The 69,847-nt window shown below is 35.7% G+C and overlaps 3 protein-coding genes and 4 long non-coding RNA genes across 11 annotated transcripts in view; 6 read left to right on the forward strand and 1 right to left on the reverse strand.

Annotated features, from left to right (window-relative positions):
• The window catches only part of TED4 (Plant heme oxygenase (decyclizing) family protein), a 9,741-nt gene extending 6,999 nt beyond the window's left edge, over nucleotides 1-2,742 (reverse strand). For all 5 annotated transcript variants that reach the window (XR_014349536.1, XR_003633218.2, XM_082903329.1 and 2 more), the window contains exon 1: nucleotides 1,962-2,742. Coding sequence is in view for 3 of the 5 variants with exons in the window: in XM_082903329.1 (XP_082759455.1) it covers nucleotides 1,962-2,385 (424 nt within the window). In the remaining 2 variants the exon portion in view is untranslated. The remainder of the gene's footprint in view (nucleotides 1-1,961) is intronic.
• Nucleotides 2,743-7,543: 4,801 nt separating this feature from the next.
• Nucleotides 7,544-9,635, forward strand: LOC114275435 (uncharacterized). The gene is made up of 3 exons (XR_014348396.1): nucleotides 7,544-7,852; nucleotides 8,102-8,143; nucleotides 8,730-9,635. It is a non-coding gene; the product is annotated as an uncharacterized LOC114275435 (long non-coding RNA).
• Nucleotides 9,636-11,482: 1,847 nt separating this feature from the next.
• Nucleotides 11,483-11,998, forward strand: LOC145805996 (exocyst complex component SEC8-like). The gene is made up of 2 exons (XM_082901606.1): nucleotides 11,483-11,669; nucleotides 11,752-11,998. The coding sequence occupies exons 1-2, from the start codon at nucleotides 11,591-11,593 to the stop codon at nucleotides 11,958-11,960; spliced, it is 288 nt and encodes a 95-aa protein (XP_082757732.1). The 5' UTR covers nucleotides 11,483-11,590; the 3' UTR covers nucleotides 11,961-11,998.
• A 21,361-nt stretch (nucleotides 11,999-33,359) lies between these two features.
• On the forward strand, nucleotides 33,360-36,118 carry LOC145805997 (uncharacterized). The gene is made up of 3 exons (XR_014348398.1): nucleotides 33,360-34,335; nucleotides 34,585-34,626; nucleotides 35,213-36,118. It is a non-coding gene; the product is annotated as an uncharacterized LOC145805997 (long non-coding RNA).
• A 183-nt stretch (nucleotides 36,119-36,301) lies between these two features.
• On the forward strand, nucleotides 36,302-37,885 carry LOC114292288 (uncharacterized). Its single transcript, XR_014348399.1, has 4 exons — nucleotides 36,302-36,442; nucleotides 36,602-36,884; nucleotides 36,986-37,052; nucleotides 37,736-37,885. It is a non-coding gene; the product is annotated as an uncharacterized LOC114292288 (long non-coding RNA).
• Nucleotides 37,886-37,964: 79 nt separating this feature from the next.
• On the forward strand, nucleotides 37,965-38,481 carry LOC145805998 (exocyst complex component SEC8-like). Its single transcript, XM_082901607.1, has 2 exons — nucleotides 37,965-38,152; nucleotides 38,235-38,481. The coding sequence occupies exons 1-2, from the start codon at nucleotides 38,074-38,076 to the stop codon at nucleotides 38,441-38,443; spliced, it is 288 nt and encodes a 95-aa protein (XP_082757733.1). The 5' UTR covers nucleotides 37,965-38,073; the 3' UTR covers nucleotides 38,444-38,481.
• Nucleotides 38,482-56,941: 18,460 nt separating this feature from the next.
• Nucleotides 56,942-57,743, forward strand: LOC145805999 (uncharacterized). Its single transcript, XR_014348400.1, has 3 exons — nucleotides 56,942-57,212; nucleotides 57,299-57,370; nucleotides 57,457-57,743. It is a non-coding gene; the product is annotated as an uncharacterized LOC145805999 (long non-coding RNA).
• The last annotated feature ends 12,104 nt before the right edge of the window (nucleotides 57,744-69,847 follow it).

Genomic DNA, 69,847 nt, shown 5'->3' on the forward strand with positions numbered 1-69,847 from the left:
TCAAACTATTCATTTTCCCAGAAAACAAGCTCTTTTGAGTAAAAACAATACTAAAGACTTGAGACTCAAGGACATTGATTTAACCAAACCTAATCAGTGACATGCAACTATTCATCAGCGACAAGCATTCACTTAAGAGAGATACATTAAAATAAAATCTTAAGAATTACGATATCAAAATCTTAAAAACACTATAAGGTTCAATTTGAATGAGTGGATTTGAAATGAAAGGACTTGAGGTTAATATTCATAAAATTATTGAAAAGTTAATTATTGGAGTTAGCCTAGTAACTTTGGTAATAGTAATTTTAAAGTAGAGGAATGAATAGAAACATAAAAGATGCATACAAGTAGAATTAATAAATTATTCATGGAAGTATTTCAAATGACTGTGTTCACCAAGTTATTTCAAATCCATCAATATACAAGCCCCCAATTCCATTCTTGAAATACATATCGAAAATATTACAATGAATTAAAGGTTATCCATCTTCAACGATTGATATCGAATGGCCCAAATCCATTTATTTCAAATCAAAATGCAATCTGAGCTTTTTATAGTATGTAGTGGACAGATGATTGGTTTCTCTTTGCCCAATAAGGGTAAACATCTATTTATGCACACCAATCATAAAAGAGTAGCAGGAAAGCATGGAATATTATTTTCTTCCAATGCATAACAAATCACTACTACAACTTTTAGTCCAGATCTAATATATGACAACAAACTCATGATCGAAGGGAGCAATGCTGTGCACTAAAAGTTTTACTAAAAACATACGTATCCAAACATAATTGGATATCCACATATCATTGTTTTTTTGAAAATCAATCAAATTTTGCCTCTAGCACTTTTAGTAAGACTTTTAGTACAAGTGTTAGTATCCATAGAATTATTCTAATTGAAGAAGCATAAAATCCAACATCATATAAATCAAACACAAGACAGTTCCCTCACAACACACTGCCCAGCCCTTTCTTCTGCATTTCCAAATTAAATGTTTTGCGACGGGCAATGAAAATATTATACATGGGGGTGATCAAAATACCAAATCAACTGTGTAACTGACCAGTGAAACCAAAGAGAAAGGTTTTGGTCAGTTTTCTCAGTTGGTTCAATCTCGTTAACATTAGATTTTCAGTTTTTTTGGCTCGGCAGAAGTTAAGTTAATTATGAAACCAAATGAATCAACCAACCGGCTTATATGTATGGTATATAAAATACAGATAGATCACTCTCTCTCTCTCTCTCTCTCTCTACAAACCTTTGCTTTTCTGCTCTATGTAAACCTGTGATTCGCTGATTTCTCCTCTCCGTCATCCCCTCCAAACTCCCTCCTTTGAAACCCTACTCCCTCTCCCATTTCCCTCCCCACAAAAACCCTCATTTCCCTCATCCCCTCCCCTGTAGATGATAAAGAGAAGAGGAGATGGCAATGGGGCGCTGGTGAGCTGGTGAGTTTCCTCTCTCTTGCATCCAATTTTTCTCCCTTGTTACAGTGTTTTAATCGTCGCCTCTTTTTCAACTACAAAAGAGGCAAACATTTCTCCAAAACGAACCCAAAGACACTAATTATACATAACCAAAAACATTTGTAAACTGAAATCTTATCTATAATCCCAAAGACAATGGAAGCTGGAGATATTTCTCCAATCCAATCATGTATGAGCAATGAAGCTAACTAGTTAGGTTCACAAAGTGAATAACATTCACCTATTACTTGTAATTTAAAAGAAAGAAAGAAAGAAAATGGTCCACAAAACTTTACACAATCATATTATGTGGGTTTTCACAGCAACATAAACTAGCCATTAATAGAACCTTAAACAAACAGCAAAGAAAGAATCCAGCAGCAATAAGTAGCAAAAATGATTTTTTTTTTTTTTTTTTTAAAAAAAAAAAAAAAAAACCCAATTCACACAAAGATAACAAAAACGCACAAAGAACGATGAAAACTTACATTCAGGAAATGAAGCATTTTGGACAATCTTCTCAAGTGTATCATACACCAACTTACTGTCCACAAGAAATCTCAAGTAGCCATCAACCGAGGGCTCCCATTTGGCAACAGGAGGGCCCTCAGAGTCCTTCTCCCCCTCCTTGGCCTGGTCCCTGGTGTGCAATTTCATGGCAACAAACCTCATTTCCTCCACAAACCCCTTCGCCTCCCCAGGATACCTCTTCTTCGGCTTCTCCGCCGCCGTCGTCGCCGACACCATCACCACCATCTTCTTATTCTTATTCGCAGAAGAAGAAGAAGAAGATTGGCCAGTGAAAGCTCTGAAATTGGGGTTTGTGAAAAACATGTTGTTGAACTTCCTATGCCTGAATTGGGTGTTGTTAAAAAGGGGTTGGGATTGAGAAATGGGTGTGATTGACGCCATCTCAAGGAAGAGTAAATTGACTTGATCTATAGATACAGAAATGAAGCTTTTTGTTGTTGAGTATAACAAGAGAGAACAAAGAGTGATGAGGAAAGAGAAATTGGTTTGGCTTGAGACGGTTGATCACGTACTCTTGAAGCCAAAGCGAGAGATATAAATATATATATATATATATAATAATTCTGTATAGGTATGGGTCTGATGTCTAGGTATGGGTCTGATGTCTGTGTATTGGTAAGGTGCTTCTTCCATGGATAAGCTTTCTTGCTTTTTGTTTATTTTTAAAGCTTCTGGAAAAAGCAAAAACGTTTCGTCACGGCAATGTCATTCCCCGGACGGATTGTACGGCGGCGTTTTGGATTGGGACAGAGGAATACGGGGTCGTTTTTTGTTTGTTTTTCTTGGTTTGGGTGACTTGTGGACTTTGAACACGCTGGCTCAGCTGGCATTCTCGGTACCATAAATTTGGGAAGAATGACCTTGCTTGTTTTTATTTTTTAAAAAAATTTTATTCTCTTAATTTTCGTATTTTTTTATTTTTATTATAAATATACTTACAAAATAAAAAAAATTATAGAAAAAACTTTTTAAAAATTCATTAAATACCAAAAATATAAAAAATATATAATAATTCAACATATTTTTTATATTTTTATATATTTATTAATTTTTTCATAAATTTTTTACTTTTTAGATACATCTAAATAAGGTGCATATAAAAAAGTAAAAAAATATTTAAAATTTTAAAAACATTCACTAAAAACAAAAAAATACGAAAATCAAAAAACTTAATTCAAAAAACTCAAACCAAAATAGTTTTGGTTTGGTTCAGCATTAAGACCAAGTTTGGAGTGTACTGAGGGCTGGTTTGGCAAGATAAAAAAAAGTCAAAAAAATTAAAAAATTAAAAAATTATTATTATTTATCAAAAAATATATATATAAAAAAATAATCTATATAATAAGGGAAGATTGTTTTTGAAAATGTATAAAATGTATGTGAGATACATTTGATTTCAAAGGCTGAGATGAATTCTAATAAATATCAATGGTTCAAAAGAAGGTTTGGTTCAAAAGAAGCTTTGATTCCCGCCCAAACGCTAATCTCTCTCTCTCCCACTTCTGCCAAACACATCTACCCCTCTCTGCACGTTCTCTCTCTCTCTCACTTCTGCCAAACACGTCTACAGACCTGAAAAGGAAGATCGACACCCACCATTGAAGAGGAAGATCGAGCTCAGCTCCTCGACACCTACCATCCTTGGCTTCCTTTGAACTCGCACTCGCACCCCTCCCTCTTCGCTTGGCTCCCTTCAAACCTATCCTTCAGGTAATTTTAGTGTTTTTTAATGTTGTGTTGCGTCTCCCCTTCTCTCTCTGTGTTTGTTTTTGGCTGTTGGATCGCCGCCATTGAAGATCACCCACCCTTCGCACACGCACCCCTCCCACTTCGCTTGGCTCCCTTCAAACCCATTGTTCTTCAATTCAACAGAGGTAAGTTCTTCAGTTCTCATAATTTTGAGTGTCATTCTCATAATTTTGGATACAATTTTGTATTTACACACACATATATGTATTTACTTCATTGTTCAAAGGATTTAAGCACCGTTATGAAGACAGAGTCTCCTCAGGTCGGTCTCTCTTCCTCTTTTTTGGTATTTTCAGTTCTTTGTGGGTCATTTAATTTGGGGTTTATTTTCATTTCTTCGTTTTTTAGAATGCTTTATTAATTTGGGCTGCAATTCTTTCTCTCAATCTAGGTTTATTTCATGCTCTTGAACTGGTTTGTCTATATGGTTGTGGTGAAGATCATCATTAAGTGTATGAACACCACTGCTTTGTCATGTGAACCAACTGTTTGACAAAATGATTATGAGAGAAAAAAAAAAAACTGATACCCACATTTCTGCAGTTTTTTAAATTAGTTGTTGCTTTTGAAAATCATCAAGGTAGGTCTGTTGCTTGAGGTCCGTGTACTTTTTGAGCGAACCCGAGAAAAGATCGTTCATCTTGGCCTAATATTGACAAAAATAATCTCCTTTTGCAAATGGGTTTCCAATTCTAATAATGAAATGCTTTAGAAGAAATGGAAAAGATGATCAAGACAACGATTCTACACATGAACTAATCTAAGTTGCTGATATTTGCTAATTTTCTGATTATCAAGATTTTAGGTTTTAGAGTTTCATCCTCCTCTTCATCTATTTGGTTGATGAGGAGGAAGAGAGATGGTGACAAATGCAAAAACAGTCACCCTGTATTTGGTGGGTATGGCCTTGATGGAGGGCCGTGGAGAGAAAAAGGCCACCCAAACCAACCTAAAATTGAACCCAAGAGGTTTTCTAAAATAGGTGTTATATCAAAGGATATGCTTATAAGTTCCTACTTTGGCATCTAACCTTAAAATAGATATGACAATTGTTATGTTGAATTGGTCATCCTTTTCTGTAACGCCCTCAAAATAAGACAAGCATTTACATATAAACTAACCACATTCCTTTATTTCATTGAGTTTCATTACATAAGTATTACATGTTAACATCAAAACAAAATGCCCTACGGGCTTACAGCTTTCCAAGTTAACACTTGGTTTCAACAAAAGAGTACTAACTCGTTTACACATTAAGCCCTTGGCTTGAAGTTACATGTAATACATCAAAAGTAAAACAACTACACTATGTCCGCCTCTAGCCTTCCAAGCTATGTCCTTGGAGGTGGCATGCTTCCTGTACCTGAAAATGATATTCCCATATAGGGTGAGCCACAGCCCAGTAGAAATACACTAAACCAACCATGGACAATGACTAAAACATTAGCAATTGATAGTTGGTCAACACCGATACAATCACATAAATTACATATTTATGTCAACGACTTACAAGTCCCAATTACTTTTCATTTTCCCTTTTTCAACAGATAAGCATGCTAGCTCTATCATCATTTCCACAGATATGTATAAAAACTATATCTCACATTCAGATAAGCATAAAAGCTATACCCACATTCTCAACAGATATGTATATCAACAATATCCACAGATAAGCATACAAGCTATATCCACACTTCACAAAGATAAGCATATGAGCTCTATCTTCACTTCTCTAGACAAGCATATGAGCTCTGTCTACGGAGTTCATCCCCTATCTCCTCCCAATACCTATCCGGTTTAGAGGTACATCCCCTATCTTCCCCTAAACCGCGGAGTACATCCCCTATCTCCTCCTCTACACATAACGTATATAAACACATTGGTTCTATATACAATCACACAATACACACAATTAATGTATTCTATCAACCGTCAAGTTCCATGACACATTCCATTGATTAGTTTCCGTTTACCTAATCATCATGCATTGTCTACAACAATCTCGACTATCCTCCACCGATAGCCCAAAGCAGTTATTTCTAAAACAGAAAATAAATGCACAAATGGATATTCAATCAACATTTCATTTCTTCATTCTTCTTAATTAATTATCCCAATTAATTAAACAATGTAATTAGGTCAATTCCCATAATTAACATTTCAACCCTTAGGTCCCATTTTCATCAATGATCCAACAATCATTCCATTCTTTTCATGCCAAACATGCATCTAGGTTTATTATGAATAAAACCCCAACTTTTGTAAAATTACACAAAAGCCCCAAACTTTCACAAAATTACCAAACCAAGCCCAACATCTCAAAATACCAAAATTTAAAGACAAAACCCATAGAGAGGAGTAGGTTATCCCTACCTCAATTTCGGAGTCCCAAAGGAGAAGACGACAAAACCCAACGTGCTCCAAAACCCGAGATTTTCAGGTTAAAATGAAGCCCTCGACGATCAACAACCTTTTTGTAAAGGCCAAAGGTGAGTAAATCACTCCTACTAGATCAAAACCTAGAGAGAAGGTAGAGTCTAGAGTGAGAGGCTCAACAATGGTGATTTTGGAAAAGTAAGAGAGAGAAGAGAAAGTGAAAAAGTGATTTGAAAAGTCACAATTTCGGGATTTAAACCCAGTCTTCCGCTCGAGCGTAAAACACCCCGCTCGAGCGGCCACTCACAGACTTCCGCTCGAGCGGCCAACCTCCCGCTCGAGCGCAGAATGCACTCGCCCAGCACTTTTGCAGAACCAGGCCTCCGCTCGAGCTCCCAACCCTACGCTCGAGCTCACAACACTGCACAACAAGATACTGGATGGATGTAATCTACGCTCGAGCGCCAACACCTCCGCTCGAGCGTACAGGCCAAAAATCTGGGCAACTAGTTTTGGTTTCTAAACTCAACCAACCTGTAACAAACCCGCTCAACACATCCTATAACTCAAATACAAAGTAAGAAAGGATGTAAACAAGATAATAAACAACTACCAACATCCACGGACACATGTCCGGATCACTATACAACAAGGGTAAACCTGGGATCGCTATATTTTCTTTACCTCCAATTCTATTAATACAATGTTACTTTTTTTATTATTTAGTTATTTATTTATTGAGGAATGTGACAGTTATTCTTGGTCTTTTTATGTAGTTTTTGTGAAGCTTAATTCCAAGAAATTGGTTAGTTCTATCAATGCAATGGCACATCCATTGAAGCCATTCTATTAGATATCTGAAAGGATTTAAGCACCGTTTGGTTCAATAAAATGAAAATGAAATAGAATGGAATGGTTAACCTCTATGAAATGAGTATTAATTTATAATAGCAAATGATGATTTATTTATCTTACAATTTTCTCTTTTTTTCTTTTCTTTTTTATATCATGTTTATAATGAATTAAACACCACCCAAACGGAAAAGAGCTAAAATAGTCAAAAAAATTATTACAATTTGTCAAATTATTCCCACTATTTTCATAAAAAATCAAAACATCACTTAAAAAAATCAATTATCAAACACTCAAAAGCTCTGGTGAAGTCAAAATAGGAGAGCACTAATTAATTTTTCTTTTTGTTTTTGTTTTTGTGTTTTTGTGTTTATATATATATATATATATAAAGAACTGAATGGAATTTGGCAACTCACCATTTGAACTGACCCTCATGGGTTGGCATACTAATATTTTCAGCAAAAATGAAAGGATTTCAACTTATGCTATATAAATCATTGCAAGTAAAACAACTATAAAAATTACCTGCAAGCAACTTATGCTATATAAATTCTTGCTTTATATTTGAAATTGAAATTCTTCAGTGTGCAGAATGATTATCACTGTCTGTCCCAACTATCTGAAATTTATCATATATCAACTGCTATTTTGGTTGAATGGTCTGTTATCGCTGTTGAACATTATTTTCTCTGTTATATTTTTATACTGCACATTAGAGGTTGACTTTACACTCCACAGGTTTTACGAGCTTTGAGAAGGCTGAAAGGAACTTCAAATAACAAAAAAGAAAAGATGCCCGCAAAAACAAAACAACTCTTTGACCAGCTGACTGAAGATGCCATGAAGCTGATGGAGAACGGTGATTACAGTTAAGTGACTTAGTTGTTTGTCATGTGCTAAAATAGCACATGCTATTTTAGCACATTATCTTATTTGGGTCAAATTGCATGACGTGATTTGATTTGAATATAGGCATTCATGAAATGAGGTGTTGGCTGCCAAGTTCCTTATTTAGTGTGACGAGGAAGTTTTGCTTTCTTTCAGCTTTGTTCAAATATTTCCATTCTAAGCCTTTGGATATATGAATTTGATCCTTGGTTCAACTTTTGTTTTGCAGATGTATATGATGAAAAGCAGGAGGTGTTTCAGCGTGAGGCAGGTTAGTATATTGGGCTCTTCTCCAACTTTTTTTTTGCTTTTCTCTTATCCCCCCACCCCAATTCACTTCTTTCCTCCCTCAGGTAAATTCCCCTCTGTATGTGTGTATATATCTATGCATGCATTTTCTTTTGTATCCGTGTTGTTAGAATGAAGATAAACGTTGCCCGTTCTGAAAAATCTTGGTGGTTATTTATGGGACTCAACATTTTTGAATTCTCCATTGCATGTGAGACATGTGTGCATTTAGAATTGAATCCAACTAAAGTCAGTCAATTGAATCCAACTAAAGCTTTTTTTGAGACTGTAAGTCAGTAGTAGAATATGTGATTCAAGAATGCACGTGAGTTCTAGCTAGCTCGCACAATTTTATTAGATCACACGGGCACAGTGGAACTACTTCAGTGTGTTTTTGGTTGCCTTCCCTTTTGATGGAATTTATTACTATGGGCATGCTAATATGCTAAACATGTGTGCATTGGCCTGGGAAATATCCAGTGCCCCTAGATTCCCTAGATCTTATCTCTTTTACATTTCACCCCGGAGGTGATGCTGTGAGCTGATACTACTGAATCTCTTCCCAACAGAGTGCAAAAACAAATCTCAATGTGGAGCAGGTCTTCTTTTCTATTGCTCGAGACATAAAACAAATACCTGCAGAGAGTGACTCCAAAGCAGAGGTACATGTATACGTTAGTGAATTTTCTTGAGGGTTTATAGACAGTGGTGGATCTAACATGTGTCCCTTCAATGACTCGAAAATTATGTTAATCGTACGATTTTTGAAATGTCTTTCAATATGCCCCTCCTAAATATGATGTACATGCCCCTATTTTTTTTTTGGTAGCCCATCTGTTTTTTTTCTTTTTTTCAATAAAATCCCGTACCTTACTTTCAATGTTTATTTTGCTATAAAATCTATAATCACCTTACCTTACTTTCAATGTTTATTTTGCTATAAAATCTATAATCACCTTAGATTGACTGAAATGATGAGTTTTGTTTTTAGTTTTTTGAGTCAATGCTGTGAAAAGTATTTTTTTTTGAATATATCTTGACTAAATTAAACCGAATCAGTCAGAATCGACCCCTTGCCTTAGTTTTACCTCACCCCCCTCTGCAAAAAATTCTACTCCACTGTTTATAGATGTATATGATTTTTTAATTTTCTTTCAATGATCCTTACCTCACCCCCCTCATGTTTTTTGCTTTAATTTTCTATAAATCACCCTCCTCAAATGGACCCAATGAAAAAGCTTCCTTGATCACCCATTGATAAGAAAAGAATGGATTTATACCAATGGATTTATATTGGATTTATCTATCTAATAATCATTTCTTTTCTACCAATGGATTTATATTTGAATATATGTGTGAGTCTATAAAGTTTGATCAAATTGAGTTTTCTCAATTGTGTAGTTGTATAAATTATAATTATAATTTGATCCTAACATTATTTATACCGTGCCTTCAGGCACGGGCATACGCTAGTCTATATAATAAGGCACAAAGGTTTTTGAAAAATGTATCAAAATGTATGTGAGATACATTTTGATCCAATGGCCAAGATCAGTTCTAAGAATATATTAATGGTACAGATCATAATAAAGGACAATGTGATTCCCGCTTAAACATCTCTCCCTCAGCCTTCCACCTACCCACGTCTCTCTCTCTCTCTCTCCCACTCTATTCTCAGCCACATCTTCTCCCCATTTCCTCTTTACCTCTCTCGCCCTCTCTGATCTTCTTCTTCCCTCTTCATACTGACGCTGCTCACTCCTCCCCTTACAACCCTCCCTCATCGCTCGGCTTGCAAGGTAAGATTTCCTCGATTTCTATCTCTCCACTCTCCCTCTGTTTCGATTTCTTTTTCCCTGTTCGATGCTTTGGCGCTGCTCTCGAACTCTCTCTCTATCGGGTGAAGGAGATTCCACATTTGTGATCGATTTAGTGAGATGTATGATTGTTGTTGATAGATTTATCGGAGAGTGACTCCGAACCACCAGAAAAGATAGAGAAATCAAAAGAATGGTGATGATGGCTGCTACCGCCGTGAAGGGTGCGGCCTCAACGGCTCTGCGAGCGGTGCTCCACTGAGTCCGCCAGGCTTCTGAGAGATCAGGCCGCATAGCCGATGATGTGAGGGTGGTTGCAGTGAGCAAAACCAAGCCCATCTCTCTCATCCGCCAAGTCTACGACTCTGGTCATCGCTGTTTCGGCGAGAACTATGTCCAAGAGATCATCGAAAAAGCACCTCAGGTTCTCTCTCTCTCTCTCTCTCTCTCTAGAAGTTTGTTTTGGAATTGAGATTGTGTGGAGTAAGAAGATGCTTGATATTGAAATTGTTGAACATTTTACAGCTTCTTGAGGACATTGAGTGGCATTTTGTTGGGCATTTGCAGAGCAATAAAGTGAAATCACTTTTGGGTGTGGATCTCTTTTGATTGTTCAGTTAACATTCTTTTCATTATGTTTGGAGTTTCTATTATAAATTATCATTGTTGCAAGATTATTGAATTATTATTCCCTCAAATCAAATGTGTGGAACTTTTCTTGATTCTTCATCAAAGTAAGGAATCTTGATTTTATGATTTCTGAATTATTGCTCCCCTGAATAATGCGCAAGTTAGTTGCTACTAATTGTTTGAATACATAACTAAAACCTCAAACTCTCTCTCTATCGTGAATGAATTTCTTGAATCCGTAAGTGTAACTCCCACAGCTTCTGTGGTAGATTGGGGTAAATAGGTATTTAATCAGTGGAACATATTTTTAACTCCTATTTTTGTCATTCAATTTCAGCTTCTGTGATAGATTGGGGCAAATAGGTATTTAATCGTTTGGTTTATATTGAAGCAATTTTTACTTCTTCATCCCCACCCCCTGGCAGACATGCAGTGAGTTGCATATTTCACTAATCATAGAAAACATGATTTGGCTACCATTGTGAATATAGTTTGCATGTGTAATTTTCTTTGTATTATATTCTTGATTTGTTGAGTTATATATGAGTGTCTCACATGTATTTTTATAGTGTTCTTAATATAAGTTTGTATCTGATTTGTATTTCAGGATGATCTTTTTACGTCCTTGATTTTCCTTTGTAACAGCCAAAGATTGCGTCCCACAATTCACGACATTATCACTGGCAAGATCAAAGGTTATGCAGAGCACTTTAGTTGCTGAAGGGCTGGCATTGGTCAGGCCGCATTATTTGAAAGGGCATTTGGAGAGCTACCAGTTGCCAATTGGCTGGAATATCATTGGATGCTGGAACGCTATTGGAGAGCGACAGAATATGAGTGTCTCACAGAGCTACAATTTGGAGAGCAACATAATTTGATTTGTTGAGTTATATGAGTGTCTCACAGAGCTACTATTTGGAGAGCGACAGAATGGAATATCATTGGCTGGAACGCTATTAGCTGTCAGCCCTGTCTCACCTGTGATGGCTCCCATTGGAACAGCACAGGCTGTAGCAAAGGAACTTCTTAATTCGATTTTGGATGCTGTTGTTCGGATATTCGGTGAGATATAATTATGTAATACTTAGTTTTGGGTATTCTTTTCCCTTTTGTTGAATTTAAGTTTGACCATATAAATGTTCAGAGAAACATGTTATTGTTGGAGAGCTTCTAGAATCAAAATCCTCACAACAAAGTGACATGAACACACCAAAGTCAATGGCAGAGATAAATTGGAACCCTGATTCTGATGCATCTCATGATACTGGAGGCTACAGTATCGGCTTTTCATTGACAGTTTTGCAGGTAGTGTCTGCCATTGTATTTGTCATTAGCTTTCTGGTGCTAATCTAGCGACCAATTGAAAAAATTTCATTTTCTGAATTTCAACATTGTCCATTTAATTAAAAATATTGGTTCATAGATTTAGTTCTCATTGAGTCTATATTTTTCTAATTTTGTATAACAGAGTGAATGCCAACAGCTTATATGTGAGATTCTGCAGGCAACTCTTGAAGCTGCATATAGCGACCTCGGTCTTTTCTCTTTAAATTATTGTATCCGGACTTAGGTTCCGTGGATCCTGTCATTACTTATTGGTTGTTGTTGTCCTTTAATCTCTTAGTATTTGAATTATAGGTTGTGTTGGGCGGGTCTGTTACAGGTTGGTTGATTTTAGATGCCAATAGGTGATGCCCAGTTTTTGGTCTTCACGCTCGAGCGTAAGTTTTAACGCTCGAGCGGTCCCTTCGTTGTTGCTTCTCCGCTCGAGCAGGAATTTTGACGCTCGAGCGTGATTTTTCATCTCCCAGTATTTTTGCTCTGCAGTTCTTCAGCTCGAACGGTAGTTTTTACGATCGAGCGTGATCCCTTGTTTTTGCTCCTCCGCTCGAGCGGGGAGTTTGACGCTCGAGCGGGTGCCAGCGCCTGCAAAACTTCTGGAAGGATGCAATCGACGCTCGAGCGACTTTCTTCACGCTCGAGCATGATTCTGTGTCTTACGCTCGAGCGGGGATTTCTACGCTCGAGCGTAGAGTCGATTATATCAGTCCGTGATTTCACTTTTTGGATCACTTTTTGACCTACCTTTTCTTTCTTAACCTTTAAAAACCGCCATTTGAGAGTTTCTCTCTCTACTCTCACCTTCTCTCTAAGATTTGATCTATTCCTTGTGGTCTTCTACCCTAGTTCCTTTGGAAGAAAGGTAGAGCTTCACGAGATCTTTCTTTTAATCTGAAAAAGAGAGGATTTGGAGCACTTTGGATTTTGGGTCATCATCTCCATCTTCTCTATTTTAGTTGTGATCTTCAAGGTAGGGATTTCCTACTCTATTCTATAAGCTTTGTTCTAAGTTTTGGTATTTTAAGATGTTGAGGTCACTTAGATAATTTTGGGAAAAACCCTAGTTGTATTAATTAATTAATTTGTAAAATTAATTTAAGGGAATTGGGGAATTTGGTTAAATTCATGAAATTGATGAATTCATAGATTAAATGGTGTAGTTGGATGATTTAAATCACTCACCTATTAAATTGTTGATATATTTATTTCCAGTCTAGAAATAACTGTTTTGGGCTATCGGTGGAGGATAGTCGTGATTGTTGTAGACATTGCATGTGGATTAGGAATAACTGGAACTAATCACATTGGTTAAGTCATTAATTTGACTATTGAATTAATACTGAAAATACGTGTATTGGTTGAGCATTGCATTTGCATATTGTGTGGGAGGAGATAGGGGATGTACTCCACGGTTTAGGGGAAGATAGGGGATGGACCTCTAAACCGGATTTTTTTGTTTGGGAGGAGATAGGGGATGGACTCCATTAGCACCATTTTTATGTGTGCTTATTATATTGAAGTGTTTTTACATGATTATTGATACAACACTAAAATGTGTATCAAATGGGAAGTATGAAGTGTTTTGATATGAGCATGAGTCTCATTTGTTTTGTTGATATTGGAAGTAATGTGATTATGATATATAATTCACGGTTGTAAGTTTGGCCAGGTTCTGAGCCATGTTGATAATAATGGAAAGTGAAATGTGTCTTAGACATTAGTGTCATGAGACTGTTTAATAATAAAATTGATTATCTTGATTAACCATCTATTGAATGCTATAGCTTTATTCAATGCTTATATTTGGTTTAGTATTTTTCTACTGGGCTGTGGCTCACCCTTTATGGGAACATCATTTTCAGGTTCAGGTGATAAGCTACCTCCACGGACTTAGCCTGGAAGGATTTGATGTTTGGGATTTTGAAGACTTGTCTTTAGTTATATGTTTTATTTTGTTATTTTTGGGATTTCATGTAAACATTCAAGCCTAGGGCTTAACTTGTAAATGGGTTAGTACTCATCCTTTTTGTGTCCAAGTGTTAGCTTGGAAAGATGTAAGCCCTTCGGGCATTTATTTTGATGTTGCAGGATGTTACAAGTAATGTCTGTCAATAAGAATACTCTGATGACTAACTCAAATGATTCGTTTTCTTTTATAAATGCATGTTAATGTTATGGCTATTAAGGGTTTATTTTGAGGGTGTTACAACTTGGTATCAGAGCGTACCGGGTTTGAATACTTTGGGTACGTGGGAAGTGATTAGTATCACAATGGGTTCGTCTCGTTTGATAGAGACTTAGTGTAACGTTATATGCTTATGTGATAACATGTTTATGTGATTATGTGGGTATGGAATGTAGTTTCTAGGATGTTGATTGGACCCTTGAGTTCTAGTAGTCTTGTTGGAAAGGCACTTGATCACTGCTGCTTCCAACCGGAACTATAGTAACGCATTGGGACTATCATTATCCGGGAATGAAATTCGTAGGTGCTTATGTGATTATGTGCTTACGTGGAATGAATTATTGTTGTCCATTGTATTAGGACGCGAGTGTTTAGCTTTGGCACATTTATTAATGTGCTAATGTCTTTGTTTCCTTTATTAGGATGTTAGGACGAGGACGAGGACGCGGTAGGCGTGGTAGGCCGGGTAGGCAGGAGGTGCCTGTGCCAGAGGAGATTCCGATAGTTCAGGAGGGAATTGGCCAGGCCAATGTGGCCGAGCCAGTAGGCCAGCAGGCTTTGGGCGCTTTAGCTCGAGAGATAGCGGGGGCATTCAGGGAGTCAGTAGGCATTCTCAGAGTTGAGAATCAAGCTCAAGCTGTTATTGCGGATGCAGGACCTTCCTTTCTGAAGAGGGAGTTCTTCCGGTCTAATCCGGATGAATTTGTGGGTGATCCTAAAGAGCCGCTTAAGGCAGATGAATGGCTCGAACAGACAACGAAGACGTTTGAGATGCTGGGCATCGAAGACGAGGGGTTGAAAGTGACCTTGGCATCTTTCCAGTTGAAGGGGGATGCGGGTCAGTGGTGGAAGTTTACTAAGGGGCGTATAGGAGGTACGTGGGAGGCTTTTGTGAATGCTTTCCAGGAGAAGTTTTTATCTCCGGCAGTTAGGGAGAAGCTGCGAGACCAGTTTTGTCAGCTTAAGCAGTCAAGTTCTTCTGCGGCCGAGTTTGAGGCTGCATTTACTAGCTTGTCCAGGTTTGCACCTGAGTTAGTGGCGTCTGAGGAACGCCGCTGTATTGAGTTTGAGAAGAAGTTGAGGCGTGGCCTCAAGCTGAGAGTTGGGGGAACTATGATTCGGGATTATGGGCGTATGGTTGATGCTGCAGCCCATATGGAGATCATGATGCAAGAGGAGGAGGAAGGGCAGAAGGGCTCCAAGAGGAGTCAGGATAGTCAGAGTGATGGTAGGAGACAGAAGGGTTTTAATCCCCAGCAGTCTCATGGTAGTTTTTCGAGATCGACTTTTCCTATACCGAGTGCTAGTTCAGGGAAAGGCAGTCAGGGAGACATTACCTGTTTCAAGTGTGGCCAGTTGGGCCACAAGTCTCCAGTTTGTCCTCAGAGGGGAGGAGTTCAGAGAGCAGCATCTTCTTCGGCTCGATCTCAGAGCCAGAGTCAGGGTAGAGGTCAGCCACTCTCGTGTTATCAGTGTGGTCAGCCAGGGCATATGAAGAGGTATTGCCCCCAGTTGGGTGGCACACCTGGTGCATCTGGTTTGAGGCAGATTCAGGGTCAGCAGCCAGCTCAGTCGGGCCAGGCCTCGAGGGCTAATCAGGGGGCTTCATCGTCTCAGTCAGTGCAGCAATCTTATGCTCCTAGGGGTGAGCAGGTTGATCAGAGGTCATCTGGGCGCGTGTATGCTGTTACCGCGCAGGATCTTGTACCGGCTCCATCTGTTGTGAGAGGTACTTTCTTGTTTTGTAACTCGGTTGCTAATGTTTTGATTGATACGGGTGCATCTCATTCCTTTGTGTCTGCTGCATTTGCATCTGTTTTGGAGTTGGAGTTAGCACAGTTGGCATCTCCTATTTGTGTAGTGTCGCCTCTTGGGGGTGAATTGATTTTGAAACACGGTGTTAGGGGTTGTGATATAGAGGTTGATTACCATAGAATCCCATTTTCTTTTGTAGTTATGCCTATGAGAGGTTTCGATGTTATTTTGGGTATGGACTGGTTATCGTCATACCGGGCAGTTATTGATTGCTACCGCCAGAGGGTCACTTGTTGTACCGTGAGCGGAGAGTATTTTCATTTTCTGGGGGACCGGGTTGGTGATGTGTTGCCACCGGGGTATGTTCGACGAGGAAGGAGTGAGCTTAGTGGGCTACTTGCTAACCTTTTGATTAGTGAGGATAATGAGACTCAGATTGTGTTGCCAATGGTAGTTTGTGAGTACTCGGATGTCTTTCCCGAAGATCTTGTAGGTTTGCCACCGCATCGGGAGATTGAGTTCTCTATTGACCTAGTGCCCGACACGGCACCAATTTCCATGGCACCTTATCGTTTTGCCCCAGCCGAGTTAGTTGAGTTGAAGATCCAACTCCAGGAGTTACTAGACAGGGGTTTTATACGCCCTAGTGTTTCGCCGTGGGGAGCACCGGCCCTCTTTGTTAAAAAGAAAGGTGGTGCTTTGAGACTTTGCATAGATTATCGGAAATTGAATCGGGCTACGGTTAAGAATAAGTACCCTATGCCTCGTATCGATGACCTGTTTGACCAGTTGAAGGGTTCCCGTTGTTTCTCAAAGATAGACTTGAGATCGGGTTACCACCAGTTGAGGGTCAGGGAAGAGGATATTCCGAAGACGGCATTCCGTACGCGGTATGGCCATTATGAGTTTTTGGTAATGCCATTCGGGCTCACCAATGCACCGGCAGTCTTTATGGACTTGATGAACCGGATCTTCCGGGAATTCTTGGATCAGTTTGTAGTCGTTTTTGTGGACGACATCCTTATCTATTCGCCTTCTGAGGAGGAGCACGAGGCACACTTGAGGGTGGTGCTTGAGTTACTTAGAGCCCATAGGCTGTATGCCAAGTTTGGGAAGTGTGAGTTCTGGCTGAGAGAAGTCAAATTCTTAGGCCATGTGGTATCCGGTGAAGGAGTGTCTGTTGATACATCCAAGGTAGAGGTAGTGCAAGATTGGGCACAGCCTAAGAGTGTGTTTGAGATCCGCAGTTTCCTGGGGTTAGCTGGGTATTACCGTCGGTTTGTGAAAGACTTCTCCAGGTTAGCATCACCGTTGACTAGACTGACTCGGAAGGGAGTTAAATTTGTATGGAGTGAGACTTGTGAAAAGTCGTTTCAGGAGTTGAAAGTTAGACTGACTACCGCTCCAGTATTGATTATTCCAGAGAGAGGGTTGGGTTATGCAGTCTATTGTGACGCCTCACGAGAGGGTCTGGGTTGTGTATTAATGCAAGAAGGGAAAGTAGTTGCCTATGGTTCACGTCAGTTGAAAATTCACGAGCAGAATTACCCTACGCATGATCTAGAGTTAGCAGCTGTGATATTTGCCTTGAAGGTTTGGAGGCATTATCTTTATGGTGAGAGATTTGAGGTATTCTCGGATCATAAGAGTCTGAAATATTTGTTTACACAGAAAGACTTGAACTTGAGGCAGAGGAGGTGGATGGAGTTCATAGAGGATTATGATTTTGAATTGCATTATCATCCGGGAAAGGCCAATGTGGTGGCCGATGCCCTTAGCAGAAAACCTATTGGTGTCATAGCTAGTATAGCCATCCGAGAATGGAAGATGTTGAGTGCACTTGGAGAGTTTGCTTTACTTCTGGGCGAGTCCGTTGAGGCTGCGGCCTTGTTTTCTATTGTTGCACAGCCTACACTTGTGACTCGAGTGTTAGAGGCTCAGAGAAGTGACCTTGAGGTAGAATCTCTCCGTGAGAAGATTTCCGGTGGGAAGGTTGAGAAGGGTTTGACGGTGTATCCCGATCTGAGTGTGAGATACCGAGACCGTCCATTTGTGCCGGAGTCTTGTCGAGAAGAGGTACTCCGAGATTTTCATCATTCACGCCTTGCGGTGCATCCGGGAGGCACTAAGATGTATCGGGATTTGGGTCGCCAGTTCTGGTGGCGGGGTATGAAGAGGGATGTGGCAGCTTTCGTATCTAAGTGCCTTACTTGTCAGCAAGTGAAGGCTGAACATCAGAGGCCAGCGGGTTTGTTGCAACCCTTGCCTATTGCTGAGTGGAAGTGGGAACACGTCACTATGGACTTCGTTGTGGGTCTTCCGAGGACTCAGCGGGGTAGTGATGCTATTTGGGTGGTTGTAGACCGGTTAACTAAGTCGGCGCATTTTATTCCTATGCGCGTGAGAGATACGGTAGATCATCTTGCCGACTTGTATATTCGGGACATAGTGAGATTGCACGGGGTTCCAGTGACGATCGTCTCGGATAGAGATCCTCGTTTTACTGCCAGATTATGGCAGAGCTTGCAGAGCGCCTTAGGTACTAAGTTGACCTTTAGCACAGCTTATCATCCTCAGACTGATGGGCAGTCCGAGCGTACTATTTAGATCCTTGAAGATATGCTTCGGGGTTGTGTTCTTGACTTTAGCGGGTCATGGGAGAGGCACTTGCCATTAGTGGAGTTTGCCTACAACAACAGCTTCCAATCTAGTATCGGTATGGCACCGTTTGAGGCCTTATACGGCCGACCGTGTAGGTCTCCTGTTTGTTGGGCCGAGGTGGGTGATGCACCTCTGTTGGGTCCGGAGTTAGTGAGGGAAACAACGGAGAAGGTTGAGCTTATCCGTAAGAGGCTTGTTACAGCCCAGAGTCGTCAGAAATCTTACGCCGACCGTAGGAGAAGACCTTTGGTGTTTGAGGTGAGTGATCACGTCTTTTTGAAGATATCACCAAGACGGGGATTGATGAGGTTTGGGAAGAGCGGGAAGTTGTCCCCTCGATTCATTGGTCCTTTTGAGATCCTTGAGAGGATTGGCGAGACTGCTTATCGTTTAGCTTTGCCGCCGTAGTTGTCCGGAGTACATGACGTGTTTCATGTGAGTATGCTTCGGAAGTATGAGCCGGATCCATCACATGTATTGGATTGGACCGATTTAGTAGTTGATGAGGATGTCTCGTATGAAGAGAGACCGGTTAGGGTCTTGGATAAGCGGGATCAAGTCTTGCGAGGCAAGACCATTTCTTTGGTGAAAGTTTTGTGGAAACATCACGGGGTGGAGGAAGCCACATGGGAACGTGAGTTGGAAGTCCGCGAGAAATATCCGGACATGTTTATTGATTTGTAATATTGTCGAACTTTAAAGCTTTTTATATATGTCTTAAGCTGTACAACATTTAGAATGTTTTGGTTAATGGAAATATTTTGGAACTTGCCTCGAAATGGAAGTTTAATGGAACATTGTATATATTGAATATATTGAAAATTGTTGAAATTGAAAGAAAATTGCATAGTGTTAATGCAGGTTGCAATATATGATTGTTTTGCATATTGTGGCATGCCTCTTTGTTAAGAGATGGAATGGCCGGTGTTGGGTCAAGTTGTTTATTAGTGAGTTATCATATTGTTGGAATTTGAGAAAAACTTGTTTTCGAAACTTTGTGCTTAATTTCGGGGACGAAATTCTTTTAAGGAGGGGAGGTTATAGCGACCTCGGTCTTTTCTCTTTAAATTATTGTATCCGGACTTAGGTTCCGTGGATCCTGTCATTACTTATTGGTTGTTGTTGTCCTTTAATCTCTTAGTATTTGAATTATAGGTTGTGTTGGGCGGGTCTGTTACAGGTTGGTTGATTTTAGATGCCAATAGGTGATGCCCAGTTTTTGGTCTTCACGCTCGAGCGTAAGTTTTAACGCTCGAGCGGTCCCTTCGTTGTTGCTTCTCCGCTCGAGCAGGAATTTTGACGCTCGAGCGTGATTTTTCATCTCCCAGTATTTTTGCTCTGCAGTTCTTCAGCTCGAACGGTAGTTTTTACGCTCGAGCGTGATCCCTTGTTTTTGCTCCTCCGCTCGAGCGGGGAGTTTGACGCTCGAGCGGGTGCCAGCGCCTGCAAAACTTCTGGAAGGATGCAATCGACGCTCGAGCGGCTTTCTTCACGCTCGAGCATGATTCTGTGTCTTACGCTCGAGCGGGGATTTCTACGCTCGAGCGTAGAGTCGATTATATCAGTCCGTGATTTCACTTTTTGGATCACTTTTTGACCTACCTTTTCTTTCTTAACCTTTAAAAACCGCCATTTGAGAGTTTCTCTCTCTACTCTCACCTTCTCTCTAAGATTTGATCTATTCCTTGTGGTCTTCTACCCTAGTTCCTTTGGAAGAAAGGTAGAGCTTCACGAGATCTTTCTTTTAATCTGAAAAAGAGAGGATTTGGAGCACTTTGGATTTTGGGTCATCATCTCCATCTTCTCTATTTTAGTTGTGATCTTCAAGGTAGGGATTTCCTACTCTATTCTATAAGCTTTGTTCTAAGTTTTGGTATTTTAAGATGTTGAGGTCACTTAGATAATTTTGGGAAAAACCCTAGTTGTATTAATTAATTAATTTGTAAAATTAATTTAAGGGAATTGGGGAATTTGGTTAAATTCATGAAATTGATGAATTCATAGATTAAATGGTGTAGTTGGATGATTTAAATCACTCACCTATTAAATTGTTGATATATTTATTTCCAGTCTAGAAATAACTGTTTTGGGCTATCGGTGGAGGATAGTCGTGATTGTTGTAGACATTGCATGTGGATTAGGAATAACTGGAACTAATCACATTGGTTAAGTCATTAATTTGACTATTGAATTAATACTGAAAATACGTGTATTGGTTGAGCATTGCATTTGCATATTGTGTGGGAGGAGATAGGGGATGTACTCCACGGTTTAGGGGAAGATAGGGGATGGACCTCTAAACCGGATTTTTTTGTTTGGGAGGAGATAGGGGATGGACTCCATTAGCACCATTTTTATGTGTGCTTATTATATTGAAGTGTTTTTACATGATTATTGATACAGCACTAAAATGTGTATCAAATGGGAAGTATGAAGTGTTTTGATATGAGCATGAGTCTCATTTGTTTTGTTGATATTGGAAGTAATGTGATTATGATATATAATTCACGGTTGTAAGTTTGGCCAGGTTCTGAGCCATGTTGATAATAATGGAAAGTGAAATGTGTCTTAGACATTAGTGTCATGAGACTGTTTAATAATAAAATTGATTATCTTGATTAACCATCTATTGAATGCTATAGCTTTATTCAATGCTTATATTTGGTTTAGTATTTTTCTACTGGGCTGTGGCTCACCCTTTATGGGAACATCATTTTCAGGTTCAGGTGATAAGCTACCTCCACGGACTTAGCCTGGAAGGATTTGATGTTTGGGATTTTGAAGACTTGTCTTTAGTTATATGTTTTATTTTGTTATTTTTGGGATTTCATGTAAACATTCAAGCCTAGGGCTTAACTTGTAAATGAGTTAGTACTCATCCTTTTTGTGTCCAAGTGTTAGCTTGGAAAGATGTAAGCCCTTAGGGCATTTATTTTGATGTTGCAGGATGTTACAAGTAATGTCTGTCAATAAGAATACTCTGATGACTAACTCAAATGATTCGTTTTCTTTTATAAATGCATGTTAATGTTATGGCTATTAAGGGTTTATTTTGAGGGTGTTACACTGCATCTGCAGATGCTGCTGTACAAACAGCTAGACTTGCAAACAAGGCTCCTTCCAAAGAAAAGAGGCAGGAAACTAAAACTTTGTTTTTCTTTTATGTTGTATGCATACCTTTTTGGCATTCTTTTCTCTGTAATTTCCTTCTTTGTATCTTTGAGGCTCCCTTTTTTTTTTTTTTTCTTCCCCCTCTCTTGAAAATGCAGCTGGCAAGGGCTCTTGGGCTGCAACCAAGACAAATAGCTATATGGTTTCAGAACAGGAGGGCTAGGTGGAAGACGAAGCAGTTACAGAAAGACTATAATGTTCTTAAGAGACAGTTTGATGCTATCAAGGCTGATAATGATACTCTCCAATCTCAGAACTAGAAACTTCAAGCTGAGGTATGGTTTTCAAATTTTTTGTTTTTTCAAAAACAAAAATAATGAGGAGTTCAGAAACACTCATCGTTTTCGTTTTTGTTTGAAAACAGCTGTTGAAAATTTAGAAAAGTTTTTGAAAGTGTTTTTCTAAAAGACGGGTGTTTTTAGAAATTGCCAAACAAAGTTTTCAGATCATTTTTTTTAAAACAAAATTTGAAAACAAAACCAAAGGGAATTAATTCCAAAATTATTTTGATGCTTTGGGAAGATGCATGTGTTGATAACTGTTAGATTTTAGTTTGGACAAAATTCCCCTTCTTTATTGCCAATTGAGTAAGCAACTTTTCTTTTCTTTTGTTTTTGTTTTTGTTTTTGTATTTGTTTTTTTTTTTTTTTTTGGGTGGATTGATTAAGAAGAAGAAAAAAAAATCAATTTGAATCACTTTAGATAGCCATAATTATGGTCGTCATTTTGGGTGTTGTTTCTGTTTTTCAAGTTTTTAGAAACAAAAACAATGAGTAGTTCAAAAACACCAATTGTTTTCATTCTTTTGTGAAAACAATTCAACTAAGCTTTTTTCAAAAAACTTCAATTTTCAAAAACAGTTGGCAAGCAAATTTTCTGAGTCAACTTCTATTTTCTGTTTTCCAAAGTAAAAGACAATACTAAACTCACCCATATAGTTGTTGATTTTCATCCCATTCTGTTGCAAACACAGAAAAGAGCATAAAACATGCATTAATGAAATAAAATTTTATAAAATTCGTTGATGAGGCCCGCTTTAAAAAAAAAAATGTCTTTCATATATAGTAATGCTACAAATCCAGAAGATTTACTTTAGAAAATCACATAGAAAAAAAAAAAATCAATAGTCTACATCTATTTTGAGTGTGTGTGATCTACATTCCATCAACTTTAAATTTACATCACACGCTCACTTTTAGAATAATATTCAAGATAAATTTTCGTGAACCATTGCATTTTACCTAGGGACCTGTCTTAAAAAGAGATGTAATCCTAGATTTAATAGTAAACTACTTGATTATCTTTTCGTCTATTGTTATTGGCCAGTTTCCAGACAAAAGAAATTTAAAAACTATGCCAATATATTGTAAGAATGTGATGGATCACAGCCCTCTAAATCTCCATTCTCAAATTTTCACAAAATCTTAAAAAAAGGTAAATTATAAATATGCCCCTGATGTTTGTAAAATATTCTCACTCTCTCTATGGGAGCTTGCATTTTAAGATTAGTATCCAGAGTTTGGTAATGAGGTGCGGTGTTGCCTTTGAGTCAAACTTGGTTCTAAATCATGACACAATGCAATTATACAATTGGATTTGTTGATTGGGATTTTATTTTATTTATTTATTTTTATTTTTTGTCAGTCAAACTTGGTTCTTATGTAGTTATAATTTGATTAGCAGCAGTAGCACTAACTGGTGTGCATTTAAGTTTTAATATCTTTTAAATTGCAGAGCACTGGCTGGTGTGCATTATTTGATATTTTAATTTTTTTATATTTGATTTGTTTGGAATTGTAGAGTACAGTCTGTTAAATATATTTTTATAACTGCATTTTAATCTTAATATTATTTACACCGTGCCTTTAGGCACGGGCATACGCTAGTCTATATAATAAGGCAAGAGGGATTTTGAAAATGTCTTCAAATGTATGTGAGATACATTTTGATCCCATGGCTGAGATCAATTGTAATATCTATCCAATGGCTGAGGATCAATTGTAATATCTGTCTCTCCACATTTCTGTTTCCCGCCCAACATGCCTGTTTCTCCACTCTTCTCTCTCAGTATCTAACCTCTGTATCTAACCTCTGTCTTCCTGATTTGCCTCCCTATCTACCCTCTGTCTACCCACCTTCCCTCTCTATTTCTCTGCCTACCCTCTCTATCTCTCTATTCCTCTCCGTTCTTCTTCTTGATTTTTTTTAAAATCTCAGCTTTTGCCTTCATCACAGCCTTCATCACAGCCTTCATCACAGTCTTCATCAGAGCCTTCATCAGAGCTTACACCGTTCCACTCTCGCCGTTGTTCACTCCGGCTCAACATCACTTCAGCTGCTGGGTTAGTTCATCACTTTGGCACTGGGTTAGTTCATCACTCCGGCTGGGTTAGTTCATCTTGCTTATTGGCAACTGTTTATTTAATAACTCCTGTTTATTTTGTGTTAATCACTTTGGCTGCTGTTTTTTTTCCTGTTTTTTGTTATCTATTGAAAGGCAGAGTTTAAGGCATCAAAGTGTTAATAACTCATCAAATTCTGTAGTCATCAAAGTGTTGTTCTTATCTGTATGTGAGATTCAGATCAAGCCCAACACAGTTCCTAAGTGTATATGGATGGATGATTTGTCTGTGTCTACTCTCTGTCTCCCCCACACCCTGTGTCTGCCATCTGTCTTCCTTGCTCTGTTTTTGTGTTTTTTAGTTATATGGTGTGTGCAGATTAATAAACAGGAGAGGAATAGAGAGATAGAGAAATAAATCTGCTGCTGTTCATCTTTCTCTGTTTTTGTGTTATTATGGTGTGTGCAGATTAAAATCTGCTGTTCATCTGCTGCTGTTCACCATATTAATCAGATTTTATATGGTGTGTGCAGATTAATCACTTTGGCTGCTGTTCATCTTGCTCTGTTTTTGTGTTTTTGTGTTTAATAAAATCTGCTGTTTTTTTTTTGTGTTTTTATTATGTGCAGATTTTATTATGTGCAGATTCTATTGTGTGCAGATTTTATTATGTGCAGATTTTATTATTGTGTGTAGATTTTATTATGTGCAGATTTTATTTTATTATGGTGTGTGCAGATTTTAGTGTGTGCAGATTTTAGTGTGTATGGTGTGTGCAGATTTTATTTTATTATGGTGTCTGCCATCTTGAATGCTTATTGAGTTATACGGTTTACACATTTTTGCAGATTTTATGGTGTTATGGTGTGTGCACATTATTGCTTAAAATCTTGAATGCTGCCATCTTGAAGATTTTATACGGTTTAAAATTGTCTTCAATGGTTAAAATAAGATTTTATGCTTATTGAGTTATGCTTATGCTTATTAAGATTTTAGGCTGTGATGCTTATGCTTATTGAGTTATACATTTTCTTTGAAGATTATTGCTTAAAATCTTGAATGTTGCCATCTTGAAGATTTTATGGTGTGATGGCATAAAAACAAAGCATACATTTTCTTTCCTTCAGTTTACATCTTGAATGCTTATTGCTTATTGCAGATTTTATTTTGATTTTATGCTGTGATGGCATGAAATAGCCGTACTAGGTTGGAGTTATTGATTTTATGGTGTATGCTTATTGGCTGTGATGAAATCTGCAAACACCACAATAAACTCCTTTAGCAGTTTGTTCACTCAGCTAATGTGTTTCATACTTGAACTGATAGCCACTTATAGCTTATTTCTTCCTTTCCTTTCCTCTCCTATAGCTTTTGGACTAGAAGCAACATTAAGGAATCCTAATTCTTCCTAACTTTCTTATGTTGTTTTGTGAGCAGTATGTCGCTTCAACTACAAAAAAAAAAAAAAAAAAATGATTAAATTTTAAGTACTTCATTATGATGAAATTCTGGGTTTAATGAATCAAATTAAAAATTAATCAAAACACTTATGGTGGCCAGGTGGTACTTTACAAAAATCACCTGGCAGTGCCAGTTGTGCCCAAAACTCCTTGCATTCTTGGGCCAGGGGGCCAGGTGGTACTTTACATGTGCTGTTGAGCTTTTTTATGAGCTTTTTTATGTTCTTTTGTTGATTGGTAAGAAAACTGTCTTGATGAGCTTGATGAGCTTTTTTAAATACTGCTGGTTCTGTGAGTAAATTTCCAATTGAATAGAATGTAGTTTTGCAGTTCAAGGTCTGGATTAAGACCTTAAAATTTTGCTACCACAATAAACTCCTTTCTAGCAAAAGTATGGTGTACAAATCTATTAAATAGAAGGAATGTGAAGTATGAAATGCATTAGATTTTTAATATCTGTTTTCATTATCAAGACTTTAGCAGATTTCCAGCAGATTTCTTATGGTGTTAACTTGAATTTCTTTTGCAGCCTTCATTATTGATATTAACAGATTTCAAATCTATAATATTAATAGGCTGCAAAAATGTATCTCAATATTATTTCTTTCCAGCAGTTAACTTGAATATTGTAGAATTTCTTTCCAGCAGAATTTCTTTTCTTTTCTTTTCTTTTACTTGAATTCAAACATAAAATAAGCTAAACTTCTTCTTGAATTTTTTAACTTCTGCACAGACCAATAAGCTAAACAAGTCCGGATATTTCTCTCGGACTTCCAATTCACGTTCCCAAGTGGCTTCCTCCACTCCGTGATGTTTCCACAAGACTCTCACCAAAGGAATGGTCTTGCCACGCAGGACCTGATCCCGCCTATCCAAGACCCGAACCGGTCTCTCCTCATACGAGGCATCCTCATCTACCTCTAAATCAGTCCAATCCAACACATGTGATGGATCTGGCTCATACTTCCGAAGCATACTCACATGAAACACATCATGCACTCCGGACAACTGCGGCGGTAAGGCTAATCGATAAGCAACCTCACCTATCCTCTCAAGGATCTCAAAAGGACCTATAAACCGAGGGGATAACTTCCCACTCTTCCCAAACCTCATCAGGCCTCGTCTAGGTGATATCTTCAGAAAGACATGATCACCTACCTCAAACGCCAAAGGCCTCCTCCTACGGTCGGCATAACTCTTTTGTCGACTCTGGGCTGTAACAAGCCTCCTACGGATAAGCTCAACTTTCTCCGTCGTCTCCCTAACCAACTCCGGACCCAACAAAGGTGCATCACCCACCTCGGCCCAACACACTGGAGACCTACACGGTCGGCCATACAAGGCCTCAAACGGTGCCATACCGATGCTAGACTGAAAACTGTTGTTGTAGGCAAACTCTACCAATGGCAAGTGCCTCTCCCACGTCCCACTGAAGTCCAGGACACAACCCCGAAGCATATCCTCGAGGATCTGAATAGTACGTTCGGACTGTCCGTCAGTCTGAGGATGATAAGTCGTACTAAAGGTCAACTTAGTGCCCAAGGCACTCTGCAAACTCTGCCACAACCTAGCAGTAAAACGAGGATCTCTATCTGAGACGATCGTCACTGGGACCCCGTGCAATCTCACTACATCCCGAATATACAAATCGGCAAGATGATCTACCGAATCTCTCACGCGCATAGGAATAAAGTGCGCCGACTTAGTCAACCGGTCTACAACCACCCAAATAGCATCACTACCCCGCTGAGTCTTCGGAAGACCTACAACAAAGTCCATAGTGACATGCTCCCACTTCCACTCGGCAATAGGCAAGGGTTGCAACAAACCCGCTGGCCTCTGATGCTCGGCCTTCACTCGCTGGCAAGTAAGGCACTTCGATACGAAAACAGACACATCTCTTTTCATACCCCACCACCAAAACTGGCGACCCAAATCCTGATACATCTTAGTACCTCCCGGATGCACCGCAAGGCGCGAATGGTGAAACTCTCGGAGTACTTCCTCACGGCAAGCCTCCGGTACAAACAAACGGTCTCGGTATCTCACACTCAGGTCGGGATACACCGTCAAACCCTTCTCAACTTTCCCACTGGAGATCTTCTCTCGGAGGGATTCTACCTCAAGGTCACCTCTCTGTGCCTCTAACACTCTAGTCACAAGTGTAGGCTGCACCACGACAGAAAACAAGGCCGCAGCCTCAACAGATTCGCCCAGTAGCAAATCAAACTCGCCAAGTGCTCCCAACATCTCCCATTCCCGGATGGCTATACAAGCTACATCACTAATGGTTTTCCTACTAAGGGCATCGGCCACAACATTGGCCTTTCCCGGATGATAATGCAACTCAAAATCATAATCCTCGATGAACTCCATCCATCTCCTTTGCCTCAGATTCAAGTCTCTCTGTGTAAACAGATACTTCAAACTCTTGTGATCCGAGAATACCTCGAACCTCTCACCATAAAGGTAGTGCCTCCAGATTTTCAAGGCAAAGATCACAGCTGCTAACTCTAGGTCGTGTGTGGGGTAATTCTTCTCGTGTATTTTCAACTGGCGTGAGCCATAAGCTACCACTTTCCCCTCTTGCATCAACACACAACCCAAACCCTCTCGTGAAGCATCACAATAGACCGCATAACCCAACCCTCTCTCCGGAATAATCAACACCGGAGCGGTGGTCAATCTAATTTTCAACTCTTGGAACGAATTTTCACAAGTCTCACTCCACACAAACTTGACTCCCTTCCGAGTCAGTCTAGTCAACGGTGACGCTAACCTGGAGAAATCTTTCACAAACCGACGGTAATACCCAGCTAATCCCAGAAAACTGCGGATCTCAAACACACTCTTAGGCTGTGCCCAATCTTGCACTGCCTCAACCTTGGATGTATCAACAGACACCCCTTCCCCGGATATCACGTGGCCTAAGAATTTGACTTCCCTCAGCCAGAACTCACACTTCCCAAACTTGGCATACAGCCTATGGGCTCTAAGTAACTCAAGCACCACTCTCAAGTGTGCCTCGTGCTCCTCCTCAGAAGACGAATAGATAAGGATATCGTCCACGAAAACAACCACAAATCGGTCTAAGAACTCCCGAAAAATCCGGTTCATCAAGTCCATAAAGACTGTCGGTGCATTGGTAAGTCCGAATGGCATCACCAAAAACTCGTAATGGCCATACCGCGTACGGAATGCCGTCTTAGGAATATCTTCCTCCCTGACCCTCAACTGATGGTAACCCGATCTCAAGTCTATCTTAGAGAAACAACGGGAACCCTTCAACTGGTCAAACAAATCATCTATACGGGGCATAGGGTACTTATTCTTAACCGTAGCCCGATTCAACTTCCGGTAGTCTATACACAATCTCAAGGCACCATCTTTCTTTTTAACAAAGAGTGCCGGTGCTCCCCACGGTGAAACACTAGGGCGAACAAAGCCCTTATCTAGCAATTCCTGGAGCTGAACTTTCAACTCAACCAACTCTGCTGGAGCAAAACGGTAAGGTGCCATAGAAATCGGCGCCGTACCAGGCACTAAATCAATAGAGAACTCTATCTCTCGGTGAGGTGGCAAACTAACAAGATCTTCGGGAAAGACATCCGAATACTCACAAACCACCCTCGGTAATACATGCTGGGTCTCACCACGCTCACCACTCTCAAAGCTAGCAAGTAGACTACTAAGCTCACTTCGCCCTCGCGAATCAAACCCCGGTGGCAAAACACTACCAACCCGGTCTCCCAAGAAATGGAACCACTCCCCGCTCAAGGTACATAACGTGACCCTCTGGCGGTAGCAATCAATAACAGCCCGGTATGACGATAACCAGTCCATATCCAAAATAACATCAAAACCCTTCATGGGCATGACAACAAACGGAAAAGGAAGCCTATAGTCGGCGACCTCTATATCACATCCTCTAACACCCTGTTTCAGAATCAACTCACCACCCAAAGGCGATACCACACAAATAGGAGATGCTAACTGTGCTAACTCCAATTCCAAAACAGATGCAAATGCAGCAGATACAAAAGAATGAGATGCACCCGTGTCTATCAACACATTAGCAACTGAGTTGCAAAACAGAAAAGTACCTCTCACTACTGATGGAGCCGGTACTAAATCCTGCGCGGTAACAGCATACACGCGCCCCGTAGGCCCCTGGTCTACCTGCTCACCTCTCGGAGCAAAAGACTGCTGCACAGACTGGGATGACGAAGCTCCCGGATTGGCCCTCGAGGCCTGCACAGACTGAGCTGGCTGAAAACCCTGCGTCTGCCTAGAACCAGACGCTCCCGAAGTGGCACTCAACTGTGGGCAAAACCTCTTCATGTGCCCAGGTTGTCCACACTGATAACAAGTCAAGAGCTGCCCCCTGCCCAAACTCTGACTCTGCGGTCTAGCTGAAGAAGAAGCCGCTTTCTGACCCCCACCCTTCTACGGGCAAACAGATACCTTGTGACCCAACTGGCCACACTTGTAACAGGTGAAATCCCCCTGACCACCTCTCCCGGAGCCTGCACTCGGCACTGGGAAGGTCGATCTAGCAACACCACCCTGCGACTGCTGAGGGTTATAACCCTTCTGTCTCCTGCCATCACTCTGACTATCCTGGCTCCTCTTGGAGCCTCTCTGACCCTCATCCTCCTCCTGCACCATAAGCTCCATATGAGCTGCAGCGTCCACTAGGTGTCTATACTCTCGAATATAAGACCCACCAATTCTCAACTTGAGGCCCCGCCTCAACTTCCGCTCAAACTCATAGCAACGGCGTTCCTCAGACGCCACCAGTTCAGGTGCAAACCTAGACAGACTGGTAAAAGTAGCCTCAAACTCGGCCACTGACAAGCCCTGCTGATTAAGCCGGCTAAACTGATCCCTCAGCTTCTCCCTAGCTGCTGCTGATAAAAACCTCTCCTGAAAAGCATTCACAAACGCCTCCCAAGTACCACCAACACGAGCTTTCTCGTACTTCCACCATTGACCCGCATCTCCCTTCAGTTGGAAGGATGCCAAGGTCACTTTCAGTGCTTCGTCCTCAATGCCAAGCATCTCAAACGTCTTCGTTGTCTGTTCGAGCCATTCATCTGCCTTAAGCGGCTCTTTAGGATCCCCGATAAACTCGTCCGGATTACACCGGAAGAACTCCCTCTTCAAGAAGGAAGGTCCTGTCTCAGCTGCCTGATTCCCAGCTCTAAGAATACCCAAAGCTCCTGCTATCTCTCTGGCCAAGGCACCCATAGCCTGCTGACCTACTGGCTCGGCCACATTGGCCTGCCCAACTCCCTCCTGCACTGCCGGAATCTCACCCTGTAACGGTACTTCCTGCCTCGCAGGTCTACCACGCCTAGCACCTCTTCCTCGTCCTGACATCCTAATAAAGGCAACACAGAATGTTAGCACATTCATAAATGTGCCGAAACTAAACACTCACGTCCTAATGCCTGGACAACTGTAATTCACTCCACATAAGCACATAAACACATAAGCACTTACGAATTTCATTTCCGGATAATAATAGTCCCGAGGCGTTACTAGAGTTCCGGTTAGAAACAGCATTGATCAAGTGCCTTTCCAACAAGACTCCCAGAAACTCAAGGATCCAATCAATATCCCAGAAATTAAATCCCATACACACATAGTCACATAAACATGTTATCACTTAAGCACATAACATATGATACCACATTTAAGTCTCTATCAAGCGAGGCAAACCCATTGTGATACTAATCACTTCCCACGTACCCAAAGTATTCGAACCCGGTACGCTCTGATACCAAGTTGTAACGCCCTCAAAATAAGACAAGCATTTACATATAAACTAACCACATTCCTTTATTTCATTGAGTTTCATTACATAAGTATTACATGTTAACATCAAAACAAAATGCCCTACGGGCTTACAGCTTTCCAAGTTAACACTTGGTTTCAACAAAAGAGTACTAACTCGTTTACACATTAAGCCCTTGGCTTGAAGTTACATGTAATACATCAAAAGTAAAACAACTACACTATGTCCGCCTCTAGCCTTCCAAGCTATGTCCTTGGAGGTGGCATGCTTCCTGTACCTGAAAATGATATTCCCATATAGGGTGAGCCACAGCCCAGTAGAAATACACTAAACCAACCATGGACAATGACTAAAACATTAGCAATTGATAGTTGGTCAACACCGATACAATCACATAAATTACATATTTATGTCAACGACTTACAAGTCCCAATTACTTTTCATTTTCCCTTTTTCAACAGATAAGCATGCTAGCTCTATCATCATTTCCACAGATATGTATAAAAACTATATCTCACATTCAGATAAGCATAAAAGCTATACCCACATTCTCAACAGATATGTATATCAACAATATCCACAGATAAGCATACAAGCTATATCCACACTTCACAAAGATAAGCATATGAGCTCTATCTTCACTTCTCTAGACAAGCATATGAGCTCTGTCTACGGAGTTCATCCCCTATCTCCTCCCAATACCTATCCGGTTTAGAGGTACATCCCCTATCTTCCCCTAAACCGCGGAGTACATCCCCTATCTCCTCCTCTACACATAACGTATATAAACACATTGGTTCTATATACAATCACACAATACACACAATTAATGTATTCTATCAACCGTCAAGTTCCATGACACATTCCATTGATTAGTTTCCGTTTACCTAATCATCATGCATTGTCTACAACAATCTCGACTATCCTCCACCGATAGCCCAAAGCAGTTATTTCTAAAACAGAAAATAAATGCACAAATGGATATTCAATCAACATTTCATTTCTTCATTCTTCTTAATTAATTATCCCAATTAATTAAACAATGTAATTAGGTCAATTCCCATAATTAACATTTCAACCCTTAGGTCCCATTTTCATCAATGATCCAACAATCATTCCATTCTTTTCATGCCAAACATGCATCTAGGTTTATTATGAATAAAACCCCAACTTTTGTAAAATTACACAAAAGCCCCAAACTTTCACAAAATTACCAAACCAAGCCCAACATCTCAAAATACCAAAATTTAAAGACAAAACCCATAGAGAGGAGTAGGTTATCCCTACCTCAATTTCGGAGTCCCAAAGGAGAAGACGACAAAACCCAACGTGCTCCAAAACCCGAGATTTTCAGGTTAAAATGAAGCCCTCGACGATCAACAACCTTTTTGTAAAGGCCAAAGGTGAGTAAATCACTCCTACTAGATCAAAACCTAGAGAGAAGGTAGAGTCTAGAGTGAGAGGCTCAACAATGGTGATTTTGGAAAAGTAAGATAGAGAAGAGAAAGTGAAAAAGTGATTTGAAAAGTCACAATTTCGGGATTTAAACCCAGTCTTCCGCTCGAGCGTAAAACACCCCGCTCGAGCGGCCACTCACAGACTTCCGCTCGAGCGGCCAACCTCCCGCTCGAGCGCAGAATGCACTCGCCCAGCACTTTTGCAGAACCAGGCCTCCGCTCGAGCTCCCAACCCTACGCTCGAGCTCACAACACTGCACAACAAGATACTGGATGGATGTAATCTACGCTCGAGCGCCAACACCTCCGCTCGAGCGTACAGGCCAAAAATCTGGGCAACTAGTTTTGGTTTCTAAACTCAACCAACCTGTAACAAACCCGCTCAACACATCCTATAACTCAAATACAAAGTAAGAAAGGATGTAAACAAGATAATAAACAACTACCAACATCCACGGACACATGTCCGGATCACTATACAACAAGGGTAAACCTGGGATCGCTATATTTTCTTTACCTCCAATTCTATTAATACAATGTTACTTTTTTTATTATTTAGTTATTTATTTATTGAGGAATGTGACAGTTATTCTTGGTCTTTTTATGTAGTTTTTGTGAAGCTTAATTCCAAGAAATTGGTTAGTTCTATCAATGCAATGGCACATCCATTGAAGCCATTCTATTAGATATCTGAAAGGATTTAAGCACCGTTTGGTTCAATAAAATGAAAATGAAATAGAATGGAATGGTTAACCTCTATGAAATGAGTATTAATTTATAATAGCAAATGATGATTTATTTATCTTACAATTTTCTCTTTTTTTCTTTTCTTTTTTATATCATGTTTATAATGAATTAAACACCACCCAAACGGAAAAGAGCTAAAATAGTCAAAAAAATTATTACAATTTGTCAAATTATTCCCACTATTTTCATAAAAAATCAAAACATCACTTAAAAAAATCAATTATCAAACACTCAAAAGCTCTGGTGAAGTCAAAATAGGAGAGCACTAATTAATTTTTCTTTTTGTTTTTGTTTTTGTGTTTTTGTGTTTATATATATATATATATATAAAGAACTGAATGGAATTTGGCAACTCACCATTTGAACTGACCCTCATGGGTTGGCATACTAATATTTTCAGCAAAAATGAAAGGATTTCAACTTATGCTATATAAATCATTGCAAGTAAAACAACTATAAAAATTACCTGCAAGCAACTTATGCTATATAAATTCTTGCTTTATATTTGAAATTGAAATTCTTCAGTGTGCAGAATGATTATCACTGTCTGTCCCAACTATCTGAAATTTATCATATATCAACTGCTATTTTGGTTGAATGGTCTGTTATCGCTGTTGAACATTATTTTCTCTGTTATATTTTTATACTGCACATTAGAGGTTGACTTTACACTCCACAGGTTTTACGAGCTTTGAGAAGGCTGAAAGGAACTTCAAATAACAAAAAAGAAAAGATGCCCGCAAAAACAAAACAACTCTTTGACCAGCTGACTGAAGATGCCATGAAGCTGATGGAGAACGGTGATTACAGTTAAGTGACTTAGTTGTTTGTCATGTGCTAAAATAGCACATGCTATTTTAGCACATTATCTTATTTGGGTCAAATTGCATGACGTGATTTGATTTGAATATAGGCATTCATGAAATGAGGTGTTGGCTGCCAAGTTCCTTATTTAGTGTGACGAGGAAGTTTTGCTTTCTTTCAGCTTTGTTCAAATATTTCCATTCTAAGCCTTTGGATATATGAATTTGATCCTTGGTTCAACTTTTGTTTTGCAGATGTATATGATGAAAAGCAGGAGGTGTTTCAGCGTGAGGCAGGTTAGTATATTGGGCTCTTCTCCAACTTTTTTTTTGCTTTTCTCTTATCCCCCCACCCCAATTCACTTCTTTCCTCCCTCAGGTAAATTCCCCTCTGTATGTGTGTATATATCTATGCATGCATTTTCTTTTGTATCCGTGTTGTTAGAATGAAGATAAACGTTGCCCGTTCTGAAAAATCTTGGTGGTTATTTATGGGACTCAACATTTTTGAATTCTCCATTGCATGTGAGACATGTGTGCATTTAGAATTGAATCCAACTAAAGTCAGTCAATTGAATCCAACTAAAGCTTTTTTTGAGACTGTAAGTCAGTAGTAGAATATGTGATTCAAGAATGCACGTGAGTTCTAGCTAGCTCGCACAATTTTATTAGATCACACGGGCACAGTGGAACTACTTCAGTGTGTTTTTGGTTGCCTTCCCTTTTGATGGAATTTATTACTATGGGCATGCTAATATGCTAAACATGTGTGCATTGGCCTGGGAAATATCCAGTGCCCCTAGATTCCCTAGATCTTATCTCTTTTACATTTCACCCCGGAGGTGATGCTGTGAGCTGATACTACTGAATCTCTTCCCAACAGAGTGCAAAAACAAATCTCAATGTGGAGCAGGTCTTCTTTTCTATTGCTCGAGACATAAAACAAATACCTGCAGAGAGTGACTCCAAAGCAGAGGTACATGTATACGTTAGTGAATTTTCTTGAGGGTTTATAGACAGTGGTGGATCTAACATGTGTCCCTTCAATGACTCGAAAATTATGTTAATCGTACGATTTTTGAAATGTCTTTCAATATGCCCCTCCTAAATATGATGTACATGCCCCTATTTTTTTTTTGGTAGCCCATCTGTTTTTTTTCTTTTTTTCAATAAAATCCCGTACCTTACTTTCAAGGTTTATTTTGCTATAAAATCTATAATCACCTTACCTTACTTTCAATGTTTATTTTGCTATAAAATCTATAATCACCTTAGATTGACTGAAATGATGAGTTTTGTTTTTAGTTTTTTGAGTCAATGCTGTGAAAAGTATTTTTTTTTGAATATATCTTGACTAAATTAAACCGAATCAGTCAGAATCGACCCCTTGCCTTAGTTTTACCTCACCCCCCTCTGCAAAAAATTCTACTCCACTGTTTATAGATGTATATGATTTTTTAATTTTCTTTCAATGATCCTTACCTCACCCCCCTCATGTTTTTTGCTTTAATTTTCTATAAATCACCCTCCTCAAATGGACCCAATGAAAAAGCTTCCTTGATCACCCATTGATAAGAAAAGAATGGATTTATACCAATGGATTTATATTGGATTTATCTATCTAATAATCATTTCTTTTCTACCAATGGATTTATATTTGAATATATGTGTGAGTCTATAAAGTTTGATCAAATTGAGTTTTCTCAATTGTGTAGTTGTATAAATTATAATTATAATTTGATCCTAACATTATTTATACCGTGCCTTCAGGCACGGGCATACGCTAGTCTATATAATAAGGCACAAAGGTTTTTGAAAAATGTATCAAAATGTATGTGAGATACATTTTGATCCAATGGCCAAGATCAGTTCTAAGAATATATTAATGGTACAGATCATAATAAAGGACAATGTGATTCCCGCTTAAACATCTCTCCCTCAGCCTTCCACCTACCCACGTCTCTCTCTCTCTCTCTCCCACTCTATTCTCAGCCACATCTTCTCCCCATTTCCTCTTTACCTCTCTCGCCCTCTCTGATCTTCTTCTTCCCTCTTCATACTGACGCTGCTCACTCCTCCCCTTACAACCCTCCCTCATCGCTCGGCTTGCAAGGTAAGATTTCCTCGATTTCTATCTCTCCACTCTCCCTCTGTTTCGATTTCTTTTTCCCTGTTCGATGCTTTGGCGCTGCTCTCGAACTCTCTCTCTATCGGGTGAAGGAGATTCCACATTTGTGATCGATTTAGTGAGATGTATGATTGTTGTTGATAGATTTATCGGAGAGTGACTCCGAACCACCAGAAAAGATAGAGAAATCAAAAGAATGGTGATGATGGCTGCTACCGCCGTGAAGGGTGCGGCCTCAACGGCTCTGCGAGCGGTGCTCCACTGAGTCCGCCAGGCTTCTGAGAGATCAGGCCGCATAGCCGATGATGTGAGGGTGGTTGCAGTGAGCAAAACCAAGCCCATCTCTCTCATCCGCCAAGTCTACGACTCTGGTCATCGCTGTTTCGGCGAGAACTATGTCCAAGAGATCATCGAAAAAGCACCTCAGGTTCTCTCTCTCTCTCTCTCTCTCTCTAGAAGTTTGTTTTGGAATTGAGATTGTGTGGAGTAAGAAGATGCTTGATATTGAAATTGTTGAACATTTTACAGCTTCCTGAGGACATTGAGTGGCATTTTGTTGGGCATTTGCAGAGCAATAAAGTGAAATCACTTTTGGGTGTGGATCTCTTTTGATTGTTCAGTTAACATTCTTTTCATTATGTTTGGAGTTTCTATTATAAATTATCATTGTTGCAAGATTATTGAATTATTATTCCCTCAAATCAAATGTGTGGAACTTTTCTTGATTCTTCATCAAAGTAAGGAATCTTGATTTTATGATTTCTGAATTATTGCTCCCCTGAATAATGCGCAAGTTAGTTGCTACTAATTGTTTGAATACATAACTAAAACCTCGAACTCTCTCTCTATCGTGAATGAATTTCTTGAATCCGTAAGTGTAACTCCCACAGCTTCTGTGGTAGATTGGGGTAAATAGGTATTTAATCAGTGGAACATATTTTTAACTCCTATTTTTGTCATTCAATTTCAGCTTCTGTGATAGATTGGGGCAAATAGGTATTTAATCGTTTGGTTTATATTGAAGCAATTTTTACTTCTTCATCCCCACCCCCTGGCAGACATGCAGTGAGTTGCATATTTCACTAATCATAGAAAACATGATTTGGCTACCATTGTGAATATAGTTTGCATGTGTAATTTTCTTTGTATTATATTCTTGATTTGTTGAGTTATATATGAGTGTCTCACATGTATTTTTATAGTGTTCTTAATATAAGTTTGTATCTGATTTGTATTTCAGGATGATCTTTTTACGTCCTTGATTTTCCTTTGTAACAGCCAAAGATTGCGTCCCACAATTCACGACATTATCACTGGCAAGATCAAAGGTTATGCAGAGCACTTTAGTTGCTGAAGGGCTGGCATTGGTCAGGCCGCATTATTTGAAAGGGCATTTGGAGAGCTACCAGTTGCCAATTGGCTGGAATATCATTGGATACTGGAACGCTATTGGAGAGCGACAGAATATGAGTGTCTCACAGAGCTACAATTTGGAGAGCAACATAATTTGATTTGTTGAGTTATATGAGTGTCTCACAGAGCTACTATTTGGAGAGCGACAGAATGGAATATCATTGGCTGGAACGCTATTAGCTGTCAGCCCTGTCTCACCTGTGATGGCTCCCATTGGAACAGCACAGGCTGTAGCAAAGGAACTTCTTAATTCGATTTTGGATGCTGTTGTTCGGATATTCGGTGAGATATAATTATGTAATACTTAGTTTTGGGTATTCTTTTCCCTTTTGTTGAATTTAAGTTTGACCATATAAATGTTCAGAGAAACATGTTATTGTTGGAGAGCTTCTAGAATCAAAATCCTCACAACAAAGTGACATGAACACACCAAAGTCAATGGCAGAGATAAATTGGAACCCTGATTCTGATGCATCTCATGATACTGGAGGCTACAGTATCGGCTTTTCATTGACAGTTTTGCAGGTAGTGTCTGCCATTGTATTTGTCATTAGCTTTCTGGTGCTAATCTAGCGACCAATTGAAAAAATTTCATTTTCTGAATTTCAACATTGTCCATTTAATTAAAAATATTGGTTCATAGATTTAGTTCTCATTGAGTCTATATTTTTCTAATTTTGTATAACAGAGTGAATGCCAACAGCTTATATGTGAGATTCTGCAGGCAACTCTTGAAGCTGCATATAGCGACCTCGGTCTTTTCTCTTTAAATTATTGTATCCGGACTTAGGTTCCGTGGATCCTGTCATTACTTATTGGTTGTTGTTGTCCTTTAATCTCTTAGTATTTGAATTATAGGTTGTGTTGGGCGGGTCTGTTACAGGTTGGTTGATTTTAGATGCCAATAGGTGATGCCCAGTTTTTGGTCTTCACGCTCGAGCGTAAGTTTTAACGCTCGAGCGGTCCCTTCGTTGTTGCTTCTCCGCTCGAGCAGGAATTTTGACGCTCGAGCGTGATTTTTCATCTCCCAGTATTTTTGCTCTGCAGTTCTTCAGCTCGAACGGTAGTTTTTACGCTCGAGCGTGATCCCTTGTTTTTGCTCCTCCGCTCGAGCGGGGAGTTTGACGCTCGAGCGGGTGCCAGCGCCTGCAAAACTTCTGGAAGGATGCAATCGACGCTCGAGCGACTTTCTTCACGCTCGAGCATGATTCTGTGTCTTACGCTCGAGCGGGGATTTCTACGCTCGAGCGTAGAGTCGATTATATCAGTCCGTGATTTCACTTTTTGGATCACTTTTTGACCTACCTTTTCTTTCTTAACCTTTAAAAACCGCCATTTGAGAGTTTCTCTCTCTACTCTCACCTTCTCTCTAAGATTTGATCTATTCCTTGTGGTCTTCTACCCTAGTTCCTTTGGAAGAAAGGTAGAGCTTCACGAGATCTTTCTTTTAATCTGAAAAAGAGAGGATTTGGAGCACTTTGGATTTTGGGTCATCATCTCCATCTTCTCTATTTTAGTTGTGATCTTCAAGGTAGGGATTTCCTACTCTATTCTATAAGCTTTGTTCTAAGTTTTGGTATTTTAAGATGTTGAGGTCACTTAGATAATTTTGGGAAAAACCCTAGTTGTATTAATTAATTAATTTGTAAAATTAATTTAAGGGAATTGGGGAATTTGGTTAAATTCATGAAATTGATGAATTCATAGATTAAATGGTGTAGTTGGATGATTTAAATCACTCACCTATTAAATTGTTGATATATTTATTTCCAGTCTAGAAATAACTGTTTTGGGCTATCGGTGGAGGATAGTCGTGATTGTTGTAGACATTGCATGTGGATTAGGAATAACTGGAACTAATCACATTGGTTAAGTCATTAATTTGACTATTGAATTAATACTGAAAATACGTGTATTGGTTGAGCATTGCATTTGCATATTGTGTGGGAGGAGATAGGGGATGTACTCCACGGTTTAGGGGAAGATAGGGGATGGACCTCTAAACCGGATTTTTTTGTTTGGGAGGAGATAGGGGATGGACTCCATTAGCACCATTTTTATGTGTGCTTATTATATTGAAGTGTTTTTACATGATTATTGATACAGCACTAAAATGTGTATCAAATGGGAAGTATGAAGTGTTTTGATATGAGCATGAGTCTCATTTGTTTTGTTGATATTGGAAGTAATGTGATTATGATATATAATTCACGGTTGTAAGTTTGGCCAGGTTCTGAGCCATGTTGATAATAATGGAAAGTGAAATGTGTCTTAGACATTAGTGTCATGAGACTGTTTAATAATAAAATTGATTATCTTGATTAACCATCTATTGAATGCTATAGCTTTATTCAATGCTTATATTTGGTTTAGTATTTTTCTACTGGGCTGTGGCTCACCCTTTATGGGAACATCATTTTCAGGTTCAGGTGATAAGCTACCTCCACGGACTTAGCCTGGAAGGATTTGATGTTTGGGATTTTGAAGACTTGTCTTTAGTTATATGTTTTATTTTGTTATTTTTGGGATTTCATGTAAACATTCAAGCCTAGGGCTTAACTTGTAAATGAGTTAGTACTCATCCTTTTTGTGTCCAAGTGTTAGCTTGGAAAGATGTAAGCCCTTAGGGCATTTATTTTGATGTTGCAGGATGTTACAAGTAATGTCTGTCAATAAGAATACTCTGATGACTAACTCAAATGATTCGTTTTCTTTTATAAATGCATGTTAATGTTATGGCTATTAAGGGTTTATTTTGAGGGTGTTACACTGCATCTGCAGATGCTGCTGTACAAACAGCTAGACTTGCAAACAAGGCTCCTTCCAAAGAAAAGAGGCAGGAAACTAAAACTTTGTTTTTCTTTTATGTTGTATGCATACCTTTTTGGCATTCTTTTCTCTGTAATTTCCTTCTTTGTATCTTTGAGGCTCCTTTTTTTTTTTTTTTCTTCCCCCTCTCTTGAAAATGCAGCTGGCAAGGGCTCTTGGGCTGCAACCAAGACAAATAGCTATATGGTTTCAGAACAGGAGGGCTAGGTGGAAGACGAAGCAGTTACAGAAAGACTATAATGTTCTTAAGAGACAGTTTGATGCTATCAAGGCTGATAATGATACTCTCCAATCTCAGAACTAGAAACTTCAAGCTGAGGTATGGTTTTCAAATTTTTTGTTTTTTCAAAAACAAAAATAATGAGGAGTTCAGAAACACTCATCGTTTTCGTTTTTGTTTGAAAACAGTTGTTGAAAATTTAGAAAAGTTTTTGAAAGTGTTTTTCTAAAAGACGGGTGTTTTTAGAAATTGCCAAACAAAGTTTTCAGATCATTTTTTTTAAAACAAAATTTGAAAACAAAACCAAAGGGAATTAATTCCAAAATTATTTTGATGCTTTGGGAAGATGCATGTGTTGATAACTGTTAGATTTTAGTTTGGACAAAATTCCCCTTCTTTATTGCCAATTGAGTAAGCAACTTTTCTTTTCTTTTGTTTTTGTTTTTGTATTTGTATTTTTTTTTTTTTTTTTGGGTGGATTGATTAAGAAGAAGAAAAAAAAATCAATTTGAATCACTTTAGATAGCCATAATTATGGTCGTCATTTTGGGTGTTGTTTCTGTTTTTCAAGTTTTTAGAAACAAAAACAATGAGTAGTTCAAAAACACCAATTGTTTTCATTCTTTTGTGAAAACAATTCAACTAAGCTTTTTTCAAAAAACTTCAATTTTCAAAAACAGTTGGCAAGCAAATTTTCTGAGTCAACTTCTATTTTCTGTTTTCCAAAGTAAAAGACAATACTAAACTCACCCATATAGTTGTTGATTTTCATCCCATTCTGTTGCAAACACAGAAAAGAGCATAAAACATGCATTAATGAAATAAAATTTTATAAAATTCGTTGATGAGGCCCGCTTTAAAAAAAAAAATGTCTTTCATATATAGTAATGCTACAAATCCAGAAGATTTACTTTAGAAAATCACATAGAAAAAAAAAAAAAATCAATAGTCTACATCTATTTTGAGTGTGTGTGATCTACATTCCATCAACTTTAAATTTACATCACACGCTCACTTTTAGAATAATATTCAAGATAAATTTTCGTGAACCATTGCATTTTACCTAGGGACCTGTCTTAAAAAGAGATGTAATCCTAGATTTAATGGTAAACTACTTGATTATCTTTTCGTCTATTGTTATTGGCCAGTTTCCAGACAAAAGAAATTTAAAAACTATGCCAATATATTGTAAGAATGTGATGGATCACAGCCCTCTAAATCTCCATTCTCAAATTTTCACAAAATCTTAAAAAAAGGTAAATTATAAATATGCCCCTGATGTTTGTAAAATATTCTCACTCTCTCTATGGGAGCTTGCATTTTAAGATTAGTATCCAGAGTTTGGTAATGAGGTGCGGTGTTGCCTTTGAGTCAAACTTGGTTCTAAATCATGACACAATGCAATTATACAATTGGATTTGTTGATTGGGATTTTATTTTATTTATTTATTTTTATTTTTTGTCAGTCAAACTTGGTTCTTATGTAGTTATAATTTGATTAGCAGCAGTAGCACTAACTGGTGTGCATTTAAGTTTTAATATCTTTTAAATTGCAGAGCACTGGCTGGTGTGCATTATTTGATATTTTAATTTTTTTATATTTGATTTGTTTGGAATTGTAGAGTACAGTCTGTTAAATATATTTTTATAACTGCATTTTAATCTTAATATTATTTACACCGTGCCTTTAGGCACGGGCATACGCTAGTCTATATAATAAGGCAAGAGGGATTTTGAAAATGTCTTCAAATGTATGTGAGATACATTTTGATCCCATGGCTGAGATCAATTGTAATATCTATCCAATGGCTGAGGATCAATTGTAATATCTGTCTCTCCACATTTCTGTTTCCCGCCCAACATGCCTGTTTCTCCACTCTTCTCTCTCAGTATCTAACCTCTGTATCTAACCTCTGTCTTCCTGATTTGCCTCCCTATCTACCCTCTGTCTACCCACCTTCCCTCTCTATTTCTCTGCCTACCCTCTCTATCTCTCTATTCCTCTCCGTTCTTCTTCTTGATTTTTTTTAAAATCTCAGCTTTTGCCTTCATCACAGCCTTCATCACAGCCTTCATCACAGTCTTCATCAGAGCCTTCATCAGAGCTTACACCGTTCCACTCTCGCCGTTGTTCACTCCGGCTCAACATCACTTCAGCTGCTGGGTTAGTTCATCACTTTGGCACTGGGTTAGTTCATCACTCCGGCTGGGTTAGTTCATCTTGCTTATTGGCAACTGTTTATTTAATAACTCCTGTTTATTTTGTGTTAATCACTTTGGCTGCTGTTTTTTTTCCTGTTTTTTGTTATCTATTGAAAGGCAGAGTTTAAGGCATCAAAGTGTTAATAACTCATCAAATTCTGTAGTCATCAAAGTGTTGTTCTTATCTGTATGTGAGATTCAGATCAAGCCCAACACAGTTCCTAAGTGTATATGGATGGATGATTTGTCTGTGTCTACTCTCTGTCTCCCCCACACCCTGTGTCTGCCATCTGTCTTCCTTGCTCTGTTTTTGTGTTTTTTAGTTATATGGTGTGTGCAGATTAATAAACAGGAGAGGAATAGAGAGATAGAGAAATAAATCTGCTGCTGTTCATCTTTCTCTGTTTTTGTGTTATTATGGTGTGTGCAGATTAAAATCTGCTGTTCATCTGCTGCTGTTCACCATATTAATCAGATTTTATATGGTGTGTGCAGATTAATCACTTTGGCTGCTGTTCATCTTGCTCTGTTTTTGTGTTTTTGTGTTTAATAAAATCTGCTGTTTTTTTTTTGTGTTTTTATTATGTGCAGATTTTATTATGTGCAGATTCTATTGTGTGCAGATTTTATTATGTGCAGATTTTATTATTGTGTGTAGATTTTATTATGTGCAGATTTTATTTTATTATGGTGTGTGCAGATTTTAGTGTGTGCAGATTTTAGTGTGTATGGTGTGTGCAGATTTTATTTTATTATGGTGTCTGCCATCTTGAATGCTTATTGAGTTATACGGTTTACACATTTTTGCAGATTTTATGGTGTTATGGTGTGTGCACATTATTGCTTAAAATCTTGAATGCTGCCATCTTGAAGATTTTATACGGTTTAAAATTGTCTTCAATGGTTAAAATAAGATTTTATGCTTATTGAGTTATGCTTATGCTTATTAAGATTTTAGGCTGTGATGCTTATGCTTATTGAGTTATACATTTTCTTTGAAGATTATTGCTTAAAATCTTGAATGTTGCCATCTTGAAGATTTTATGGTGTGATGGCATAAAAACAAAGCATACATTTTCTTTCCTTCAGTTTACATCTTGAATGCTTATTGCTTATTGCAGATTTTATTTTGATTTTATGCTGTGATGGCATGAAATAGCCGTACTTGGTTGGAGTTATTGATTTTATGGTGTATGCTTATTGGCTGTGATGAAATCTGCAAACACCACAATAAACTCCTTTAGCAGTTTGTTCACTCAGCTAATGTGTTTCATACTTGAACTGATAGCCACTTATAGCTTATTTCTTCCTTTCCTTTCCTCTCCTATAGCTTTTGGACTAGAAGCAACATTAAGGAATCCTAATTCTTCCTAACTTTCTTATGTTGTTTTGTGAGCAGTATGTCGCTTCAACTACAAAAAAAAAAAAAAAAAATGATTAAATTTTAAGTACTTCATTATGATGAAATTCTGGGTTTAATGAATCAAATTAAAAATTAATCAAAACACTTATGGTGGCCAGGTGGTACTTTACAAAAATCACCTGGCAGTGCCAGTTGTGCCCAAAACTCCTTGCATTCTTGGGCCAGGGGGCCAGGTGGTACTTTACATGTGCTGTTGAGCTTTTTTATGAGCTTTTTTATGTTCTTTTGTTGATTGGTAAGAAAACTGTCTTGATGAGCTTGATGAGCTTTTTTAAATACTGCTGGTTCTGTGAGTAAATTTCCAATTGAATAGAATGTAGTTTTGCAGTTCAAGGTCTGGATTAAGACCTTAAAATTTTGCTACCACAATAAACTCCTTTCTAGCAAAAGTATGGTGTACAAATCTATTAAATAGAAGGAATGTGAAGTATGAAATGCATTAGATTTTTAATATCTGTTTTCATTATCAAGACTTTAGCAGATTTCCAGCAGATTTCTTATGGTGTTAACTTGAATTTCTTTTGCAGCCTTCATTATTGATATTAACAGATTTCAAATCTATAATATTAATAGGCTGCAAAAATGTATCTCAATATTATTTCTTTCCAGCAGTTAACTTGAATATTGTAGAATTTCTTTCCAGCAGAATTTCTTTTCTTTTCTTTTCTTTTACTTGAATTCAAACATAAAATAAGCTAAACTTCTTCTTGAATTTTTTAACTTCTGCACAGACCAATCTATAGATATATGGAAAAGTATTATTAACTTCTTCTTGAATTTTTTTTTTCTTTCTCAGCTTTTGCCTTCATCAGAGCTCCTGTGGATCACTCTGGCCACTCTTACCATTGTTCACTCCGGCTGCTCGACATCCTGCTCGGTTAGTTTAGAAAATATTCAACAGACCACTATACTTCTATAATTAGTTCTCTATACTGGTATAAGACAGTATATAATCCTTGAAGCTAAGCTTCTATATAATTCTTGAAGCATATTGATATTAACTACCCCTGTTTGGCTCCCATTTTTATCTTCGGTTTTTAATTTTAGTAAATTTTATATGCAAACATATATATAGGTTGCTAATATAACAGGTATGGATCCAAATTCATTAAATCTACATTTCAAGCTCCTACTTTATCATCCCACTTTGAACAAACTTCATTTCCTTCCACCATCAATCTACTTAGTGACAAGTAACAAAGGGTGTAATAGAGATTACATTTTCCCCTCCCCTTATCAGACTACATTTTCATGTCCTAAATACACTAGAAAATTGGCGTGGAAAAGCATTGAATTCAGTTTATAGACAAACTATAGAATAAGAATTCTTGATTCTCATTTTCTTCAAAAAGCACTGTAAGTAATAATAATAATAATAATAATAATAATAATAATAATAATAATAATAATAATAATAATAATTTGAATCATCAACTAAGAAAATATTAGGTGTATTATATAAAAAGATTCTGTATACAAATTGTGCATAAATTCAGTTTTAAAAAATTTGATTTGTTTGTTTACTTAATTTGATTTGTTTGTTTACTCCATAATGTTTTCCCTTTCTATGATCAGACTCCACCTCCATATGGTATTTTTATATTTTGGACCCAAAACTACCAGTTCTTTAATATAAATTTAGCTCATGATAGTATCCAATGCTAAAATGGAGGGGAAAAAAAAACATCCACTCAAAACCATCCTAGGTCTCATAGCTAGCTATATTTAAGGAGATGCTTGAAATACAAGTAGCCAAAATTGGAAAGAATAAGCCTTCTTGATCAGCTTTATATGTTCAGTGCACGTAGAATTGGAACAGCAAAGGACTTCAAATAAGAAATTAGAACCTGTTGTGTGCTCATTGTAATAGTGTTGACTGAAATCTTTCTCTCACATAGTAATTTTGGGGAGTAAAATTGATTATACAAATAAGAAAATTGCAAAGATCTTTAGTGCTCCTCTCTCTATTTGATTTTACACATAGATCTTACACAAAGATCTATTTGATTTATTTTTTTTTTAATCAGCTGTTGTTCATAGAAAATTGGCTAAACCTTTAAAGGTATCCTACTTCTTTAATATGTTATTTGGCTTCCATTGGGAATTAAATTATTCAATTTGCTTTTAGTTTACGATTTATTTTAAAAAAAATTAATATTATCATTTGTAAATGTTTTACAATAATAGATAGATTAATCTGCAATAATAGATTAATCTGCAATAATAGATTTATCCAGTTTAATGTAATTTATAATCTAGATTAAAATGTAATTTATCCAATTTAATCTTAACATTATGTTTCTTAAATGGATTTAATTTTTTAAAAGGTTTTGAATTTGAATGGGTTTTAATTTATTTACATTTTCTTGACAGTATTTAGTTCTGAGGCGTTGTGTGCTTTTGGATGATTTTCATTTCAAATAGCTTCAGGGAGTTGGTCTAACCAATTTGTCATGTTTACACTTGAAATTGGAATTACTCTACAAATTTTTCTGCATTTCAGGCCCTTAATACACTTGACAGTATCAAATGGAGAGTAAATAAAAGGGTTCTTCGTATCATAGACACAATATGTGCTAGCATTTTGATAGCAATTCGGTAGAATATCACATATTTCTGCTTCTTTTCTTTTTTTCATTACCAAGATGAGTTGAATGCCTACATTATACTGATGTGCTTTAGTATATATATTTAGTATACAATAACTTTAGTTTCTGTCAGTGTTTACAATTTTTTTTTTACTTGCTCTTATATTTTGATTTGCAATATTGGTGAACATTATAAATCTTATATGTTTATTTCTTAATTTGCATTAACATTAGGGAGAGTTGTTATTTTATTTGAGTTTTGTAGAGCATGTAATACAAGCAAAAATGTTACAAGTTATTTAAGAAAAAAAAAATAAAAATATTTTATATAACTGCATTTTAATCTTAAAATTATTTACATCGTGCCTTCTGTCAATTTTGATTAAACATTGAGCAGAATTATTGTGAACCAAATTTCTCTCAGACCTATGAAACATTGAGGAAATGTCTCTCATCACCAAATTTCTGTCAAATTTTAATCAGAATTATTGCCAATTTTTTTAATAAAAAAAAACATTAAGCAGAAATTATTTTTTCATCAAAGAATTACTGTCAATTATTTGAACTATTAAGCAGAAATTTGTACCATTCAAATGTAGTATATTTGTTGTGATTATAAAAAGAAAGAGACTATTTTTTGCATATATTTTCTTTTTAATATCTAGAGTTCCTAATTAAAAGAAAAATTTGAAAGATTTGGCATTTTAATAAATTTGAAAAACTTGGCATTTTAATAAATTTGAAAATTTTGAAAATTTTGAAAAATTTGAAAGACTATGGCAAGAGAGTTTATGTTTTTTTTTTTTGGCACCATTTTAAGGGAGTATAGTATTCTATGTTGTATTTCAAAAAATTTTGGTCAATGTATATATGTGTGTATTACTTTAGTTGTGTTCATTAAAAAAAAAATGTATTAAACTTACAAATATTTAACTTAACACAAGTATTTAATATTTTGTTATAAAAAAAAAAATTGTACCATTCAAATGTAAAAAAAAAAAAATTGTACCATTCTAAAAAGACTTGGCATTTTAACATTTATGTGTAATATGGCAAGAGAGTTTATGTTCCTGTTTTTTTTTCCACCTTTTTAAGGGAGTATAATTGAATATGTTGCATTTCAAAAATTTTGGTTAATGCATATGTGTGTATTACTTTATTGCTTATAAAATAGCTTTCTTATGTGGTGATTTTTTTTTTTTTTTTGGCATAAATTTATGGTGAACTTCAAAATATTTATTGTGAACTTCAAAATATTTATGATTATAATGGGTTTTAATTTTGGTTTTAATTTCATCTCTATAAAATTGAAGTCAGTTAAGAAAGAGAAAAGTTCAAATTCGGACAATTATTGTGCTCGAGTTTTAATTTATCATTTTAATGTGATTGTTAAAAAACATCTATTCTAAATGCTAGGTTGACTTAGAAAATGTGAGTTTGATTATGGGTTTCTCAAAGAATGTAGGGAGAGAGAGAGGGAGAGAGATAGATATAGAGATAGGTTATTACGGCAAGGAACTGTTTGTTTAGAGCTATTTAAAAAAAAATTAAGGGTGATTTATTTAGTTGATCTTCCTGCAACAAAAAAATTAAACTCACACTCAAAAAAAATTATGTAACATTTTATTTGCTGTGTAATATATTTATTTGGTTGTACCATTCAAATGTAATATATTTGTTGTGTGATTTTGGTTTTAATTTCATCTTTATAAAATTGAAGTCAGTTAACAAAGAGAAAAGTTCAAATTTAGACCATTTTATTGTGCTCCAGTTTTAATTTATCATTTTAATGTGACTGTTAAAAAACATCTATTCTAAATGCTGGTTTGACTCAGAAAATGTGAGTTTGATTATGGGTTTCACAAAGAATGTAGAGAGAGAGAGGGGGAGGGGGAAGGGACTGTTTGTTTGGAGCTATTTAAAAAGAAAGTAAGGGTGATTTATTTAGTTGATCTTCCTGCAACAAAAAAATTAAACTGATACTCAGAAAATTTTATTTAACATTTTATTTGCTGTGTAATATATTTGTTTAGTTGTACCATTCAAATGTAATATTTATTTGCTGTGTGATTCTAATGTATAGATGGTAAATATTTTTCATTTAATTTTTTTGTGAATATCTAGAGTTCCTAATTAAAAGAAAAATTTGAAAGACTTGGCATTTTAACATTTATGTGTAATATGGCGAGAGAGTTTATGTTTTTTTTTTTTTTTTGGCACCGTTTTATGGGAGTATAGTATTCTATGTTGGTATAAACTCAACATAATATTCTTCATGAACACAACATAGAATATTCTATGTGTAATATTCTATTTTGCATTTAACATTCTATGTTTTTTTTTTTTTTTGCACCTTTTTAAGGGAATATAATTTTGGTCAATCCTTATGTGTGTGCGTATTACTTTAGTTGTCTTCATGAAAAAAAAAATGTATTAAACTTACAAGTATTTAACTTAACACAAGCATTTAACATAAGGATTTTTGTTTTGAATCAAATTCACCGAGTATTTAACTTAACCCAAACAAATGTATTTAACATTTTGTTATAAAAAAAAATTTAAAAAAAATTGTACCCTTCTAAAAGCACGTGCCTCTGGTATCTGTTGACCTTTTTCTTTTTCTTAGAAGTTTATTTTTATTTTTGCTCTTATTGGACCCTTCTAAATTCACCGAGTATTTTTATTTTTCTAAATAGAGAAGGCACGTACATTTTTCTAAATTGTACCCTTCTAATTTTGCTCTTATTTTTATTTTTTTTTTCCTCTTGATTGTAACCCGTTAAGTATTTTCTATTCATGACAGTTATTTATTTACTAAAATTTTGAATTTTATTATTCGATTTGGTAGCAACATATTTGGAAATAACATTTCATTGCCAATGAAATCCATGTTAACTTTTATTATTGCTAATTTTTTGTTTCTTTGTGTCTAAAATTTTTAGGTTGAAGTACAACAGTTATGAACAATATCACTATTTTTGGTCAAGTAAGTTTTTTTTCTTCTTTTTTCTCTTCATATAAATTTAAGTACCTCTCTAATAAATTTAAGTACAACAGTTATGGACAACATCACAAATTTTTTTTCCTCATGCTTTATAGGTGGATGGGGACTTACACCGTAATATCTCCTCCCTTTACTAATTTTCTTATTTATGTGTATAAAGTTTTGTTTATTACTCTAAAGTTTTTGTATGTATAGGTTCGATTTCTTCAAGAAAGAAATGTTAATGTTGTTATTCGCGATGAGCGTGACCTTAATACTATTCGCATTCATGAGGTAAGCATAAAAGTCACTTGAACATTGGACATGTATTTTTTTTATCATTTTAAAAATAATTTATAAATATATTCTACTTATTTTTTACAGGCAAAGGCAAAGGAAAAAGACAAAGCAATATCAAAGGAAACAAAAAAAGCTATTCCTTATGGCAAAGGAAAGGAAAATGCATATCCCATGGTATGGTTTCTCAACAATTTTTAAAAGTTTCTTTTTCGAATATTATATAGATTTTTTTAGGAATTGCGTAGTGTCATATACTATTTTTTATGTACATTTTTCAAAAGTTTCTTTTTCAAAAATTTATTCAATTCTTTTTATTGAATGTGAAATGTTTTTCTGAAGCATGTTAAAGTAAGCATTTGTACAACATGCTAATGCATTTGTATGAACATTAATTTGAATTTTTAATATGTTTGTCTATTTGTATGATAAAAATATGTTGCATTTATACAATATGTTGCATCTACAACATAGCATAATAAAAATATAATAGAAGAAAACGAAAAAGGAAAATAAGAAGAAAGAACAAATATGTGATGAAAAGGAAACTACATAATATAATTTTTTTTAATTTTTATTTTTCTTATAAGAAGTTCTTAAGGAAAGAAGAAAAAGAAAAAAATGTATTTTAATATAACAGAAACAACAAGAAGAGAGAAAAGGAAAGTACAAGACATTACACGCTAATATTCACATTTTATGTACCCAATGATCTAATATTTACCTTTTCAACATACATTTTGTAAAGAGATGGGTAGTGTCTTAAAACCAATAAGTGCATGCATAGTGAGTTTGCAGTTTTGTGTGCTTAATGTGTTTTCAAATTATTTTTCCCTTCCTTTTTAAATTTCATAAATACATGCATTGGTTCTTATATGACTAACAACTTAACCGAGTGAAGAGGAAAAGTTAGTTAAAAAGAAAGGGAAGCAAGTTAGTTAATCTTCACATTTTATGCACCTTCTTATATAATATTCTCATTTTAGGCACACAATGACAATGTGTTATCAAAAGCTGCATTGGCCCAACGTGCACGGCGAGAACGTGAAAAAAATCAAAAGCCATGTTCTGCATACCAATTGGGACAACGCCTGCGACGAGAACGAGAAAGAGAAAGATCGAAGGAATGTATTAACCCAAGACAACCTTCTTTAACAAAAAATTGGTAAAAATAAAAAGAATTTTTTACCCAAGACAATCTTGAATTTTTTACTCTTACTATTACCACTTTATTATATAGATTTTAATTTGTTCACAATCTATTTCTGTAGGCCTCCTCCTACAACTCCATGTAGAAATGTTGGTGTGGTCATCCGTGATGAGCACGACCTTAATGTTATCCGTGTTCGTGTGGTAAGTACAAAATCAAGTCAAACATTATATGTATTTTATTTATATAAGATTTTTTTAATCTTTCCAATATTTTATTTATATTTGTTAGGCAAAAGATAAAGAAAATGTCAACCCAATGCCTAAAGGAAAAGAAAAGATGGCTCCTTCCGGCAAGAGAATGACAAATGCATGTCATGTGGTATATATTCCTTTTTAAAAATATGATGCAAAACTAACCAAAATTTTGAATAGTTAAAATATATGAGTGTATAAAATGAATTTATTGTATTATGTTGTTTTTGTAGAATGATTGTAATATGTTTTCCTGTAACTTGCTATTATTTGTATGTGTTTTTCAAATTTATTTATTCTTATTTTGCATGGATACATGTGCATTTATAATGTACCGACCATAAGTTGCTACTTATATAAAGAAAATAGGAAAAAAGAAACGAAGAAATAAAGAAAAAAATATATAAAGTAAGGAGAAACTAAATAAGATATGTTTTTAATTCTTATTTAATATATAAAATAGAAAACAAAGAAAGGGAAAGGGAAAGGGAAAGGGGAGAAATAAGAAGATAGAAAGGGAAGAAATAAGAAAAAAAGAAATAAAGATAACACTATTAAAGGTATAAAACAAATAAAATAGAAAACAAAATTAAGAGAAGGGAAGAAATAAGAAGATAGTTTCATTTTAAGTACAAAATATTCACATCTTTTGCTTCAATGATAAAATATTTTCTTTTTAGGCACAAAATGATAATGTAATATCAAAAGCTGCATTGGCCCAACGGGCACGGCGAGAGCGTGAAAAAATTGAATTTCAATGCTTGCAACGAGAGCAAGAGGGATTAGAAGAATGTGTTCAACTAAGACAACATTCTTTAACACCAATTCGTCGCGATCACACTCACTTGGAGTGGGAAACAATAACTGAAGATTCTCAGTCGGCACAAAAACGAACAATGGTTACCCATCATTCTACATGTTCACTTTCTATGCTAAGCACATCTTCAAATTCACAAAGGAATCGGTAAACTACTATGTCTAATCTTGAAATACATACTTTTACTCATACCGTTTTGTTTTACAAAGTCTTATTTATACACAAATATTCGTAGGTCTACTCCTATAAATCGATTTTTTCAACAAGATCTATGTACTGATGATGAATTAGAAGATTTGCCTACGAGTATATCAATTGAGGCCCGGGCACACAAAGATTCTTGCCGCCATTATCTTGGCAAGATGGATGTATTATGTCCTTATTGTTCAGCCTTACATTGGATGGATGAAAAATTGACAAAATCATCTATAAAGCGTCCCTTATTCGGAACTTGCTGTTTGGAAGGAAAGATTAGGCTACCTTTACTTATTACACCCCCTCCACCACTTCAGGCATTGTATGATGGGAATAATAATCAATCAAAATCCTTTCGAAGTTATACTCGAGTGTACAATGCAGCCAATGCTTTTACGAGTCTTGGTGCTACATTGGATCCTAGAGTACTCAGTGGAAGGGGCCCTACATCATTCACAATTCATGGGGAATTGCGACATCGAACAGGATCACTACAACCACAACCAGGGCAGGATGCGAGTTATGCTCAGCTGTATATCTATGACCCTTATTCAGCTTTAGAAATTCGTAATCGTAGAAATCCTAACTTGAGAAGGGATGTTCTCAAAATTATTCAGGATAGTTTGTTGCAAGTCAATGCATTTGTAGATAAATATCGCCAGGCTCATGCCATTTTACATCAATTAGACTCGGCAGGACACAATCTACCTGCTCATCTTCATTACAGTTCAACAACTGATCGACGTCGTTATAACCTACCAACTACAGATGAGATTGCAATTGTAATACCAGGTGATGGAACAGAGGTAAATGGAATGAGAGATATTATTTTACATTTCCGAGGAAATAATGAGTTGATGCAAATTAATGAATGTCACCCAGCATACTTGCCATTACATTATGTTCTATTATTTCCATATGGTGAGCTTGGATGGGAACCTGAGTTGAAATTGTGGAATGTTCAGTATGATCGACCTTCAACTGATCGACTTACTCAAATGAATTTTTATAGTTATCGTTGTTTGAACGACCCACAGAGTATTCAACAATTTTACGAGGTGGGAAACTATTTCAAGAGTTTTTGGTAGATGCTTGGGCTGCAACTGAGCAAAATCGATTGACATACTACAAGCTTAATCAAGGGAAACTTCGAGCTGAGCTTTACCAAGAGTTGTCAGATATGGATCCAGATTATGTGCGACCTGGACAAATTGGTCAAAGGTTTGTTTTGCCATCTTCATTTACTGGTAGTCCTAGACATATGTTTGAAATCTTTCAAGATTCAATGGCTATCACACGATACAACCAACACCCAGATATTTTTCTTACCATGACTGCAAATCCCAATTGGCCAGAAATTACTTCAGCATTATTACCATATCAAAAACCTATTGATCGTCCTGATTTAATTGCCCGTGTTTTTGAGTTGAAGAGAAAATGTTTGATGAAGGAGATAGAAACAAATAAAGTGTTTGGAAATAAAGTTGCACATGTTTTTACAATTGAATTTCAAAAACGAGGCCTCCCACATATGCATGCACTTTTATTTCTCAAGAGTCCAGACAAAATTCGGACATGTGCTCAAGTAGACAAATTGGTCTGTGCAGAATTTCCAGACCCAAAAGATGATCCTATGCTTTTTGAAACTATCAAATGTTGTATGGTACATGGACCATGTGGTGCTCGAAATCCGCAAGCACCATGTATGGAAAATGGTAGATGCACTAAGAGATACCCTCGAGCTTTCACAGAAACAACAACTATGGATCAAGATGGATACCCTATCTATCGTCGTCGCAATAATGGTCAAGTACATACTGTGAGATGGCAAGAAGTTGATAACAGGGATGTCGTACCATACAATGCATATCTTTCAAAACTTTTCAACTGTCATATAAATGTGGAAGTTTGTGCCGGAATGAGATGTGTCAAGTACATACATAAGTACATTTATAAGGGTTATAATCGTACAACGATGGTGTTAGGAATGATAAATGAGATTCAACAATATCTCGATGCAAGGTATATTGGACCTCCAGAAGCTGCTTGGCGAATATTTGGTCATCCTTTGCATGCAGAGATGCCAACAGTTGTACGATTGGCACTTCATTTACCTGGAATGCATCGTGTTGTTTTTAACCCAGAAGAGTCATTACAAACGATTCAATCTAGAGCTGGTCAACAAATGTCAACTCTTACTGGCTTCTTTGCATATTGTGCTGCCAGTGAAGATGAATGTCCATTCACTTATCAAGAATTTCCACAACATTTTGTTTGGCTCAAGTCAGAAAAGAGATGGAAATCAAGGGAAAGGGGATATGCAATTGGTAGAATGTACTTTGCAAGCCCTAATTGTGGCGAAAGATTTTATCTACGTTTGTTACTAACCGTTGTCAAAGGACCAAAGTCGTTTCAGTCTTTACGCACGGTCGATAATGTTGTGCATGATACATTTAAATTAGCATGTGTTGCAAGGGGGCTTTTAGAAGATGATGAAGAATGGATACAATGCTTGAAAGAGGCTGCAGTCATAAAAACTGGATATCAATTGAGGAGATTGTTTAGTATTATTCTCACCCAGTGTTCTCCACTAAATCCATGTGCATTATGGAATCAATTTTCAACGCATATATGTGATGATCTTGCACATAAGATTTGTACATTGTTTGTCATTTCTAAACCAACTGAGGCTCAAATTGAAGATTATGGTCTCCATCTTTTGAATCAAATGCTTCATGAATCAGGCAAAAGTTTAATTGACTTCCCACCCATGCCACAACCTACCGCAAATTGGAGTGCAGTAGTTGGTAATCGATTGATAATTGAACATCAACAACTGCAGAGTAAGGCACAACATGAAGATCCACAAATTATTATTGATTGTCTCAATAATGGACAGCGGAATGCTTATAATACAATCACTTCTTCAGTTTTCCAAAATAAAGGAACTGTTTTCTTTCTGAATGGGGGTGCAGGAACAGGGAAAACATTTCTATACAATACGATTGCATTAAAATGTCGTAGCCTTGGGCATATCGTTGTTACTGTGGCTTCGTCTGGAATTGCATCACTGTTACTGGTAGGAGGTCGCACTGCACATTCAACATTTTCCATTCCGTTAGATGTATTGGAAAATTCACTTTGTGGGTTTAGCAAACAATCATTACAAGCTGAGTTATTTAAAGAAACAAAACTCATAATTTGGGATGAAGTTCCTATGCAACATAGACATTGTGTTGAGGCGGTTGATCGTACATTGAGGGATATTTGTGATAGTGAAAAGCCATTTGGGGGTATTACTGTTGTTCTTGGAGGAGACTTTCGACAAATCTTACCAGTTATACCCAAAGGAGTTCGTGAGCAAATTGTGAATGCATCATTAAGACACTCTGTTCTATGGAAGCATATATATATCTTGACTTTGGATTTGAATATGCGCTTGAATCATGAAGGCCATGAAAATGCTAATTTTGCAAATTTCTTGATGGAGGTAACACTACTTTAACCTGTATTATATAGATTATTTTAAATTAATAAATTGTGTTTACACTTACTTTTTTATTGATTTTATTTTTTTTTAGATTGGGACCAATCCTCAAGAAATCGTTAACCTTCCATCAACAATACACAAATGTCAAGATTTGAATGAATTACTCTCTACAGTTTATCCACAATTGAATATGATAGAGACGTCAACCCCAACATTTTTAACTGAACGCACAATTCTGTCTGCGCGTAACGATGATGTTAGTGACATTAATACTACTGCGTTGAATATCTTTCCAGGGAAATTATATACTTATCTTGCAGCAGATAAAATGTCCGAAGATAATGAAATTGATCCTACCATTACAAATAGATATCCTAATGAATATTTAAATTCATTGGATCCTCCTGGGTTGCCAACTTTTAAGTTAGAGTTGAAAGTGGGCTGTCCTATAATATTGTTGAGAAACATTGCACCGAAAGATGGACTATGTAATGGTACAAGATTGATGGTTACTAGGTGCGGCACTCGCATAATTGAAGCTCAAATTTTAACTGGAGAAAAGTTTGGCAATTTGGCATTTATACCAAGGATATCTTTGATACCATCTTCTTTAGAAATGCCTTTCCAAATGACAAGACGTCAATTTCCAGTCCGATTGGCATATGCCTTGACCATTAATAAATCTCAAGGACAATCTGTGAAATTTGTTGGGGTTGATTTGCGTATACCAGTGTTTAGCCATGGGCAATTATATGTGGCATTGTCTAGATGTACATCCTTTGATCGTATAAGTATTCTCCTCCCTAAAGATAATTTGGATTCTACTACAAATATTGTTTATCCTGAAGTATTGCTGTAGTATTCTATGCAGATTAAATGACGTTTTTTTAGAAGGTAACCACGTAGATTTATTTCTGTTGATTATATAACTTTTTAAAAAATTTCAATTTAATAATAATTTGAAATTTGGACTTTTGTAGGATTGGACCGAAAAATCCATGGAGCTTAAAAGGAGAAATACGACTACCTTGCTTCGATGGGGATGTAATAAGGTAATTTCAATCTGAAAGTATTTTTACATGTATATTTCCAACAAATGTACTAATTTATATTTTTCTTTGTTTCCACAAATTACCAGATTGTTGTGCATATTCCTCATTGGGGATACATAAAAGTTGATACAAAGACTTTTTGGAAAGTAATGTGGAGGAAGTTTGGGCAAACGCATATTTGAAGACATGTTATTGACACATCTTTTGTAAAGCATACATATTTTTGGTGTATGACAATATAATTTTTGGTGTATGACATGTTAGTGACACATCTTTTGTAAAGCATACATCTTTTGTAAAGCTTTAACCCACTTTTTGTAAAGTTTTAACCTACCTTTTTGGTGTATGACAGTATAACTTTATTTCTGTTTTTTATTCAGTGTTTACACTTTTTTTTACTGCCTTTTATATTTTGATATGCAATATAACTTTAAATCTTATATGTGAGTTTCTTAATTTGCATTAAGATTAGGGAGAGTTGTTATTTTATTTGAGTTTTGTAGAGCGTGTAATACAAGCAAAATTGTTATAAGTTCTTTAAGAAGAAAAATATTTCAATATATTTTTTCAGTATCTTTAACAAAAAATGACACAAACTTTATAAATCTCAACATAATACGTATAAATTATAACTACATTTTAATCTTAAAATTATTTACACCGTGCCTTTAGGCACGGGCATACGCTAGTCTATATAATAAGGCAAGAGGGATTTTGAAAATGTCTTCAAATGTATGTGAGATACATTTTGTTCCCATGGCTGAGATCAATTGTAATATCTATCCAATGGCTGAGGATCAATTGTAATATCTGTCTCTCCACATTTCTGTTTCCCGCCCAACATGCCTGTTTCTCCACTCTTCTCTCTCAGTATCTAACCTCTGTATCTAACCTCTGTCTTCCTGATTTGCCTCCCTATCTACCCTCTGTCTACCCACCTTCCCTCTCTATTTCTCTGCCTACCCTCTCTATCTCTCTATTCCTCTCCGTTCTTCTTCTTGATTTTTTTTAAAATCTCAGCTTTTGCCTTCATCACAGCCTTCATCACAGTCTTCATCAGAGCCTTCATCAGAGCTTACACCGTTCCACTCTCGCCGTTGTTCACTCCGGCTCAACATCACTTCAGCTGCTGGGTTAGTTCATCACTTTGGCACTGGGTTAGTTCATCACTCCGGCTGGGTTAGTTCATCTTGCTTATTGGCAACTGTTTATTTAATAACTCCTGTTTATTTTGTGTTAATCACTTTGGCTGCTGTTTTTTTTCCTGTTTTTTGTTATCTATTGAAAGGCAGAGTTTAAGGCATCAAAGTGTTAATAACTCATCAAATTCTGTAGTCATCAAAGTGTTGTTCTTATCTGTATGTGAGATTCAGATCAAGCCCAACACAGTTCCTAAGTGTATATGGATGGATGATTTGTCTGTGTCTACTCTCTGTCTCCCCCACACCCTGTGTCTGCCATCTGTCTTCCTTGCTCTGTTTTTGTGTTTTTTAGTTATATGGTGTGTGCAGATTAATAAACAGGAGAGGAATAGAGAGATAGAGAAATAAATCTGCTGCTGTTCATCTTTCTCTGTTTTTGTGTTATTATGGTGTGTGCAGATTAAAATCTGTTGTTCATCTGCTGCTATTCACCATATTAATCAGATTTTATATGGTGTGTGCAGATTAATCACTTTGGCTGCTGTTCATCTTGCTCTATTTTTGTGTTTTTGTGTTTAATAAAATCTGCTGTTTTTTTTTTTGTGTTTTTATTATGTGCAGATTTTATTATGTGCAGATTCTATTGTGTGCAGATTTTATTATGTGCAGATTTTATTATTGTGTGTAGATTTTATTATGTGCAGATTTTATTTTATTATGGTGTGTGCAGATTTTAGTGTGTGCAGATTTTAGTGTGTATGGTGTGTGCAGATTTTATTTTATTATGGTGTCTGCCATCTTGAATGCTTATTGAGTTATACGGTTTACACATTTTTGCAGATTTTATGGTGTTATGGTGTGTGCACATTATTGCTTAAAACCTTAAAATCTTGAATGTTGCCATCTTGAAGATTTTATACGGTTTAAAATTGTCTTCAATGGTTAAAATAAGATTTTATGCTTATTGAGTTATGCTTATGCTTATTAAGATTTTAGGCTGTGATGCTTATGCTTATTGAGTTATACATTTTCTTTGAAGATTATTGCTTAAAATCTTGAATGCTGCCATCTTGAAGATTTTATGGTGTGATGGCATAAAAACAAAGCATACATTTTCTTTCCTTCAGTTTACATCTTGAATGCTTATTGCTTATTGCAGATTTTATTTTGATTTTATGCTGTGATGGCATGAAATAGCCGTACTAGGTTGGAGTTATTGATTTTATGGTGTATGCTTATTGGCTGTGATGAAATCTACAAACACCACAATAAACTCCTTTAGCAGTTTGTTCACTCAGCTAATGTGTTTCATACTTGAACTGATAGCCACTTATAGCTTATTTCTTCCTTTCCTTTCCTCTTCTATAGCTTTTGGACTAGAAGCAACATTAAGGAATCCTAATTCTTCCTAACTTTCTTATGTTGTTTTGTGAGCAGTATGTCGCTTCAACTACAAAAAAAAAAAAAAAAAAAAATGATTAAATTTTAAGTACTTCATTATGATGAAATTCTGGGTTTAATGAATCAAATTAAAAATTAATCAAAACACTTATGGTGGCCAGGTGGTACTTTACAAAAATCACCTGGCAGTGCCAGTTGTGCCCAAAACTCCTTGCATTCTTGGGCCAGGGGGCCAGGTGGTACTTTACACGTGCTGTTGAGCTTTTTTATGAGCTTTTTTATGTTCTTTTGTTGATTGGTAAGAAAACTGTCTTGATGAGCTTGATGAGCTTTTTTAAATACTGCTGGTTCTGTGAGTAAATTTCCAATTGAATAGAATGTAGTTTTGCAGTTCAAGGTCTGGATTAAGACCTTAAAATTTTGCTACCACAATAAACTCCTTTCTAGCAAAAGTATGGTGTACAAATCTATTAAATAGAAGGAATGTGAAGTATGAAATGCATTAGATTTTTAATATCTGTTTTCATTATCAAGACTTTAGCAGATTTCCAGCAGATTTCTTATGGTGTTAACTTGAATTTCTTTTGCAGCCTTCATTATTGATATTAACAGATTTCAAATCTATAATATTAATAGGCTGCAAAAATGTATCTCAATATTATTTCTTTCCAGCAGTTAACTTGAATATTGTAGAATTTCTTTCCAGCAGAATTTCTTTTCTTTTCTTTTCTTTTACTTGAATTCAAACATAAAATAAGCTAAACTTCTTCTTGAATTTTTTAACTTCTGCACAGACCAATCTATAGATATATGGAAAAGTATTATTAACTTCTTCTTGAATTTTTTTTTTCTTTCTCAGCTTTTGCCTTCATTAGAGCTCCTGTGGATCACTCTGGCCACTCTTACCATTGTTCACTCCGGCTGCTCGACATCCTGCTCGGTTAGTTTAGAAAATATTCAACAGACCACTATACTTCTATAATTAGTTCTCTATACTGGTATAAGACAGTATATAATCCTTGAAGCTAAGCTTCTATATAATTCTTGAAGCATATTGATATTAACTACCCCTGTTTGGCTCCCATTTTTATCTTCGGTTTTTAATTTTAGTAAATTTTATATGCAAACATATATATAGGTTGCTAATATAACAGGTATGGATCCAAATTCATTAAATCTACATTTCAAGCTCCTACTTTATCATCCCACTTTGAACAAACTTCATTTCCTTCCACCATCAATCTACTTAGTGACAAGTAACAAAGGGTGTAATAGAGATTACATTTTCCCCTCCCCTTATCAGACTACATTTTCATGTCCTAAATACACTAGAAAATTGGCGTGGAAAAGCATTGAATTCAGTTTATAGACAAACTATAGAATAAGAATTCTTGATTCTCATTTTCTTCAAAAAGCACTGTAAGTAATAATAATAATAATAATAATAATAATAATAATAATAATAATAATAATAATAATTTGAATCATCAACTAAGAAAATATTAGGTGTATTATATAAAAAGATTCTGTATACAAATTGTGCATAAATTCAGTTTTAAAAAATTTGATTTGTTTGTTTACTTAATTTGATTTGTTTGTTTACTCCATAATGTTTTCCCTTTCTATGATCACACTCCACCTCCATATGGTATTTTTATATTTTGGACCCAAAACTACCAATTCTTTAATATAAATTTAGCTCATGATAGTATCCAATGCTAAAATGGAGGGGGAAAAAAAACATCCACTCAAAACCATCCTAGGTCTCATAGCTAGCTATATTTAAGGAGATGCTTGAAATACAAGTAGCCAAAATTGGAAAGAATAAGCCTTCTTGATCAGCTTTATATGTTCAGTGCACGTAGAATTGGAACAGCAAAGGACTTCAAATAAGAAATTAGAACCTGTTGTGTGCTCATTGTAATAGTGTTGACTGAAATCTTTCTCTCACATAGTAATTTTGGGGAGTAAAATTGATTATACAAATAAGAAAATTGCAAAGATCTTTAGTGCTCCTCTCTCTATTTGATTTTACACATAGATCTTACACAAAGATCTATTTGATTTTTTTTTTTTTTTAATCAGCTGTTGTTCATAGAAAATTGGCTAAACCTTTAAAGGTATCCTACTTCTTTAATATGTTATTTGGCTTCCATTGGGAATTAAATTATTCAATTTGCTTTTAGTTTACGATTTATTTAAAAAAAATTAATATTATCATTTGTAAATGTTTTACAATAATAGATAGATTAATCTGCAATAATAGATTAATCTGCAATAATAGATTTATCCAGTTTAATGTAATTTATAATCTAGATTAAAATGTAATTTATCCAATTTAATCTTAACATTATGTTTCTTAAATGGATTTAATTTTTTAAAAGGTTTTGAATTTGAATGGGTTTTAATTTATTTACATTTTCTTGACAGTATTTAGTTCTGAGGCGTTGTGTGATTTTGGATGATTTTCATTTCAAATAGCTTCAGGGAGTTGGTCTAACCAATTTGTCATGTTTACACTTGAAATTGGAATTACTCTACAAATTTTTCTGCATTTCAGGCCCTTAATACACTTGACAGTATCAAATGGAGAGTAAATAAAAGGGTTCTTCGTATCATAGACACAATATGTGCTAGCATTTTGATAGCAATTCGGTAGAATATCACATATTTCTGCTTCTTTTCTTTTTTTCATTACCAAGATGAGTTGAATGCCTACATTATACTGATGTGCTTTAGTATATATATTTAGTATACAATAACTTTAGTTTCTGTCAGTGTTTACAATTTTTTTTTTTACTTGCTCTTATATTTTGATTTGCAATATTGGTGAACATTATAAATCTTATATGTTTATTTCTTAATTTGCATTAACATTAGGGAGAGTTGTTATTTTATTTGAGTTTTGTAGAGCATGTAATACAAGCAAAAATGTTACAAGTTATTTAAGAAAAAAAAAATAAAAATATTTTATATAACTGCATTTTAATCTTAAAATTATTTACATCGTGCCTTCTGTCAATTTTGATTAAACATTGAGCAGAATTATTGTGAACCAAATTTCTCTCAGACCTATGAAACATTGAGGAAATGTCTCTCATCACCAAATTTCTGTCAAATTTTAATCAGAATTATTGCCAATTTTTTTAATAAAAAAAAACATTAAGCAGAAATTATTTTTTCATCAAAGAATTACTGTCAATTATTTGAACTATTAAGTAGAAATTTGTACCATTCAAATGTAGTATATTTGTTGTGATTATAAAAAGAAAGAGACTATTTTTTGCATATATTTTCTTTTTAATATCTAGAGTTCCTAATTAAAAGAAAAATTTGAAAGATTTGGCATTTTAATAAATTTGAAAAACTTGGCATTTTAATAAATTTGAAAATTTTGAAAAATTTGAAAAATTTGAAAGACTATGGCAAGAGAGTTTATGTTTTTTTTTTTGGCACCGTTTTAAGGGAGTATAGTATTCTATGTTGTATTTCAAAAAATTTTGGTCAATGTATATATGTGTGTATTACTTTAGTTGTGTTCATTAAAAAAAAAATGTATTAAACTTACAAATATTTAACTTAACACAAGTATTTAATATTTTGTTATAAAAAAAAAAATTGTACCATTCAAATGTAAAAAAAAAAAAATTGTACCATTCTAAAAAGACTTGGCATTTTAACATTTATGTGTAATATGGCAAGAGAGTTTATGTTCCTGTTTTTTTTTCCACCTTTTTAAGGGAGTATAATTGAATATGTTGCATTTCAAAAATTTTGGTTAATGCATATGTGTGTATTACTTTATTGCTTATAAAATAGCTTTCTTATGTGGTGATTTTTTTTTTTTTTTGGCATAAATTTATGGTGAACTTCAAAATATTTATTGTGAACTTCAAAATATTTATGATTATAATGGGTTTTAATTTTGGTTTTAATTTCATCTCTATAAAATTGAAGTCAGTTAAGAAAGAGAAAAGTTCAAATTCGGACAATTATTGTGCTCGAGTTTTAATTTATCATTTTAATGTGATTGTTAAAAAACATCTATTCTAAATGCTAGGTTGACTTAGAAAATGTGAGTTTGATTATGGGTTTCTCAAAGAATGTAGGGAGAGAGAGGGAGAGAGATAGATATAGAGATAGGTTATTACGGCAAGGAACTGTTTGTTTAGAGCTATTTAAAAAAAAATTAAGGGTGATTTATTTAGTTGATCTTCCTGCAACAAAAAAATTAAACTCACACTCAAAAAAAATTATGTAACATTTTATTTGCTGTGTAATATATTTATTTGGTTGTACCATTCAAATGTAATATATTTGTTGTGTGATTTTGGTTTTAATTTCATCTTTATAAAATTGAAGTCAGTTAACAAAGAGAAAAGTTCAAATTTAGACCATTTTATTGTGCTCCAGTTTTAATTTATCATTTTAATGTGACTGTTAAAAAACATCTATTCTAAATGCTGGTTTGACTCAGAAAATGTGAGTTTGATTATGGGTTTCACAAAGAATGTAGAGAGAGAGAGGGGGAGGGGGAAGGGACTGTTTGTTTGGAGCTATTTAAAAAGAAAGTAAGGGTGATTTATTTAGTTGATCTTCCTGCAACAAAAAAATTAAACTGATACTCAGAAAATTTTATTTAACATTTTATTTGCTGTGTAATATATTTGTTTAGTTGTACCATTCAAATGTAATATTTATTTGCTGTGTGATTCTAATGTATAGATGGTAAATATTTTTCATTTAATTTTTTTGTGAATATCTAGAGTTCCTAATTAAAAGAAAAATTTGAAAGACTTGGCATTTTAACATTTATGTGCAATATGGCGAGAGAGTTTATGTTTTTTTTTTTTTTTTGGCACCGTTTTATGGGAGTATAGTATTCTATGTTGGTATAAACTCAACATAATATTCTTCATGAACACAACATAGAATATTCTATGTGTAATATTCTATTTTGCATTTAACATTCTATGTTTTTTTTTTTTTTTTGCACCTTTTTAAGGGAATATAATTTTGGTCAATCCTTATGTGTGTGCGTATTACTTTAGTTGTCTTCATGAAAAAAAAAATGTATTAAACTTACAAGTATTTAACTTAACACAAGCATTTAACATAAGGATTTTTGTTTTGAATCAAATTCACCGAGTATTTAACTTAACCCAAACAAATGTATTTAACATTTTGTTATAAAAAAAAATTTAAAAAAAATTGTACCCTTCTAAAAGCACGTGCCTCTGGTATCTGTTGACCTTTTTCTTTTTCTTAGAAGTTTATTTTTATTTTTGCTCTTATTGGACCCTTCTAAATTCACCGAGTATTTTTATTTTTCTAAATAGAGAAGGCACGTACATTTTTCTAAATTGTACCCTTCTAATTTTGCTCTTATTTTTATTTTTTTTTTCCTCTTGATTGTAACCCGTTAAGTATTTTCTATTCATGACAGTTATTTATTTACTAAAATTTTGAATTTTATTATTCGATTTGGTAGCAACATATTTGGAAATAACATTTCATTGCCATGAAATCCATGTTAACTTTTATTATTGCTAATTTTTTGTTTCTTTGTGTCTAAAATTTTTAGGTTGAAGTACAACAGTTATGAACAATATCACTATTTTTGGTCAAGTAAGTTTTTTTTCTTCTTTTTTCTCTTCATATAAATTTAAGTACCTCTCTAATAAATTTAAGTACAACAGTTATGGACAACATCACAAATTTTTTTTCCTCATGCTTTATAGGTGGATGGGGACTTACACCGTAATATCTCCTCCCTTTACTAATTTTCTTATTTATGTGTATAAAGTTTTGTTTATTACTCTAAAGTTTTTGTATGTATAGGTTCGATTTCTTCAAGAAAGAAATGTTAATGTTGTTATTCGCGATGAGCGTGACCTTAATACTATTCGCATTCATGAGGTAAGCATAAAAGTCACTTGAACATTGGACATGTATTTTTTTATCATTTTAAAAATAATTTATAAATATATTCTACTTATTTTTTACAGGCAAAGGCAAAGGAAAAAGACAAAGCAATATCAAAGGAAACAAAAAAAGCTATTCCTTATGGCAAAGGAAAGGAAAATGCATATCCCATGGTATGGTTTCTCAACAATTTTTAAAAGTTTCTTTTTCGAATATTATATAGATTTTTTTAGGAATTGCGTAGTGTCATATACTATTTTTATGTACATTTTTCAAAAGTTTCTTTTTCAAAAATTTATTCAATTCTTTTTATTGAATGTGAAATGTTTTTCTGAAGCATGTTAAAGTAAGCATTTGTACAACATGCTAATGCATTTGTATGAACATTAATTTGAATTTTTAATATGTTTGTCTATTTGTATGATAAAAATATGTTGCATTTATACAATATGTTGCATCTACAACATAGCATAATAAAAATATAATAGAAGAAAACGAAAAAGGAAAATAAGAAGAAAGAACAAATATGTGATGAAAAGGAAACTACATAATATAATTTTTTTTAATTTTTATTTTTCTTATAAGAAGTTCTTAAGGAAAGAAGAAAAAGAAAAAAATGTATTTTAATATAACAGAAACAACAAGAAGAGAGAAAAGGAAAGTACAAGACATTACACGCTAATATTCACATTTTATGTACCCAATGATCTAATATTTACCTTTTCAACATACATTTTGTAAAGAGATGGGTAGTGTCTTAAAACCAATAAGTGCATGCATAGTGAGTTTGCAGTTTTGTGTGCTTAATGTGTTTTCAAATTATTTTTCCCTTCCTTTTTAAATTTCATAAATACATGCATTGGTTCTTATATGACTAACAACTTAACCGAGTGAAGAGGAAAAGTTAGTTAAAAAGAAAGGGAAGCAAGTTAGTTAATCTTCACATTTTATGCACCTTCTTATATAATATTCTCATTTTAGGCACACAATGACAATGTGTTATCAAAAGCTGCATTGGCCCAACGTGCACGGCGAGAACGTGAAAAAAATCAAAAGCCATGTTCTGCATACCAATTGGGACAACGCCTGCGACGAGAACGAGAAAGAGAAAGATCGAAGGAATGTATTAACCCAAGACAACCTTCTTTAACAAAAAATTGGTAAAAATAAAAAGAATTTTTTACCCAAGACAATCTTGAATTTTTTACTCTTACTATTACCACTTTATTATATAGATTTTAATTTGTTCACAATCTATTTCTGTAGGCCTCCTCCTACAACTCCATGTAGAAATGTTGGTGTGGTCATCCGTGATGAGCACGACCTTAATGTTATCCGTGTTCGTGTGGTAAGTACAAAATCAAGTCAAACATTATATGTATTTTATTTATATAAGATTTTTTTAATCTTTCCAATATTTTATTTATATTTGTTAGGCAAAAGATAAAGAAAATGTCAACCCAATGCCTAAAGGAAAAGAAAAGATGGCTCCTTCCGGCAAGAGAATGACAAATGCATGTCATGTGGTATATATTCCTTTTTAAAAATATGATGCAAAACTAACCAAAATTTTGAATAGTTAAAATATATGAGTGTATAAAATGAATTTATTGTATTATGTTGTTTTTGTAGAATGATTGTAATATATTTTCCTGTAACTTGCTATTATTTGTATGTGTTTTTCAAATTTATTTATTCTTATTTTGCATGGATACATGTGCATTTATAATGTACCGACCATAAGTTGCTACTTATATAAAGAAAATAGGAAAAAAGAAACGAAGAAATAAAGAAAAAAATATATAAAGTAAGGAGAAACTAAATAAGATATGTTTTTAATTCTTATTTAATATATAAAATAGAAAACAAAGAAAGGGAAAGGGAAAGGGAAAGGGGAGAAATAAGAAGATAGAAAGGGAAGAAATAAGAAAAAAAGAAATAAAGATAACACTATTAAAGGTATAAAACAAATAAAATAGAAAACAAAATTAAGAGAAGGGAAGAAATAAGAAGATAGTTTCATTTTAAGTACAAAATATTCACATCTTTTGCTTCAATGATAAAATATTTTCTTTTTAGGCACAAAATGATAATGTAATATCAAAAGCTGCATTGGCCCAACGGGCACGGCGAGAGCGTGAAAAAATTGAATTTCAATGCTTGCAACGAGAGCAAGAGGGATTAGAAGAATGTGTTCAACTAAGACAACATTCTTTAACACCAATTCGTCGCGATCGCACTCACTTGGAGTGGGAAACAATAACTGAAGATTCTCAGTCGGCACAAAAACGAACAATGGTTACCCATCATTCTACATGTTCGTTTTCTATGCCAAGCACATCTTCAAATTCACAAAGGAATCGGTAAACTACTATGTCTAATCTTGAAATACATACTTTTACTCATACCGTTTTGTTTTACAAAGTCTTATTTATACACAAATATTCGTAGGTCTACTCCTATAAATCGATTTTTTCAACAAGATCTATGTACTGATGATGAATTAGAAGATTTGCCTACGAGTATATCAATTGAGGCCCGGGCACACAAAGATTCTTGCCGCCATTATCTTGGCAAGATGGATGTATTATGTCCTTATTGTTCAGCCTTACATTGGATGGATGAAAAATTGACAAAATCATCTATAAAGCGTCCCTTATTCGGAACTTGCTGTTTGGAAGGAAAGATTAGGCTACCTTTACTTATTACACCCCCTCCACCACTTCAGGCATTGTATGATGGGAATAATAATCAATCAAAATCCTTTCGAAGTTATACTCGAGTGTACAATGCAGCCAATGCTTTTACGAGTCTTGGTGCTACATTGGATCCTAGAGTACTCAGTGGAAGGGGCCCTACATCATTCACAATTCATGGGGAATTGCGACATCGAACAGGATCACTACAACCACAACCAGGGCAGGATGCGAGTTATGCTCAGCTGTATATCTATGACCCTTATTCAGCTTTAGAAATTCGTAATCGTAGAAATCCTAACTTGAGAAGGGATGTTCTCAAAATTATTCAGGATAGTTTGTTGCAAGTCAATGCATTTGTAGATAAATATCGCCAGGCTCATGCCATTTTACATCAATTAGACTCGGCAGGACACAATCTACCTGCTCATCTTCATTACAGTTCAACAACTGATCGACGTCGTTATAACCTACCAACTACAGATGAGATTGCAATTGTAATACCAGGTGATGGAACAGAGGTAAATGGAATGAGAGATATTATTTTACATTTCCGAGGAAATAATGAGTTGATGCAAATTAATGAATGTCACCCAGCATACTTGCCATTACATTATGTTCTATTATTTCCATATGGTGAGCTTGGATGGGAACCTGAGTTGAAATTGTGGAATGTTCAGTATGATCGACCTTCAACTGATCGACTTACTCAAATGAATTTTTATAGTTATCGTTGTTTGAACGACCCACAGAGTATTCAACAATTTTACGAGGTGGGAAACTATTTCAAGAGTTTTTGGTAGATGCTTGGGCTGCAACTGAGCAAAATCGATTGACATACTACAAGCTTAATCAAGGGAAACTTCGAGCTGAGCTTTACCAAGAGTTGTCAGATATGGATCCAGATTATGTGCGACCTGGACAAATTGGTCAAAGGTTTGTTTTGCCATCTTCATTTACTGGTAGTCCTAGACATATGTTTGAAATCTTTCAAGATTCAATGGCTATCACACGATACAACCAACACCCAGATATTTTTCTTACCATGACTGCAAATCCCAATTGGCCAGAAATTACTTCAGCATTATTACCATATCAAAAACCTATTGATCGTCCTGATTTAATTGCCCGTGTTTTTGAGTTGAAGAGAAAATGTTTGATGAAGGAGATAGAAACAAATAAAGTGTTTGGAAATAAAGTTGCACATGTTTTTACAATTGAATTTCAAAAACGAGGCCTCCCACATATGCATGCACTTTTATTTCTTAAGAGTCCAGACAAAATTCGGACATGTGCTCAAGTAGACAAATTGG

This window comes from Camellia sinensis, chromosome 13, assembly GCF_055761805.1.
Source record: "Camellia sinensis isolate YWXY chromosome 13, ASM5576180v1, whole genome shotgun sequence".
Lineage (NCBI taxonomy): Eukaryota > Viridiplantae > Streptophyta > Magnoliopsida > Ericales > Theaceae > Camellia > Camellia sinensis.

Excerpts from the sequence above, each read along its gene's own strand:
- LOC145805996 (XM_082901606.1), top strand. The coding sequence starts at position 11,591 with ATGGCTCCCATTGGAACAGCACAGGCTGTAGCAAAGGAACTTCTTAAT. Across the intron at positions 11,670-11,751 it reads TGCTGTTGTTCGGATATTCG|AGAAACATGTTATTGTTGGA; the intron begins GTGAGATATAAT and ends ATAAATGTTCAG.
- LOC145805998 (XM_082901607.1), top strand. The coding sequence starts at position 38,074 with ATGGCTCCCATTGGAACAGCACAGGCTGTAGCAAAGGAACTTCTTAAT. Across the intron at positions 38,153-38,234 it reads TGCTGTTGTTCGGATATTCG|AGAAACATGTTATTGTTGGA; the intron begins GTGAGATATAAT and ends ATAAATGTTCAG.